A 72,089-nucleotide genomic window follows, 5' to 3' on the forward strand; every position below is an offset into this window, starting at 1 on the left:
ATGCAATTAAATCACAGAGATATGTCACACAAAATACTTAAGTAACATTTCCCACATGTCTACTTTACATCAGCACAATTTTGGAACCAAAATTTTTTTTTGTTAGGGAGTTATAAGAGTTAAAAGTTGACCAGCAATTTCTCATTTTTACAACACCAAATGAGATGTGGTCCCTAAAAAAAAATGAAGTCATTTTGAGGGGTCTATATGATAGAAAATACCCAAGTGTGACACTATTCTAAAAACTGCACCGCTCAAGGTGCTCAAAACCATATTCAAGAAGTTTATTAACCCTTCTGGTGCTTCACAGGAATTTTTGGAATGTTTAAATAAAAATGAACATTTAACTTTTTTTCACAAAAAATTTACTTCAGCTCCAATTTGTTTTATTTTACCAAGGGTAACAAAAGAAAATGGACCCCAAAAGTTGTTGTACAATTTGTCCTGAGTACGCCGATACCCCATATGTGGGGGTAAACCACTGTTTGGGCGCATGACAGGGCTCGGAAGCGAAGGAGCGCCATTTGACTTTTCAATGCAAAATTGACTGGAATTGAGATGGGACGCCATGTTGCGTTTGGAGAGCCCCTGATGTGCCTAAACATTGAAACCCCCCACAAGTGACACCATTTTGGAAAGTAGACCCCCTAAGGAACTTATCTAGAGGTGTGGTGAGCACTTTGACCCACCAAGTGCTTCACAGAATATAATGCAGAGCCGTAAAAATAAAACAAATTTTTTCCCACAAAAATTATTTTTTTAGCCCCCAGTTTTGTATTTTCCCGAGGGTAGCAGGAGAAATTGGACCCCAAAATTTGTTGTCCAAGTTGTCCTGAGTGCGATGATACACCATATGTGGGGAGAACCACTGTTTGGGCGCATGGGAGGGCTCGGAAAGGAAGGAGCGTCATTTGGAATGCAGACTTAGATGGAATGGTCTGCAGGTGTCACATTGCGTTTGCAGAGCCCCTAATGTACCTAAACAGTAGAAGCCCCGCACAAGTGACCCCCATTTTGGAAACTAGACCCCCCAAGGAACTTATCTAGATGTGTTGTGAGAACTTTGAACCCCCAAGTGTTTCACTACAGTTTATAACGCAGAGCCGTGAAAATAAAAAATCTTTTTTTTTTCCCACAAAAATTATTTTTTAGCCCCCAGTTTTGTATTTTCCCAGGGGTAACAGGAGAAATTGGACCCCAAAGGTTGTTGTCCTATTTGTCCTGAGTACGCTGATAGCCCATATGTGGGGGGAAACCACTGTTTGGGCACACGGGAGAGCTCGGAAGGGAAGGAGCACTGTTTTACTTTTTCAACGCAGAATTGGCTGGAATTGAGATCGGACGCCATGTCGCGTTTGGAGAGCCCCTGATGTGCCGAAACAGTGGAAAACCCCCAATTATAACTTAAACCCTAATCCAAACACACCCCTAACCCTAATCCCAACAGTAACCCTAACCACACCTCTAACCCTGACACACCCCTAACCCTAATCCCAACCCTATTCCCAACCGTAAATGTAATCTAAACCCTAACCATAACTTTAGCACCTAACCCTAACTTTAGCCCCAACCCTAACTGTAGACCTAGCCCTAACCCCAACCCTAGCCCTAACCCTAGCCCTAATGGGAAAATGGAAATAAATACATTTTTTTTATTTTTCCCTAACTAAGGGGGTGATGAAAGGGGGTTTGATTTACTTTTATAGCAAGTTTTTTAGCGGATTTTTATGATTGGCAGCCGTCACACACTGAAAGATGCTTTTTATTGCAAAAAATATTTTTTGCGTTACCACATTTTGAGAGCTATAAATTTTCCATATTTTGGTCCACAGAGTAATGTGAGGTCTTGTTTTTTGCGGGACGAGTTGACGTTTTTATTGGTAACATTTTTGGGCACGTCACATTTTTTGATTGCTTTTTATTCTGATTTTTGTGAGGCAGAATGACCAAAAACCAGCTATTCATGAATTTCTTTTGGGGGAGGCGTTTATACCGTTCCGCGTTTGGTAAAATTGATAAAGCAGTTTTATTCTTCGGGTCAGTACGATTACAGCGATACCTCATTTATATTTTTTTTTTATGTTTTGGCGCTTTTATACAATAACTATTTTATGGAAAAAATAATTATTTTTGCATCGCTTTATTCTCAGAACTATAACTTTTTTATTTTTTTTGCTGATCATGATGTATGGCGGCTCGTTTTTTGCAGGACAAGATGACGCTTTCAGCGGTACCATGGTTATTTATATCTGTCTTTTTGATCGCCTGTTATTCCACATTTTGTTCGGCGGTATGATAATAAAGCGTTGTTTTTTGCCTCGTTTTTTTTTTTTCTCTTACGGTGTTTACTGAAGGGGTTAACTAGTGGGCCAGTTTTATAGGTCGGGTCGTTACGGACGCGGCGATACTAAATATGTGTACTTTTATTGTTTTTTTATTATTATTTAGATAAAGAAATGTATTTATGGGAATAATAATTTTTTTTTTTTCATTATTTTGGAATATTTTTTTTTATTTTTTTTTACACATTTGGAAATTTTTTTTTTACTTTTTTACTTTGCCCCGGGGGGGGACAATACAGATCGGTGATCTGCCAGTTTGCATAGCACTCTGACAGATCACCGATCTGAAAGTGCAGGCTGCTTCACAGTGCCTGCTCTGAGCAGGCTTCTGTGAAGCCACCTCCCTCCCTGCAGGACCCGGATCCGCGGCCATCTTGGATCCGGGTCTGGAGCAGGCAGGGAGGGAGGTAAGACCCCCGCAGCAACGCGATCACATCGCGTTGCTGCGGGGAGCTTAGGGAAGCCCGCAGGGAGCCCCCTCCCTGCGCGATGCTTCCCTGCACCGCCGGCACATCGCGATCATGTTTGATCGCGGTGTGCCGGGGGTTAATGGGCCGGGAGCGGTCCGTGACCGCTCCTGGCACATAGTGCCGGATGTCAGCTGCGATAGGCAGCTGACACCCGGCCGCGATCGGCCGCGCTCCCCCCGTGAGCGCCGCCGATCGCGCTGGACGTACTATCCCGTCCGTGGTCATGGGGGCCCACCCCACCTCGACGGGATAGTACATCCGATGTCAGAAAGGGGTTAAATAAATGTGGTTGCTCCATTTTTTGACAACCAGCCAAGCTAAAGCAGAAAGCTGGGCACTAGAATTCTCAGGCTAAGGGCCCATGGATATGGGCTCCCGGCCTGAAAATGGAGGCCTACAGCCACCCAGAAATGACGCACCAATTCTTGTGGTTTGCCTGGCTCTTCCCACTTGCCCTGTAGCGGTGGCAAGTGAGGTTGGTGCCACCTTTGTGTTGTCCAGTGACCTCATTACTAATCCATGGGCTTGGAGAGGCATCAATGACAACTATTACTAATCCTATAGTTGTACTGTAAATACACAGCCAGAAATAAGTCCTTTTTTATTAGAAATAAAACACCGTTACTTAATGGAATGGGTGTTAATCACCTGTTCTCTTTGAGTACCTAATCTCCTGTAATAAATTTAACAATATCTCTCACCTGTCTGTCATTCTGTCCCATGCCGGAATCCATGTCTTGGTGAAAAAGTTTTCAACCTTAATGGTGTCAAACTGCAACAGTCCAGTCTGAGAATCGCTGAATGAGCTGCTGCAAGTGCAGCATCAGTAACCAGTGGTGAAGTCATGGAGTTAACTGCTGGTCATTGAGGCTGCATTTCCAGCTGGGCAAATGAACTGGTAACCTTGGTGAGTCTCTCGGTGCAGAGGTGAGTTCACCTCAGTGAAATTCTTCCATGATACTCACCTGTGGAGTGGGGACCCCTCTATTCTTGATCATCAATCTTGCTGGTATTGTCTGCCATCCAACCCACAACATCCTCATACTTGTCTGGGTTCGTTAGTGGTTTAGTGCACTGACCACATTTTGCCAGGAATCCAGAATGAGATCGTCGCCTTCGGATCTCACACAGCCTTGTCGGGCACCACCACATCTACATCCCTTAAGACCGCATTCTCATAAGTAAGATTATTTTTTTCATAAGCATAGAGCATTTTTTTTTTTTTTGACAAGTGCCCTGACGAGGTGGTTTGTACAAATTCAAAATATCTAGCAATGTGTGGCTGTTTTTTTTTCAATATATCATTTACACACTGCAACAGCAGACTTGTGAAAATTAGTCACATATGTGTATCTCTGCAGGCTTTGCGCCAGTCGTTCAACTGCTAGATTGATATGCTGCTTATCAAACTAATAGAAAGTGTGTAGGTTTGTGCAGATTGGTTAATGACATTTCTGTATTTCCCTTGATGAGGATGCTTCCAAGTAAATGAAGCTTGTACCTATTCCTGACATGGGTTTCAGGCCTGACAGACTGACCACAACTCCTGTATTTATATTATCCTTAGAGTGGTTTCATCTGCTGTAACAGTTGTTCCTTTGAGATCGGTGGCAAAAATGAACTGTGGAGCTTACAAAATGCAGGTTTTACAGACATGGCGGTGGATCTGGTGGTGGCGGGTGAAGCCTAAAATTCAAATGGGCATGTTTTAGCTGGCATGCTAAAGTGATGTGGAATATATATTCCACTATCTTGCTAACTATTCGGCATGAGGGAGGGACCCCCCAAATGTAGGAGTGAAAAATAAAGCCAAAATGCTCCATGTTAACATATGCTAAAGGGGAGGTGTAACTTTATTCATTTTGCATTATATACCTGTAATTATGAAGGAAATAATGTTTCTTTGCACTTTCACTTTAAAAAAAAAAAAAGTTTGGTAGGTCTTATTAAAAATCCATAAAACTGGCACAAGTCGGACATTATTCCCAGATACCTTATTTGAGATAGAAAGGCATGCAGGCATCTTCTCCACACTGTTCTAATTTAGTTTTAGCGCTTTCCCATCCAGTTCAACTTTTCTTTTCCTTCAGGCCTCCAGACCTGTTTGGATCCAGCAGAAAAATATTCAGCTTACCCATAGACTTGCATTGAATTTGTTATTCGGTACAAAGACACTGGTATTAAAAAATCGGCACGGATATTTCACTATTTGATTACCATTAACACAAGTTTGCTGAGACATAGCAAGAGGGGATATTGAAACCGGCAGACATACCTAAAGCATTGATGTGAAACAAAGATCAATGAATGATACAATTTACTGTTAATGTCCTTTATATAGATTAGTTATGCATATAGATTGTAAATATAGTAGATCTGTTTTCTAAAGAATCCTTCCTATACAAGAGATCCAGTTAATCCTTCCATATATACTAAAGATCATATCCACACCCACATACAATCCCCAATTCCACCCTTGCTCCAGTTTTATATGGTTGCAGTGGTCATCTTAGATACAAGGATGCCATCTTTAAGATAAAGTCCTTGTGTCTCGTATTATAAGAAGTATATGGTTGCAGTCGTCATCTTGTGGGGGATGATGTATTTACAAAGTCATTATGTCAAAAGGCCTGGGAGTATTTATTTGGACCAGAGACTAGATGTCCATCTCAAGAACAATTGTTTGTAATCCAACTTCACAGGCGATGTGTAAATGCATATCCTCAAAGAAGCCAGAGAGGTAGAAAGGCTTGTTTTTGTATTTAGTTTTTTAATTATACTCCAAACACCACTGGGGTTGTGAACCTTCAAAGATGCTGAAGCCACAATGTCTATCTACCTGTGGTATATGGGCCTTTGTTCTGTTAACAGAATAAAGAAAACTTTACAAGACCCACCACTTTTGTAATCTCCTTTGCAATTGATTTGATGTAGGCCTTGGATGTCCTGAGAACATGGATCAATTGAGAGTTCATTGCTCTTATAATACATGCAATGTCCATGTTGCCTTCCAACACGTTAATAAAATAAAGACCGGAGCATAGAACAGAATGGATAGTCGGAGACTAAATGGATATGGATCTAATGGATATGTTCAGTATGGAACATGAAGGACAGGGAGCCAGCAACAATAATATAGGCAGGCCCTACTGCTGGGATTGGGAGATCAAATCCTCAAATCAGGAATAGATGATGGGAACATCAGCAGATGTTAAGTTGTACAATTGTAAGGTCTTCCACACTTGTAAATAACAATTTGGTCAGCTTGGGTGTTACTTATTGTGGATCAGCAGATTGGACCAGTGGCAGAAACTAATTGTCCCTTTGAGATCCTGACATCAAGGACACAGTCCTCGTATGACTGAACTACCTTAAGGCAGTGTATCTTGGTTTACTGATGTGGAAGGAAAAACTGGTCCAGGTTGTTGAAACTGTACTAATAGGAAAGAGGGAAAAGTTGACTTGGCAATTCCAAATGCAATAATGTATATATTCTCGGTACAAATCAATATAAGTTTTTGTGACTTCTACTTAATGTAGTCAGAAATGTGACAGTTTCAGTCTAAATAGAAGCTATAGAGACCCCCAGTGAACCAATGAAAATTGGAAACATAATTCAGTTAAAGCATGTTTAAATTCCTGCCATTTAATTGTGAAGTTACAAGTGTTTGAATCCAATAAGCCTCTCGCTAACAGACGTCTTCACCTATTGTTCCCTGGGATGGTCGATTTTTAACCCAGTTAAATTAACAGACAGCCTTAAACTGTTTGGCCGCACATTGTATGCAATAACTCACATGGTGCGTATCGCGTTTTATAAAATTTTCGATCCCGTGATTCTCACCATGTGGAGTAGTGAGTGATTTCAATTTTAGCTGCCATTGGATAAATATTGCATCTGCCTTTTTTTACATTCAAAATAAACCCTTTGTCAGCTGTTGGATTTTATTCATAATATAGATGGGGAGAAAATGTTTTAGATTCACCTCTTACCGACAATGATAAATTCACTGTCGACTATTTTCTACCAAATATTATTCTAACGTAATATGGGAGGTATCACTTTTTTTTTCGTCACTAAATTGTATTGAATTGTATATTTTGTGCCAAAACTGAGAAGATTTAAATAGGACTGGAGAAAATTATAAACCTGGATATTTATTGTAGCTGGATCCCAACTGGTGTTTTATATATAAATTTTAATTTTCCAAAACTGTCTAAGCTCCTTCAGCTTCCTCTGGCTTCTCCATAAGGAATGAATATACTGTATAGGCATGAAGTGAAGGACCACTGGTGGCATCTAATGTGGTATTACCGGAGATGGCGCTGCAAAGCTGACATCTAGCCGAAGGCCGTGTTCACATATCCCTGTTTCTAGAAATCAAACTTTTGCATTTGGAATTTGGTTGAAATAAAAGTGAATGTAAATTCAGATCCTTGGTGATAAGATATTAAATGTTTGGATTGGCCAGTCATCGTAGCAGACTAAAAGAAAAATTTCATCCACAACAACCAAACCAACATTTTAGAGAAATTTCTAGAAATGGCAAATTACTTCCACCAGTTGACAATAAGAAATGCCAGCAAAGGTTGAGAAATGCACCCCCCCCCCATGGGATCCTTCCACTTTAAAAAAAATAAATAAATAAACCAAGAGGGGTAGATTGCTACAGCTTTGTCTTGATTTCTGTCTCTATTACAAGATTGTTTTTTGCGTTTTTGCATTTGGAGTGCATATTTTGGATTTTTGTTACTGTGCATTGATCGGTGGTTTAACAATGAAATCATTTATTTTAGCATATTGTAGAAAGATGTAATGCTGGCGCACCAAATTTGAGTCTCGCATAGTGTTTCTCCACCAAACTTGGCTGACAAGTTCATGCTGTAACTGCATTAATGGCAGCAACACATTTTTGATAAGTTGACTATGATTTCATTGCTAAAAGTTGTTACTTCCGTATCAGATGTGAGGCAATTAATCACAATCATTAAATGTCTTCTACTGTCCAGAAGTGTACAAATCTATTTAAATCCAAAACTGTGCAGAGGTCAAAGTCTTGTTCAGGGACAAGTCTGTTGGCCATTAGTTCAATCTTCTACAGAGAACAGATGGTGTAAATAGAACAGTATCTAATGAATCTTATTAAACTGTTCAGACTGCATCCTTCTTGGAGTTTGTCTGAACTGGAGATGGGGCAGGGGAGGTTAACAATATGCGGACATAATGTTAAATGGCTTTCTAGATAGTAACATAGGCTATGGGTTGAACTAGATGGACTTAAAGTCTTCCTTCAACCTTAAATACTAACATGTTGATCCAGAGGAAGGTAAAAAACCCATGTGGCAAATACTAAGCTGCACATTGGGGAAAAAAAATTGCTTCCCGACTCCACATACGGCAATCAGAATAGTTCTCAGGATCAACGCCCTATGAAGGAATCTAGTATATATGGCTACGTTGACATTTGCGTTTTTGGGCGCAGCATCGGCGACGCACGTGAACGCACGTAAAACGCTGCTTTTTTAAAAAAAAAAACCATTGCGTTTCTTACAAAAAACGCTGTTTTTTCCGATGCATGCGTTTTCATAGTGATGTCTTTCTTTACACAATTGCACAAAAAAAAGCCCCAATTAATATATATACCCTGGCAGAGATGAATTCCTCACATTTTGCTGGTGTGCATCATGATGGAGCGTCCCATGTCGAGTATCTACATGAATATGGAGCTGGATTTTGCCTTGGCTAATGCCTATGCTATTGCCTGTTACGAGCAAAGGAAAAGAGATAAACGGAGAAGGAGTCATCGGCGCTTTTGGCTACACCCTATAGTGGAAGTCCGGGAGAGCCTTGGAGCCTACCATTGTTTATTTGGCGAGCTGAATGACAACCTGGAAAAATATTTTGAATATACCAGGATATCTCAAGAAAGCTTCCGCTATCTTTTGCGTCTGGTGGAAGGATCCATTACCAGGCAGGACACACAGCTGCGGAGATCAATTTCTGCTGAGGAACGGCTGCTGGTGACTCTACAGTACGTAATGTAGCTACCGTATTTTCTGGTGTATAAGACTGGGCGTATAAGACGACCCCCAACTTTTCCATATAAAATATGGAATTTGGGATATGCCCGCCGTATAAGACAGGGGGTCATCTTATACGCCCAGTCATCTTATACGGCGTGTGGTTCCCAGGGTCTGGAGGAGAGGAGACTCTCCTTCAGGCCCTGGGATCCATATTCATGTAAAAAATAAAGAATAAAAATAAAAAATATGGATATACTCACCCCTCCGACGGCCCCTGGACCTCGCTCTGCAAGCGTCTGCCTCCGTTCCTAAGAATGCAGTGAGTGAAGGACCTTCGATGACGTCGCGGCTTGTGATTGGTCGCTTGACCGCTCACGCGACCAATCACAAGCCGCGACGTCATCGCAGGTCCTACACTCACTGCATTCTTGGGAATGGAGGCAGACGCTTGCAGTGGTGACAGCAGGGTTCGTCGGAGGGGTGAGTATATCCATATTGTTTGTTTTTATTTATTTTTTTACATGAATATGGATCCCAGGTCCTGAAGGAGAGTCTCCTCTCCTTCAGACCCTGGGAACATTCAGGATTGCTCCCTGCACACGCTGTACCCGGCGTATAAGACTACCCCCGACTTTTGGGACAATTTTTGAACGACTGATATATTCTGCCTTTTTTTTGTTTGTTTGTTTTTTGAATTTTTTTGGGGTGGGTATGGTAAATGTATTTTTTTGGATTACAATGTACTTTAATTACATTTATTTATTTTTCTTCTTGGCAGTTTCCTGGCTACCGGAGAGACCTTAAGATCCCTGCATTTCCAGTTTCGGATTGGAGTCTCCACACTTTCTGGAATTATTGCCGACACATGCCGCGCTTTGTGGGACAATCTCCGGGATGAATTTTTACCCCTCCCTACAACTGAAATATGGGAGGCCAACGCCAATAAATTGGAACAACTGTGTTCTTTCCCTAACTGTATTGGAGCAGTGGATGGGAAGCACATTAGGATTACAAAGCCTTCAAGAAGTGGATCTCTGTTTTACAATTATAAAAAATATTTTTCCACCATGCTCATGGCAATTGCAGGTGCGGACTGCAGGTTTCTCGCCGTGGACATTGGTGCTTTTGGACGTGCTAATGACTCAGACATTTAAGGAGTCTGATATGGGCCGAAGGTTGTATGGCAACAATTTTAATTTCCCCCAGCCACGACTTCTTCCCAACACCGAAGGCCCGGCAATGCCATTTGTTGTGGTAGGGGATGAGGCATTTCAAATGTGTGCCAACCTACTGAAACTCTACTCCAGTCGGGGCTTGGACCACATCAAAAGTATTTTCAATTACAGACTGTCCAGGGCCAGAAGAACTGTGGAGAGCGCCTTTGGCATCCTGGTCTCCAAATGGCGTATTTTAGGATCCGCCATTAATCTGAAAATTGAGACAGTGGATGAGGTGGTGAAGGCTTGTGTGGTTCTCCACAATTATATTATGGCCAAAGAGACTGAACATGGAACTAGATGAACCCTTACCAAACCCATTGCCCGATTACCAACATCATCCTCTGAGGACAACTGTTGAAATTGCGCAGATGAGGGATCAATTTGCTTCTTATTTTGTTTCTGATGTTGGCCGTGTGTCATGGCAAGATACAATGGTGTAGTGTTTGTTTTACTGTTATACTTTATTCTGCTTTTATCTGAAAAATAATACATTGATTGTGCTAAAAATATAACATAATATAATGACAATAAAAGATTTTTACACTACTATGTCCACTAAATGTCACCACTTAAGGTGCCTAAAGTAATGTTATTTCTAATTTGGCATCTAGCTAGGTTTTAACAATGTTTGTGTTTTGACTAAACTTACTGTAATGTGCCCTAAACTTGCTACCCTTTTTTTTCAAGTGTTAATAAAAAAATTTTTACACTTCTCCAAAGTCTATTTGCCTACCAACTGCTCTAAAACTGTGTACCGCCAAAAATGTACACAGGTGATCACCAGCTCCCAAATTGTCCCAGCAAAACCCACACACTCTTGTTCACATGGCCGTGTGTTCGATAGGTGAGTGAACTTGATCGGCTCCTTCCTTGGCAAACTGTCAAGCTTCCAGACTAGTAGCATATGGAACACTGCTTCATTGAGCGCGCTGGTTGATCATAAGTTTTCACCCACCGCAGCTGCATGTGCTGCGGCAGTGTGACAGTCACTACACATGCATGGCAAGGGCAACAAATAGGCTTCGGTTGTGCATGTGTTGTGCCAGTCACACAGCCATGGAACATGCAGTTGCGGTGCCGGAAAAAAGCAGATCATCAACCGCACACCATGAAACCGGGTCCATATGCAAGTAGTTGGAAAGTGTTTAGCTTGCCAAGGAGGGAGCCAATCTTGTTCGCTCCACTCTTGCGAGTCTAAACTATTGAAGTCAGGATGCTGAAATACATTCTGATAAAAATAGTGTCGACACTTGGCCACGTGACCATTGCAACCACCTCACCACTGCCATGACCTCATTGTATGTGTACAATCTATGTGATAATCCTGTTTGTGTTTGTAAACACCTCATAGAACAAAGAGACCGGAAAAAAAAGCAAATTAAAAATTGAGAAAAGTGTCTGACATTGCATATGAGGTGAAAACACAAAAATTGTGTCTATGGCGCACGGTGTGAGTTGCCGATAACACTATGGTGAGCAATAAAAACAAATAGTGATTGAAACAGAACTTTTTTATTAGGGGAAACAAAAAAAAAAGGAAGAAAGAGAACTATGGGGTATCGATTTCTGCTACCAGGGGTGATCAGTAGCTCCCTGCTTGGGATTGATTAGAGGAACAGGAGGATGTAGATCCGTTGTCCAAAAGACTGGATGGCAATTCTGACCACCCAGTGTGTGATGGTGAGGAAACAGCCACCTCTGCAGGGGAGGGAGGAGGCAAAACAAGTCTGCTTAAAGGTCTTGACTGGCTCTGGCTGCTCCTGCTCCGGCTTGACCCCCGCCGAGATCTTGGTGTCTGTGTTGCAGCAGCCAGAGCTGCAGCAGCTGTTCGGCTTGTCTTCCTCCTTTTTGGTTCTCCCTCTTCCCCAGCAGGACGGGTTCGGGAGGTTGAGGTCCAAGCAGGAGCAGGACTCGGTGGCTCTGTGTGATGGTGTCGGCGGCAGCATCCCTCTGCACCCGGACGTCGGTAGAGTTGCTCTGCAGCAGGAGTCGGAGTCATGCTAGCCAGTGATGGTACTACGGGCATTGTAGTTGCTGACTGCATGATCCGAGCCTGCTGCAGAGCACTCACGTAGGCATTGTTGCAGGCCTGCATCACCGAAATCTGGAGTTCCAGCATAAGATGTTCCACCATGCCCTTCGCAAAGGCACAAAAAAAATGTTTTGCTGGCCTCATGAGCTCAGATTCCATTGTTTCAAGGCGCCGGTCGATAGTGGCCAGAGCAGTGTCCATTCTATCTCCCAGCGCCTTGAAACAATTTTGGAAGACCATGCCCAAATGAAAATATTCGGGCGTTAGCGGCCTGTCCGAGGCCCGCTGACGGTGGCGGGAATATCCAAACGAAGGAGCGACAGAGGCCTCGGCCAGGGGAACATCTGATGGACTGGCTGCCGGTTCTCCAGAAAGTGGTGCAAGCCTGCTCTCCCTTTGGGATGGATGTGATGGGTCAGATGGCGATTCATGAAGGACCGCTCCAGATGGCCGAACAGGCTCGAGGGTGCTGCTGTGTTTTCTGTGAAAAGATAAGGAAAACATTAGTATTCCAAAAATAACATATGACATACGCCAAGTCCTGTAATATAATAAAGTTAACATGACATCACACAACACTATAAAATGATGTAAAATATAAATGTACGGTAACTTCCGTCTGTCAGTCTGTCACGGTTCATTCGCTGATTGTTCTTGCCAGCTGCCTGTCATGGCTGACGCGACCAATCAGCGACGGGCCCACTGCAGACGAAAATGAGCGCTCCTTCGTGCACTCAATGCCTGTCGCCCACTTACTCCCCTCTGTCGACCGGCGTTATCGCAAAAAGTTTTTTGACAATACTAAACAGTTGCTGACACCACTGTTTTTTGACGCTGCCTAGGTCACATCAATATTAAACAATTTAAAGTTACCAATTAGATTTTAACAAATAACCTGATATGCTTGCCCTCTGGCGTTTGAGACGACCACCAGCTTTTACGCTGATCGCAGGACCTGCCATGACTTCATGGTCATGTGACCAAGACGTCATCACAGTTCCTGCGATCAGACCTACCCTGGCTCGGAACGGAACCTGTCGTGGACTACAAGGACTGACGCGGACTGAAGCGTTTATTTTTTTTTATTTTTTTTTTAAACTGTCACAATCCTGGTTGGGCAATATACCATGCCACTAGGGAAAATGTAATGTGGCTGGCCAATATACTAGGTGTACTAAGTGAATGGCCAATATACTACGTGGATGGGAAATAGTTTATTGTCCAGCCACATAGCATAAGTGGCTTGGCAATATACTATGTGGATGGGCAATGTAAAATACGTGGCTGGGCAATGTGCTATGTGGACATGCATATTGTGCAGTACCCTATGCGTTGCAGTAGGTACACCATGAATACTTACTCTCGGCGGCAAAGGACCTGTCTCAGGAACTGCAACGCCCTTGTATATTTGTATGTTGATGATGACCTGGCCGCAGCAGCACCACTTCGAACCTGTTCTTCCTTCCGCAGGCCCCGATTGAAACGGTCCTTCATGGATCGCCATGTGGTCCTCAACTTTTTGACTGTGAATGCAAACAACAAAAAAGGTTAGATTTTGTTTATTTACAAATGATAACACAACCGTGTGCGATGCAACAAAGTTGAAGGAGTTTATCACATCACACACGGTTGTGTTATCCTGGACTGATGGGTCTGAGCGGAGTTTCAGAAATACTTACCAAAGTTTGTTTTTTCCGCAGCGGAAGTGCTGTCAAAGCCATCCCACAGCGAGTTTGCCAACTCAACCCACATGCGCCTTAACACGACCTGGTCCGCATGCCGGGGGTCACGGCTGTCCCACAACGGGCCACACTCCTGTATGCTCGCAATAAGGAGATCGACATTTAGACTCTCCTCGTGGTCCCGTTGTGAAACCTAGAATATAAAAACAGTAGTGTTATAAATTTTTGGAAAAATTGCCAACAACCACCAACCCCCCCCCCCCCGACCGAAAAAAACAAAGCGAAAAAAACCCCAAAAATCCTTTTGTTTTGAAAAATACTTACTCGCTGTCTTGCTGCCACAGCTTGGCCCCGAGGTCCCTGCTCCTGCTGGGTACCTTCCTCCCCACTACTTGCAGAGGCCTGTTAAAATTGTTGACAAAAAAAAAGTGCCAAGTCTACAAATGACAGCGAATAGTAAGCAACTGTACATAATACTCACTGAACTCCCCTGCGCCGTGTGGCTCGATGAGTCTGTCGCCATTGTAACACAATACAATTCTGCAAGGAAAAATTGAAAAAAATATTACATTAAAAGCACAAAACAAAGCCACATACAAGAAAATGGCAAAATAAACATAACATTACTATCACAACGGACTGTTCACTCATAGGACAATGCCAACTCAACAAGCCCTGATCAAACCACACCGCCATACATTACAGTGGCATAGCCATACTGACGTACAGACCAAACATTGCACAAATTGAATTCAAAATGAAGAAAATAAAACACAAGAAAAATGCAATGAGAAATTATATACTTACAGCATTGGAAAGCAGATCACTAGTGTTCTCTCTAGGCTTGTGTCCTGATGCCAATTGAAAGACAATGCAAATCTCTGTTTACATATATAGGGTCTTTTGTCAGTGTCTAGACACCATCTAGACACTTTTCTTGTTTTTTAATTAAAGGACGCATGCGTCGTGCAACGCGCCACGAAGCAAGTACTTGCGTCTTCTGCATTTCCAATAGACTTCAATGGGTGTTTTGGTGCACAGACGACTCAAGCGCGACGCAGTTTTTCGGCGTCAGTTTTCAAAAAATGCATGCAACATGTAGCATCTGCCGCGCCCTGCCAGGTGCGCCAAAACGACGCATGCGTCGCAAAACGCATGACAACGCATGTCCATGCGCCCCCAATGTTAAATATAGGGGCGCATGACGCATGCGTCGTTATGCGTCGCCGACGCTGCGCCCAAAGGCACAAATGTGAACGTAGCCTAACCTGTAACATTATACTTTTCAAGAAAGGCATCCAGTCCCCTCTTAAATTTAAGTAGTGAATCACTCATTACATCATATGGCAGAGAGTTCCACAGTCTCACTGCTCTTACAGTAAAGAATCCACGTCTGTGATTATAATTAAACCTTCTTTCCTCCAGACGTAGAGGATGCCCCCTTGTCTGTCTCGGGTCTACAAATAAAAAGATCATCAGAAAGGTCTTTGTACTGTCCCCTCATATATTTATACATTGGAAAAATGAAGACTAAGGGGTGATCTTATTACAAACTAAATAGCCATAAGTGTAATAACCTTTCTTGGTTTTGCAGACCCCCCCCCCCCCCAGTCCTCTAATAACCTTGGTCGCTCTTCTCTGCACCCGCTCCAGTTCAGCTACTTTTTTCTTAGAATACCATGTACAGTTCTGGTCTCCGGTGTATAAGTGCGGTCGAACTAGTGACTTGTATAGAGGTAAAATTAAATGTGAGTTTGTCGTCCACCCATACACCCAGGTCTCTTTTATTGACAGTTTTGCCCAGTGTTTTACAATTAAGCACAGAGTTATACATATTATTTATTCTGCTCAATTGCATGAATTAAATTAATCTCTATTAAAGCTCATTTGCCATTTATCAGCCCAAGCTTCTAGATTACATAAATTCTCCTGTGATATAAAATTGTCCTCCTCTGTATTGTTGACGCTGCAGAATTTAGTGTCCTCTGCAAATAATACAATTCTACTCTCTGCCCTTACAACATCATTAATAAATGTTAGAGAAGAGGGCTCAACATGACCCCTGGGGTACCCCAGTGCTAACCGTGACCCAGTCCGAGTGTGCTCCATTAATAACCACCCTTTGTTTCCTATCCCTGAGCCAGCTCTCAACCCACTTACACATATTTTCCCCTAAACCCATTATTCTCATTTTATGTATCAACCTTTTGTGTGGCACCGTATCAAAAACTGCGTTCCCTTGGTCCAATCCGGAAATGACCTCTTCATAGAAATTGATCAGATTAGTCTGACCGGAACGGTCCCTTGTAAACCTATGTTGATATTGAGTCATGAGGTTATTCCTCTTCAGGTACTCCAGCATAGAATCTTAGAAAACCCTCCAGGATTTTACCCACAGTAGAGGTTAAGCTTAATGGCCTATAATTTTCAAGTTCAGTTTTTGTCCCCTTTTTTTTTTTTTTTTTGAATATTGGCACCGCATTTGGTATATGCCAGTCCTGTGGCACAGACCCTGCTATTATGGAACCTTTAAGGGTCAACACTAACATTTTTGTACTGTGCCAGGTACTATTCAGGATGCTAATAAATGTCTCCCATTTTTTGTGTACTTTAATGTCTCAGGATATCGTACAGTTTAATGCACGAAGATCATCTCTCCATGGTTTGAAATTTGCCTTCGTGAAGTTGTTTCCTTGTAACCCCTCTACTACACATCTTATTACAGGATATATGAAAACTTTTTTTATTTTGTGATTACTATTACCCAAGTGACCACCCCATCCCTTATATATGCTATGCGGTCTGGCCTGTTGGTTAATATTAGGTCTAGCAGTGCCCATTTTGTTGGGTCCTGAACCAGTTGTGAAAGGTAACTCAGAGTTGTCAAAAACCTATTGCCCTTGCTAGAACTGCAGGTTTCTGTTCCCCAATGTATTTCACGGTAGTTGAAGTCCCTCAAAATAATGACTTCTTGAGTCGCTGCTTCATATATTTGCTTAACAAGGATTTTCTCCATTGCTTCCATTATTTCTGGAGACTTATAACAAACACCTATGAATAGTTTTTTTCCCCTCTGCTTATCTCCACCCACAGCGACTCTACATTTTCATTAGCTTCACATATATCACACAGGATGGGTTTTAAGGATAATTTTACATAAACGCACCCCCTCATTTATTTGTACAGTCATTTCTTAACAGAATATTGCCCTGTAAGATAACAGCCCAGTCATGGCTCTCATCCAGCCGTATCTCAGATATGCCCACCATGTCATAATTGTGTTCCAACAAAATTATTTCTAATTCCTCTATTTTGTTGGCGAGGCTCTTGGCATTAGAAATGTGCACTTTATGTATCCCTTTATATTTTAAAATAAGAATAGAGGTAAACTGTTTTAACCCCACCCCCTTGCCACCCCCAATTTTTTTGTGCTCAGGTCACTCTGTACTATCTTCCCCTACTATAAAATGAAAACCCTCTTCCAATCCCTAGTTTAAACATGCCTCCAACCTTCTAGTCATTTTCTCCCTAGTACAGCTGCTCCCGCCCCATTGAGGTGCAGCCCATCCCTGTAGCCAACTGAGAAATTGGCCCAGTTCTCAGGAACCAAAACCCCTCCATCCTACACCAATTCCTGAGCCACTTATTTATCTCCCTAATCCCCTATTGCCTCTCTGGCGTGGCACAGCCAGTCTTTCAGAAAATACTACCTTGGATGTCCTTGCTTTAAACCTGTGGCCTAATTTCCTGAAATCATCTTTAAGGACCTTCCACCTACCTCTAACTTTGTCATTTGTGCCAATGTGCACCATGACCGCTGGGTCCTCACCAGCCCCTCCCAGTAATCTGTCCACACGATCAGCGATGTGTCGGACTCGAGCGCCAGGTAGGCAGCACACTGTTGGATGATCCCTGTCTTTGTGACAGATTGTCCTATCTGTTCCCCTAATAATGGAGTCCCCCACTACAAGCATCTGTCTGGCCTTCCCTACTCTATTCCCCCCTCTTACTGGAGCAGACACGCCTCCGGCTGTGAGGACATGCCTTGCTGCAGCAGTGCTACCCCTGTACTTAAACCCCCTCAGCTGACAACTTGGCAAACTTAGTGGGGTGAGCCAGGTCAGGACTAGCCTCCCTGGCACTCTTCCCACTACTTTGCCTTCTGTCACCCAGCTAACTGCCTCATTGTCCTGCAGTTCCTTACTACCATCCTCAACCCACATCTATCCCATTGAGTGTCTGCTCAGTGAGCAGCAGACTCCTTTCTATATTGTCTATGGATCAGTGTTGCCAGCTGCTCATTTAGATCCAGTACTTGGGCTTCCAAATGCACAACGTGCTCACATCTCGAACGGCTGTTGAAGGATTGCATACATGTGGCAAGATGTCAACTGGATGGCACTGTCAATAATGGAGCTAATTTTCTAATGGGGATTGCACCAGACAAATTAATTAAAAAGAAATATAAAGTATTAATAAAAATACAAACAGCAATTCAGTAATACCTCCCTTGCTAACTCCCTGAATCTTAAGTCACTGAATCACACACTACCGTTCACACTTGTTCTCCAGTCACACTTGGCTCATTCACACTTGCTAAGGAAGAAGCGGTTTTCTCTGGAAATAAAAAAATTAAAATTGCATTGATAAATTAACAAGGCACATTTTCTTCCGAGAAGCAAGGTACATTTTTTTTTCATATTAATGCTTTTAACCTTACTACTTCAAGATACTCTCCCTGGAGATTCCTTTTGCGGAGCTTCTTTTGAAATGCTCCCAGCTGGCTGAGGTACATTCCTGCTGCTTCATATGTCTTCTGGTCTTTACTAAATGAATGCAGCATCACTACATCATAATCTATGAACCGCTTGAGGCTTCATATAATTAGACACGTCTGAGTGTTTCCAAGTTGTCAATAGTTTGTCAAAATAGTCAATGGTCTTGTTATATATAAGCTTCAGTGAAGGCTTCTTTGTCCATGAATTACAAAGTGAGAAATGTTCTCTACCTCCTATTTGTATCTCACGACTCGCAAGTTTTTTTTTTTTTATATATATATATCTTAGGGTACGTGTCCACGTTCAGGATGGCCGGCGGTTTGGATGGAGTGGCAAACCTGCTCCGCCCTAAGCTCCGCCCCCTTCTGTGATGCGATGATGCCGGATGTGTTCATTGCACGCATCCGGCATCATCGCACCTCACACATAGGGCCCTGTGTTTTACCTTGCGGCGGCGCAGTGTCACCGCAAGGTAAACGGATATGCTGCGATCTTTAAAGATGCGCCGCATGTCCGGAATCGCAGGGCCGCCGAGTGCGTGTTACCACGCATAGTGGAGACGGGATTTGATAAAATCCCCTCCGCTATGCTGTAACATCTGGACGCTGCGTGTTTGGCGCTGCTGCTCTGCGCAGCGCCAAGCACGCAGCGTTTCCTGAACGTGGAAACATACCCTTACAAAACCATCAATTGGTTCCAAATTCAGAGAATGCATCATGTAAATCCCAGCCTCGGCCATTTTAAGTCATAGTGGATTGCTCCAGACAACATTGGGCTCATTTGCTATGTTTCCATCAGTAATTTTTATCCTTGATCTTCCTCATGTGGCTCGGTCATGTCTTCTTTGGTTTCGATCCTTCCTTTGTCTGTTATATTAATCTCCCTTGGCGATTGCTTCCTCCTGTCCCTTGGTTGTCTCAGCTGTTAGGAGTCCTTCTGTTCTCCTGTTGGTATCCTTCTCAAAATGGCCATTCTTCTGGTGAATTCTAGTGTAAAATGGCTGATAAATGATTTTAAAACCACATCCATTAAGAAATGCAATGACTTTTCCCAGCCACCCAACATTACACACTAGCTCCTCAACCTCATGGTACTCAATGGCAAGGCCCTTTGCTGCCACAGCAACCAGATTTTTCTTTGCATGTGCAAGAAGGGCCTTGACCTTCTCCTCATTGCTGATTGTTACATTTTCTTAGGTGGGTGCCAAGGTTGACATATCTTGTAACAGATAAAGCAGGTCATGGAGGTTCCGTTGTGCACTTTGGATTCCATGCTTAAACCGAAGAAATGGAACAAAAGCTGAGACAAAAGGAAAAGGTTAAGATGGCTTTCAAAAAAAGCTGTTGGTTTAATGGTAAAAGCTGTATGTAAAATCAAAAAGCAGATTGGGCAAAGTAGTCTATTGAGATCCGTCCTGTAGGGAGAACATGGCTTCACTGGATTTCCAGGAGTTGTCAAAGCAATTAAACTCTGATCTTGCCTTTTTATATACAGAAAACTGAGAAAATGACCAATAGGATCAGTCTCTGCAATCCTAGCAAATGAGAACATTTGAAAAACATTCATTGTCTAGGTGTGAAAACAAGATATTAGCCATGACCCCTAAGAGCTAAAGAGAACCGTATGCAAAAACTACTCCTGAACATTGATGGCAATGTTAAAAATAAATTTGATAGTTGCAGGAATAGAGCAGCACAACCAATAAATCATGACTCATAATAGAGGACATAAGGACATAACCTTTTGTGCTCCTCAGTAAAGAAAAATCAAGTTTTTTTTATTTCGTCCTACAAGCTAATAAAGGTTGTGTGATGAGTGAATATTTCAATGTTTGTTACTATATTGCAAAAATTGGCGATCGCAATCTGAACCAAAGTAGCATAGTTATTAATGTTGAAGGAAGACTAAGTCCATCTAGTTCGACCCATAGCCTAACCTAACATATCCGAATGTAATTTGAGTCAATGGAAGGCAAAAATAAACGCATACACAACACCTCTAAAAGCTGCCAAAACACCTAAAAATAGCAGCAGATACGAGGAAAGTGGCTTCAATTGAACCGTACAAATTTAATTTCGTAGACTACGTTTTAAAAAAAAAAAAAAAATCTAAGGATAGTAACACTAGCTGACTCGATGTGGAGGCCTGCTGGTCTCAGAGGTCTGCTGCTATAGGGGACATGTATGAAGACCCAACCAGGAGTCAATACATTTCCAAAAATTAGTGGCACACCAACAAAGTTGCATCAATTGCAATAGAGTAGGACTTGTATAATGGGGACCAACAATTCTTCCACTACAGGCAACTCAGCAGATGAAGACCCAACAAGGAATATTCACCAATTAGTGTTAATATATCCAGCAACAGCAGACACACAAGCCTCACTAAAGATATTCCAAACTGTAGTTAGTGTGCTGTATTGACATCGCATAATTGCATCGTCTCGTCTTTACAGTCTGCGATTGGTGTGCAAAAGTCCTTGGAGAACTATGGCTTGTTCATCTTAATGAAAGCTAGGCAGTCTACACTTTCAGGAGACAGTCTGCTGCACTTGCTGCTGGGCATAAAACCTCCAAGGTGAGCTCAGGCTACTAATCATTTTTTTGATGATCAAAATCTTAAAGGGTCCAAACCCTCCCTGATGGTATTGATATTCCATTCTAGATACTTGTGCACTATCCTTTCCATTTGATCACCATTTGTCAGGCGTGGACTGTTGTGCTGGTGCATGAGGTGGTCTAAAAAGTGTCAAAGGACACCCAGAAATTGCTTCTGTCACTTAAACTTCTGCTACTGCTGCTAATGTTTTAGCATTAACAAATTGATGTGCTGGAGGTTGGAAGTCTAAAGCTGCGATGTATATGCTGTCTAGGGGAAAACCTCTCAAGGATGTGTGTTTAGATACTCCAGCATTTGCAGGTATATTTCCAGTGTGCAAAGTATCTGTTAGATCCACACTATAAGAGTAAATAGTGCCAGAGTGGCAACTGCAGTAGTCTGAATCCTGACTACATGGGGTTCATGTTGCAGACAATGCAGTAGGAAGGCACTCGTATATGATGGGCTCTACCATGAGGTCCAAGCCCATGCAGTATTGGTGGCTGGGTAACAATGAGGCTCGTTTCCTCCATGCCCTCCTGACAATCACAAACAGGAGATGATTACCCTTTTATCTCACAGTTGCTCACCCATCACCTCTTCCTCATTTGTTTCTCGACTCTTGCACCTTCACTAAAGGTACCGTCACATTAAGCGACGCTGCAGCGATAGCGACAGCGATGCCGATCGCTGCAGCGTCGCTGTTTGGTCGCTGGAGAGCTGTCACACAGACCGCTCTCCAGCGACCAACGATGCCGAGGTCCCCGGGTAACCAGGGTAAACATCGGGTTGCTAAGCGCAGGGCCGCGCTTAGTAACCCGATGTTTACCCTGGTTACCAGCGTAAAAGTTAAAAAAACAAACAGCACATACTCACCAGCGCGTCCCCCAGCCTCTGCTTCCTGACACTGACTGAGCTCCGGCCCTAACAGCACAGCGGTGACGTCACCGCTGTGCTTTCACTTTCAGTTTAGGGCCGGCGCTCAGTCAGTGTCAGGAAGCAGAGGCTGGGGGACGCGCTGGTGAGTATGTGCTGTTTGTTTTTTTAACTTTTACGCTGGTAACCAGGGTAAACATCGGGTTACTAAGCGCGGCCCTGCGCTTAGTAACCCGATGTTTACCCTGGTTACCAGTGTAAAATATCGCTGGTATGGTTGCTTTTGCTGTCAAACACGGCGATACACGGCGACCTAGCGACCAAATAATGTGCAGACCTTCTAGCAGCGACCAGCAATTTCACAGCGGGATTCTGATCGCTGCTGCGTGTCAAATACAGCGATATCGCTTCCCTAGGACGCTGCAACGTCACAGATCGCTGGCGACGTTGCTTAGTGTGACGGTACCTTAACAGTTTGTCTGGCTTCACTAACAGTTTGTCTGGTTATCACTTTCGATCACAGTAATTCACCTTCCATTGTCACCCACCTGTGGCGACAGTCTGGAACTTTGAAACAATGTTATCCCTTCCGCATCCTCCTCTGATTCCTCTTCCTGAGATCACCACCTCCTCCCGCAAGCTATTCAACAGTGCTAACCATCTTAGTAGCCATTTTGAAACAGGTGAGGTCCTTAATTTGTGCCCACTCTGTAAAGGTGATATGGCCATATCTGTACTGCGCTGGCCCAAGCTATACAACATGACATACTGCACCAGGGCCTGCTAGGCCAGGCTCATACTAGCTCTTATGTACACAGCATAGGGCTGCATACTTGAATTCAGATCTGCATCCATCCTGTGTACCGATCTTTAACATTGTGTATGCACGCACGGACATGCATTGTATACGGATGAACCCCCATGTGGCGTTTTGACGTGTCCACCAAAAAACTCAGAAAACTCCCACACTGGGGAACACCTAATTCATTGACCAAGAAATTCTGCACTGTCCGTGCTCAGCGCCTCCATGGTGCTGCTGGCGCCTCTGCATATCAGCTTCCCAGGTTGGGTCAGTGACTTCGTCATCCACCACTGCACCCTCCTGACTTCATGACGTGAGACAGTTGCAGCCAAGTCTTGTTGTCTTCCTCCTCCTTAGCTTAAATTTGCCATTTTCCTGCCATCATGTTCTTGTGGCTGTGGCTGCTCTAAGGTTTCCTCATCTGACCATGACTTTCACCCATGAGTCCTCTGGATCATCCAACTTGTAACACACATTTCTAAGGGGCCTAGACATGTGCTCAAGTGAACAGGGTGACCTTGCATGCCCTGCAGGACTTAAACATTAATCCATTAAGGTACCTTCACACAACGATATCGTTAAGGATATCGTTGCAACGTCACGCTTTTTTGATGTAGCAACGATCCCGCTAAAGATCTCGTTAGTGTGACAGCGACCAATGATCAGGCCCCTGCTGAGAGATCGTTGGTCGTAGGGAATGATCAGGACCTTTATTTGGTCACTGATCACTTGCTGTCATCGCTGGATCTGTGTGTGACGCCGATCCAGCGATGTGTTCACTTAGTAACCCGATGTTTACTCTGGTTACAAGTGCAGGGCTGCGCTTAATAACCCAATATTTACCCTGGTTACCATTGTAAAAGTAAAAAAAAAAAAAACACTACATACTCACCTTACGATGTCTGTCACATCCCCCGCCGGCGGCTTCCCTGCACTGAATGTGTCAGCGCCGGCCGGCCTAAAGCAGAGCACAGCGGTGACGTCACGTGTTTTTTTTTTTTTTTTTTTTCTTTTTTTTCATTTACAATGGTAACCAGGGTAAATATCGGGTCGCAGGGCCGCACTTAGTAACCCGATGTTTACCCTGGTTACCCAGGTGCTGCAGGGGGACTTCGGCATCGTTGAAGACCGTTTCAACGATGCCGAAGTCGTTCCCCTGATGGTTGGTCGATGGAGAGAGCTGTCTGTGACGGCTCCCCAGCAACCACACAACGACTTACCAACGATCACGGCCAGGTTGTATCGCTGGTCGTGATCGTTGGTAAGTCGTTAAGTGTAACGGTACCTTTAAGGGGCAGTACAATGGTAGACTGGTCCCAATTCTCTTGAGGTCATTGACCATGTTCTCTTGTGTAGTTCTGGGCTGATCCCTGAAATTTTTCAGAATCCTTCTTGCCCCACGAGGTGAGATCCTGCATGGAGCCCCAGACTGAGGAAGATTGACAGTCATCTTATGTTTCTTCTTTTTTTGATTTGTCAACAGTTGTTGCTTTCTCACCAAGCTGCTGTCTATTGTCTCATAGATCTGCCCAAGGCTAGAATTGGCTACAACTTTTTCCCGGTCATCCTTTAGAGAGCTCTTGGGTCTTGCCATGGTGAGGTTGGAGGGTTATTAAACTCATAACCTGTACAAAAGACACCTGTCCACACAAACAAGTGCAATTAATATAGGTAATGAATGCAGAGTAGGAGGGCTTCTTAGGTTTTTCTTTAATGGGTGTGAGCCAGAAATGTTGCTGGCTAAAAGGTGATCATGCAATTTGTAGGATTTTTACATAAAGTATTTAATGTGCTCTTCTGGTTAATTTTAGATTCTCACATTTGAAGTGTACCTAAGAAAATTTAGACCCCTACATTCTTTGTAGGTGGCAAAATCGGTTGTCAAATACTGATTTTCCCCACTGAATACTACTGGGGGATACATTAAGGTGAGTTACTGGGTAGTGATCACACCATGGATGTCTGTTGTGGATTCCAGCACAGTAGACCCGCCAGATTTACATCGCCCAAAACTTTAGAATAGAATAGGTGGGATCTGGACAATGACAAATCGAGTTTTGTAGAGAAGCTGGAAAATAGACTAATGGCTGTTTTATTGACCTGTTGCACATGCTATGGATTGTCCACATCTTAACACTTGCTATCCCATGGGTTTAAATGCTCGCAAAGAAATTATGTTTCATTACTGAGAGTTTTACATTGTTCAGTCATATTATGTTTTTTATGTGCACATTATATATATTTTTTGTCTGTTTTTTTTTTATTGGTTTTCCAGTTTTTTGTGACACTTTTGCGTTTTTTATTGTATATAATCACTGTTGCATCAGGTGGTGGATTGATTCACTGTGATTTCTCACAGCTGCTATTTAAACCTCATTCTGGTGCATGGTGAGCAGCTTTGAAAAAGAACTTATTGTTCGAAACATGTAGCATGCTGCCATTTCTTCTCCTGTGAACCATGTTTTTGGATCTTGGATTTTATTCTTAATAAATTTTGATATTTTTGGAAGCTGGATTTTTTCTTCTATTTGTTCTATTACCTTACGTGAAGACTGCACGTTATCCGGGCTTCCCCACAACAAATGCCTAGTAGGTGAGCTGGTTTAGTCACATTTTTTTTTTTTCTTTTGTTATTCTCCATTATTAAACTGGCTTAATGTCACCTTAGGGCCCCTTCACACTGTGCAATCAAAGTCTGAACGAGCGTTCGATTTGTGACGTTTATCCGTCCTCGTTCCGAGGTTGCAAAGTGTGACATGGCGTTACGATTTGCGACGCAGCCCAGCATCGTACGATGTGAAAGAAAGAGCAGAACTTTCTTTCGTCGTAAATGTCTCGCTGTGGCGGTCGAAATCGTAGTATGTGACGGCGGTCATACGAGCTCGTAATGCGACTACGTGGGTTGGGCTTCCGCATACCTGTCTCCTGATTGGGCGTGACGTTTTAGCACGCCCATGCTGGTAATACGTCACGCTCGGAGTCGTAGGACTATGGCGGTGTGAAGGGTAGCGTACGATTGCGACGCGTGACGTTCACATCGCAACTACGTCAGAAAAAGCGTTAACATCGTAGAGTGTGACCGCTGGCTACGAGCTCGTACTGCGATGTCGAATATGACGCAAATGCGTCGTAATCGTAGCAGAATCGACCAGTGTGAAGGGGCCCTTACAATAGCAAGGTGACATTAACCCTTCATTACCCCATATCCCACCGCTACACGGGAGTGGGAAGAGAGTGGCCAAGTGCCAGAATAGGCGCGTCTTCCAGATGTGCCTTTTCTGGGGTGGCTGGGGGCAGATGTTTTTAGCCAGGGGGGCCAATAACCATGGACCCTCTAGGCTATTAATATCTGCCGTCAGTCACTGGCTTTACCACTCTGGCGGAGAAAATTGCGCGGGAGCCCACGCCAATTTTTTCCGCCATTTAACCCTTTAATTTAATAGCTATAGCGCCCAAATTTTGCACATGCAAATTTTGAATATGCAAAAAAGGGATATGAGATGGTTTACTGTATGTAATCCATGTCTCATATCATGTCAGGTTTGGGAAGGAGAGAGCAAAAACCGGCAATTGAATTACCGGCTTTTATGCTATCTCGCGACCATTTCTTGCTTTGAGAGCCACATTCTGCTTTGATGGCCACAAAACATGCTGTGCAAATAGATCTTGGTAGCCCCCATGTGACCTTTTAATGGTTCTAATTGCACCAAGTGCCCCTCTATTACTTTACAAGTTTTTGTGTCCAAGTGCCTCTAAATATTACTTTACGTTTTATGGGTCATTAATACTAATGGTGCCACCAATGTGTCCTGTTGACGCCATGGCTTTTTTTTCCCCCCAGAATTCATCAATATATTTTCAATGGTGCCATTTTGGGGTAAACAAACTTTTTGATCATTGTTTGTAAATGCAGGATGCAGATTTTTGGAATGATTAGGTGACAAAAGAACATTGTTATGTACAGCATGAAGAGTTCTTTCATCTATAGAGTATTGGAGGATTTAGGCTATTTTCACACATTTACTTCAGTGTCAGTTGACATAAGAAAGCAACCTGTTAGATTATGTCAACAATTGGCAGATACTGGATAAACCAAGCATGGCCTCCACCCAGATATCTTTTGTACCTGGGCTGATCTTTCCACTCACAATAGACTTGTGTTTAAGGAGAGATCTTCATTTCCATATGACTAGACGGTCATTTACCCCATTGTCTATGGAAGGAGGAGGAACCTCAATCTCATGGCCATGGTGTCCATATAAGACTGATGGGTCATTGCAGTCATTTGTGATGTGGATCTTTACTACAAGGTCTTTGCACTCAACTCCTAGAGAAGCGACTTCACAAATTGTGAGATTGCAGCTCGTTCTACGTCGGATCAAAATCTACTTGAGGAGACTAATAGCACTGTGCGTGACAGTGCCGGGGCCATTACTACCGGGCAGGCATGGACTCTGGGCTAGAGGAGCTGATGCCGCAGCTGCTGCTGGTGGGAGACTGCGAACCCATGGATGACTTCAACCCCGCTGCTCCTCCTCAGACACTCAGACACCACAGGAGTATTTAAGGCGAGTCCAAGTTGAGGCTGCACTATGTCCTGATGTAGTCATTGCTCAGATTGACCCTAAAAAGCTAAGAAAGAAGCAAATGATCAGTATAGCGCTGTCCGGATGTCAGCCTGCTCCTGAAGGATATTCACCGAGCCTCCGATGGCAGCAACAACAGGTATCCCAGTTCTCGGCTGTACAACAGAGCCTCAACAAGCACAGGAGCCATTGGAAATTCCCAACCCCTTGACAGCAATGTATTGCACAGAGGATGAGGAAAGATGGAAACGATTCTGTTTGGGTGAGCGGTTGTATTCCGACCTGGTGGCTGCTCTAAACTGTAAAAATTTAATCAATCCCTAGGTTTTCATTAAGGTTGAGTTCCCTCCTTTGCTGAGCATTGTCAGTCGCATGAGCCAGGCTACGGTCACAGGTGTGTTGGAGTACCTGGTGAATTGGTTTGAAGAAAGATTTTACTCCAGAACTGGGTCATTGGCTTTCTTCCTCCTTTTTTTTTATTTATTTTTTCTAACAGTGTGAAAGAAATGGTTAAACTGAATTTGAAAATATATTCTCTTATAAGCAAAGGGTCAGTATTATCATCAAAGTCTTCCTATGTCCAGTTTCCCATACATTCCATCTAGCTAAAGGTCAGTTATTCCCGTAAAACTGCCATAAGGATGGGAGTTGATATCCTCTCGAGGATGCATCTGTTCTTGACCTCTTCACCAGAATAACCTACATGGTTCTGCCAAATTCATTGTTAAACCACAAATATCCCAAATATGTACAAAACACCCCCGCATTCTTGTTTTTAGAAATCTACTTGTATCCCAGGACATGAGTGACAACCCGTCAAGTGATGAATGTGTTTTGCCAAGTATTATGTAACCTATACTCCTATAAAAGAAGGGCTCAATAAAGGAGGGATAGGATACTTTGGAAAGACAACCTGTAGTCTGTCTCTGATTTATTTCTCCCAATAATAGGTGCCTATCAACAGCTATACCTGAGGTTGGTTTCCATTTGAGAGAAAATCTCATCTTTAACAACTTGGAGGCCCCAGCGAGATTTCCATTCCATTCCCCTTTGACTACCATTCCAGACTAGTGTTGAGCATTCCGATACTGCAAGTATCGGGTATCGGCCGATACTTGCTGTATCGGAATTTCCGATACCGAGATCCGATATTTTTGTGATATCGGGTATCGCAACAACATTAATGTAATAATGTGTAAAAAAGAGAATTAAAATAAAAAATATCGCTATACTCACCTGTCCGACGCAGCCGGGACCTCAGCGAGGGAACCGGCAGCGTTGTTTGTTTAAATTTCGCGCTTTTACTTGGTTACGTGAAGTCCCGGCTTGTGATTGGTCAGGGCGGCCATGTTGCCGGGACGCGGACCAATCACAGCAAGCCGTGACGAAATTACGTCACGGCTTGCTGTGATTGGTCCGCGTCCCGGCAACATGGCCGCCATTAACCAATCACAAGCCGTGACGTCACGGGAGGCTGGACATGCGCGTATTTTGAAAAGCGCGCGTGTCCAGCCTCCAGTGACGTCCCGGCAACATGGCCGCCATTAACCAATCACAAGCCGGGACGTCACGGGAGGCTGGACATGCGCGTATTTTGAAAAGCGCGCGTGTCCAGCCTCCAGTGACGTCCCGGCAACATGGCCGCCATTAACCAATCACAAGCCGGGACGTCACGGGAGGCTGGACATGCGCGTATTTTGAAAAGCGCGCGTGTCCAGCCTCCCGTGACGTCACGGCTTGTGATTGGTTAATGGCGGCCATGTTGCCGGGACGCGGACCAATCACAGCAAGCCGTGACGTAATTTCGTCACGGCTTGCTGTGATTGGTCCGCGTCCCGGCAACATGGCGCCGTGACCAATCATAAGCCGGGACGTCACTGGAGGCTGGACACGCGCGCTTTTCAAAATACGCGCATGTCCAGCCTCCCGTGACGTCACGGCTTGTGATTGGTCAGGGCGGCCATGTTGCCGGGACGCGGACCAATCACAGCAAGCCGTGACGTAATTTCGTCACGGCTTGCTGTGATTGGTCCGCGTCCCGGCAACATGGCCGCCCTGACCAATCACAAGCCGGGACCTCACGTAACCAAGTAAAAGCGCGAATTTTAAACAAACAACGCTGCCGGTTCCCTCGCTGAGGTCCCGGCTGCGTCGGACAGGTGAGTATAGCAATATTTTTTATTTTAATTCTTTCTTTTACACATTAATATGGTTCCCAGGGCCTGAAGGAGAGTTTCCTCTCCTTCAGACCCTGGGAACCATCAGGAATACCGTCCGATACCTGAGTCCCATTGACTTGTATTGGTATCGGGTATCGGTATCGGATTGGATCCGATACTTTGCCGGTATCGGCCGATACTTTCCGATACCGATACTTTCAAGTATCGGATGGTATCGCTCAACACTATTCCAGACTGAATAAGGTTACCTGCCACCTGGTCCAGGAGAGAGGGGAAAAATAGAACCCTGGTAAGTGAGCAATTGCTCGCGCTGTTTTTCTGTCTCTCCGGACAAGGAGGCCGGGAGGTCAGTCTGCAGGGCTTTTCTTACCGGAATCCCCTCAGGTAGAAACATCTGTGTTCTGTGTTATTTGTTGTCATATTTGTACCTGTTTTTGTCATGATCGTCATCATAATCCGTTATCAGTCACTGCTGATTTTGCTTGTGTGTTTAAATGGTGGTACGTTTATCAAATTCATCTGCAAGCCCATCTGTTCCGTAAAAAGGTGCTGCTAATTTGTTGTAATTTGTCAAAACCAGTGCGTCCCGTCTGTATTGTGTATTGTTGTCCAGGCTGTACATTCCACAAAATACCATGCATCCGGACTGGCTCCGGTTTTTGCTGCTGCATCTTGTTATCACTAGGTGTGTTGATCTCTATTGATGTTGCAAACATGCGGTTCTGCTAAAGAATAGTTTTAGATATTAGAAGTAAGTTATATTATGCCTTGTTATACATGCTCCATTTATCTCACCTTCTGTGCTATTTTTGCTCTGTATTTGTCGATTGATCATATTATCATGGTTTATTGCTGTAATGTTGGCTGTTAGGATAAACAGTGTATTGAGTCTGCTTACATTTGTAATAACACCCAGAGCTTAAAAGGATAAGTGACTAGTGTCTATCTGGTTGTGATATTCATGAGTTGCAGGGACCTAGATTGATTAAAAGAAAATTTATATTGGTACTGCTCCTTATATACATGCTGTATGCCTTGTGTACACTGTTTGTGTTCTGTCACTATAGTTAAAAAGCGAGTAGGAGGTGAGGAAGATTGGTTTTTGAAAACAGTTCATTTGACACCTGTTTTTCCGCATCAGTATAGCCGAAGAAATAAGCTATATAGTGTTCTCTTGTCACGTGGTCCCACACCCTCAGGCAGTAAGTAAAAGTTTGACATACAATATAAATACTAGATGGTACATGCCTCAGTGGCAGGACATGGTCACCCATGAATACTATTTTACTTCATAACTAGATTCTGGAATTGATTTGGCATACTCAAAACCCAGTGGGGTCTCAGATGTTGATGTATGAAGAATATATAGCACTGTTTTTTTGGAATTTTGTTATTCATAGTGGTATACATCTATTTGTTTGAAAGAATCTACGCCAGCATCAGGAAAGAGCAGAGAGCTGCGGTACAGCTAATTGCCATGGAAACAGGAATCACTGGCTATTCTGATAGACCAGTGGATTCTGGTGATTACATAACAGGACTGAAGACAGGGGTCATTCCCTTTGACAGCTGTTATGGGTGCTAGGTTTACCAGGTCAGGACAAGATATGGATCCAAGATTTAAAATGAAGGACCTGGTGTGTCTAGAGTATGGCAAAAAGGCTGTTAGGAATGCAGCAAGGATTTTAAAAAGGGCAGGAATGCCAAATAATGGATGTTTGGATGCTAAAAGATGGAAACGGTTCAGCAGAGAGCATGCTGCGTGGATTGAGAAGCATGGGTATGAGGAGCAATTGGCTGCATGGATCAGAACTTCTGAACGTCATGATCCGTATTATAATACTGAAAAGAGTGACGGGGATGAAAGTGATGAAGCCCACATAAGAGGTAGAATGTATGTAAATAGATCCTCAGTTCCCCTGCAGGCACGAGGGTCCCCTCCCTTGCACAGTTCGTCAGAACTAGGAAGGGTAGCCCCTCCCTCACACGGTCAGCTGGAGCAGACAGAGCCCTCAGCCCCTACAGCAGGAGGAGATCAGATTTCCCCCTGCTCTAGCAGTCCAGCAAAAAGTGTGACTGTGTGTAAGAAAGATGCTTTCTGGCTCTTCTGAATCCCCAGATTCTACTTCAGGAGCTAGTACAATACCTTATTTGCCCAAGAGTTTTATTTCCTCCCCATCATTTCCATCTCCCATGGGGATAGCAAGAACAGGACCTTGCAACATGCAGACACCAGTGATCTGCCAGCAGCCAACGGCCCCATGGATGTCAGTTCTGGGAGGAGGGTGGGTGCAAACTCCTGGGCAAGTGCAATTGAGCTATCCTGCCCAAGACTTATCCCCTCCTCAATACTCATCCACAGATCACTATCCCGGACTGCCAAGAGGGTCCCCTGACAGTTTCTCCACTCCAATAAATAGTCCAAGTCAGCAGGGAGTCTCTCCTGAACAAGGAGACAACCACTTTGGCCTACTAACTACCTCTATGCCCTCTCCAGGAGAGGTTGCATCTCCAGATGAGAATAAGGTCGTAGAAAAGATAGTCTTAACCAAGGGAGATAAAGGATGGATGTGTTTAAAAAAAATGGGCAGTCCTGCAAGGAAGGAGTGGGGCCCAAAGAAATTATACCCTCACACCCAATAAGCAGTCTACAGGGTGGTCTAGAAGAAAGGAGGGCAATGAGGTCCAGTACCTGGATCTGTGATAAGTGCCATAGACAAAATGACAAGGGAAAACCCCAGTGTGACTTCTGTACTAGGACAGAAAAGAACGAAACGGCAATAGCCCTCCCAGTCATTACACAGACAACCAGCAGACCACCAGAGGTGGGGGAAGGGGCAGATGCAAAGGTAGATACCACTACTTGGTATAAGCCATGGAGTAGATCTGAGCAGCTTGTCATGGCAAATAGTTTCCCCGACCCGTATAAAAATCCTCTCGGGTTTTATAAAGCCATGGAGGGTACAGCTGATAATTACGATGCTGCATGGAACGATTTAGAACCATTGTGTCATATTTCTGCCAGAGTGCCACTTGTTGAAAAGGTAAAGGCAGTCCAAATAGATGCTGCAATACAAGCTGTACCGGAGGATAAGAAAACTAGGGATTCAGGATTGCAGTTTCTGGCTAGATTACTAGTAGTCGCAAAAAAACAGGCAGGGGAATTAGCATCAGGATTACCGGAGGTATTCCAGGGTGCAGATGAGCCTATTGACAGATTCTATGCTAGATGTACTGCAGTATTTACAGACCATGATTATGATCTAAAGAATCCAAGAGAGGCTAGATTTCTTAAAAATATGTTTGACAGGACTAAGGGAAGAGATACGGACAGAGGTCATGCGAGTAAGACCAGAATGTATCTATGCCACCCTTGACCAATCCCTTCTTATGCTTAAGGCCCCGTCTCACATAGCGAGATCGCTAGCGAGATCGCTGCTGAGTCACACAAGTTTTGTGACGCAACAGCAATCTCAGTAACGATCTCGCTATGTGTGACACATAGCAGCGATCAGGCCCCTGCTGTGAGATCACCGGTCGTGTCGGAATGGCCTGGGCCATTTTTTGATCGTTGAGGTCCCACTGGGGAACACACCGCTTTGTTTGACACCTTACCAACGACCTCATTGACGACTCAGACACCGACATATAGGCGTGCATTTGCGTTGCCTTTTCCACGCCCATTCTGTTCCGATTGGTGGACGCTACTGCATTCTGATTGGTTTGCGGCCATGCCTATGAGGCGACACATAATAGCCCTTCCGTCCTTTGTTCCTGAGCGCGTGGTGGATTGCAGATCGTTGTAGAGTTCTCCGGCCTGCGACTCCTCTTCCATTTCGATAATCTGTTCTGCAAGGATTCTTCTGACAACTATACATTGTGGACGGTAGGTATTGTTTGGGGTCACAAGTGCGTTTTCATTATCCCCTAACTTTTTTTATAGGGCACCTAAAAATAATTTCTTGCTATCATTGCTGTGGTGGGATGGAGTGAGGGCTTGGCTGCTATCTGTGTCCATATACTTTTACATGGGCTGCTATTTTAGGGGGTCTTGTGCTTGCACACCTATACAGCATGTTTTCTGTCATGCATGGTAACAGAATGGATTTTTATTTTTTTTTGTAATTTTTTTTTTTTTCTTTATTTATTAACTTTCTCATCTTTTTCTTTTGTGTTTCAGTTTGCTGCATCATGAACAATGCGCAGTGTGCTGTTGTGTTTGCTGCATTGCTGGTTGAGGAAGCTCGGCGGCAAGATGAGGCCCGGATGCAAGAGAGGCGTTCCAAACGAAAGCGTCGCATGTGGACCAGAGAATGGCTGCAGAAGAGGTCTGATTTGTCCCACATGCAACTTGTAAGAGAGCTTCAGGATAACAATCCTCATGATTTCCACAACTATCTGCGGATGTCTGAGGAATCCTTCAAACATTTACTGGAAAGAATTACTCCTCTGATTCAACGGAAGGATACAGCGATGCGTGCTGCCATCCCGGCAGATGAAAGATTGGCAGTCACGCTGCGATTCCTGGCCACCGGGCGCTCGCTACAAGACTTGCATTTTTCTTCAGCCATTTCAAGGACCCTGCTCAGTGTTCTAATTCCAGAGACATGTGATGCGATTTTCCACAGTCTACGTAGCTACATGCAGTTTCCCAACACGGAGGAGGAATGGAAAAAGATTGCCTCCGATTTTGAGCAGCTTTGGCAGTTCCCAAACTGTGGTGGGGCTTTGGACGGGAAACATGTCCGGATCACTCAACCACCGAACAGCGGATCCTACTTCTTTAATTATAAGGGCTATTTCAGCATCATCCTGATGGCAGTTGTTAACGCGAATTACGAATTTATAAATGTAGATGTTGGCATGAACGGAAGGGTTTCCGATGGTGGCGTTTTAGAGCACACACTCTTTGGAGAGCGTTTGAACAACTGTGACCTTCACTTGCCTCCCAACTCTGAGACTAGAGGCAACCTTAATTTTGTTTTTGTCGGTGATGAGGCCTTCCCGCTTCATCCCAATCTTATCAAATCGTTCACCCAAAAAAGTCTAACAGAGGAAAGAAGAATTTTCAATTACCGCTTGTCAAGGGCACGTCGGGTTGTAGAAAATGCATTCGGTATCATGGCTAATCGCTTCAGAGTTTTCCACACGCCTATTAACATGAAGCTTGAATCGATAGACTCCGTTGTTTTGGCTTGTTGTGTGCTTCACAACTTCCTTCGCCGTCGAGATGCTTTGGCGTACAGTCCACCTGGCTTCATGGACTCTGTGGGCCTAGTAAATGGGGAAGTGCAGCTCGGTGAATGGCGCGCAAATGATCCCGCAATTGCAGGCCTTCAACCATTGTTACCTTGCAGAAACACCCACGATGCGAAGACCTGCCGAGACAACTACTGCCAATATTTTAACGGTCCTGGTGCTGTTACTTGGCAGCATCAGAACTTATAGTGGGCTACTACTGACATTTATACACTGTTTTACTTATTGTACTGATTTGTCTAATAAACTGTGTGTTTTACTTTGCAAAAGCTTTGTTTCTCATTCTTTCTGCAGTAAGGGCCCATATATACATACGTGTATTCCTATGTATACAGATACATCCATATACATCAACATTGAAATCTACACAGATACCTACATATACACATACATACTTACAGACATAAAAATAAAAATACCTTTCTAAACATTAATACATATCCATACATGAAACCACCAACACTCCAGTCTTCCAATGCAACCGGAGACGCTATATTGATTATGCGTAACATTTAGAACGCATTAGCGTCTTTGGTATGACCTAGAGATTACAATACTGGCCGCTTCCTTCGCGAACGCAGTAGCGTCCTCTAATAACCGCGGTGACGTTGATGCGTCGTGGGTGGGGTTTACGGCGCTGATGCGTTGTGGGCGTGTTAAAGGACAGTGCTGCGGCCTTGCTTTTAACTAGTGGCGGCAAAATGGCGGCCAGGCGACGTGCAACACCTTGGGGTGATGCAGAAGTGCGTTATCTAGTAGCTGAGGTAGATGCCCGTGATTATGGGTGTCATAATCACCAAGAACATCCCGTCCTCCATAAGCAGGCTGTGCTGCGGAGGATCAGTCGGGGCCTAGCCCAGAGATTTGGAGTGCAGCGCTCCAGTACCCAGATCCGGAAGAAGCTGGCGGATCTGCAGTACAGGTCCAGTGAGCGCCTAGCCAGCATCCGGTCACAGAGCCTTCCACATCGTGGTGATTGTGGTTAAGATAGGTTAGCATAGTATATGGCCACGACCGTTTTTTGTGTTTCTGCTGCCCTCGGCAATTTTCGTGCTGCCTCCCCAGGTGATGAGTATGCACAGACTGTCAGGACATTCATAGCAGATCCAACAGTTTTTGGGTCGCGTGCACCCAACGTCAGACACACCGTTGTAAAATGAGGGGCATGTATACACCCATATACATATAAACATCACAGTGCTCCATCTTGAATATTGGCAGCACATAATGCTCGGCTCCGCACGCCTCGTACACACCCGGCTCGGCTCCGCACGCCTCGGACACACCCGGCTACGCTCTGTGCTCCTCGTGCACACCCGGCACTGCACAGTCCTGCATACAATGAGGCCCCTGATCATATGACCCAAAATACGGCCCAGCATATGGCGGCACATTTGTTACAACAGTAATTACAGTGCAGCTCCTCAGGTATGTAATAATGTAGTAATTTATTTTTTCTCCAGCCCCAGCTGACCCGGAGCCCCAGCAGGAGTCAACGACAGGCTCGTCACCAACAGGGTCGCCAGCATCACTCCGTGACATGGGTGAAGCCTTGTCCCCCGGTAATTCTTGCACTTAAAAAAAAAGGTCCATACTAGGGTTGAGCGACTTTCATTTTTTTAAGATCCAGTCGGGTTTTGTGAAACCCAACTTTGCCCAGAGTCGAGTCGAGTGCAGTCGGCCGATTATCGCTAAAAGTCGGGGATCAACCTAAACACGAAACCCAATGCAAGTCAATGGGGAAGCATAGTCGGCAGTGAGTGGAGGCCAGGAAAACACCTACAGTGCCCATTTTAATGCCAAAAACATCCATTCTTGTTTATGAAGCTTGTCAATCTTAATTAACTTTATAATAATAGTTGGGCATTGGAACTTGGGGGTCATTTGGCAAAAGTTGTGGGGGGTAGGGCTGGTTCAAGGTTTTAGTGGGCCCAGGAAACGTGGACTACGTCACGGCGGTGGAGCAGGGAGAGGTAAGTATTTCAACGTTGCAAGTGCTGTGATCCTGAGCAAGCAGGGGGGGGCCACTCTTTCGCATTGGCACTGGCACAGAGCCCCTCAAAGTACAGCGGTGTGTTTGCATAGCGGGGGCGCCTCCCACCAGCAGCGACACTTTTGCGTACTCTGAGGGGCCCTGTGCCAGTGACGTCGCCAACGAGTATGCCCCCCCACCTGATGAAGGAACCTGCACTTTCATCTGCGCCTTCCTCTTTGTCCCTGTGTAAGGTGGTATAACATGCGGGAAGGGGAACCTTACTTTCAGCAGGGTCAGATTCTGGCTGTGTAGAGTGCAAGGGGAATGTAGTGGTCTAGGTCAATGTACCAGCAGACTCATCTTGCAGTGGCTGGGCAATGGGCAGGATGAGGAGGAAACAGATATAGGGCCAAAGAATAAAGTAGGCTAAATGCAGTTCAAAATTAATAACAGGACTAAACAGGCGGCATTGCTTTGTTGAGTGGAGTAGCAAACCCAGGAGCAGCAGACACTGTTTTAAGGGCCCAAACACCCTAATAGGCCAAATGCAGTTTAATATCTGCTACTGTAGGCCAAAAGCCAGAAGGTTGAAGCTCAGCTTTATTCAGTTGAGGACAAACACCATAGAGGGGCAGACACCGTTAGTAGGCCCTAAACACCTATTTTTTTTTTTTAAAAAAGCTTAATAAGAGCCAGAAGGTAGAAGCTCAGCTTTATTAAAGGATAGGACTGTCGTCTACTATGAAGTGTTGTATCTTTCCCTAGGCGGTGATGCCAGAGGATCCGGGTGGTCCCTTAGTTCTTCATCACCCGATTTACCCGGAAACCGTAAGTGTTAAATAACAAACACGTACATGATAGTTAGATGCATGTACAAACTAAAGGTACCTTCACACGAAACGACATTATAACGATATCGCTAGCAATCCGTGACGTTGCAGCGTCCTCGCTAGCGATATCGTTTCGTTTGACACGCAGCAGCGATCAGGATCCTGCTGTGATGTCGCTGGTCGCTGAATAAAGTCCAGAACTTTATTTGGTCGTCCGATCGCTGTGTATCGTTGTGTTTGAAAGCAAAAGCAACGATACCAGCGATATTTTACACTGGTAACCAGGGTAAACATCGGGTTACTAAGCGCAGGGCCGCGCTTAGTTACCCGATGTTTACCCTGGTTACTAGCGTAAAATGTAAAAAAAACAAACAGCACATACTCACATTGCGTCCCCTGCAGTCTGCTTCCTCCTCTGACTCAGCGCCGCAAAGTGAAAGTGAAAGCAGCACAGCGGTGACGTCACCGCTCTGCTCTCACTGTACGGCGCTCAGTCAGTCAGGAAGTGGACGCAGGGGGACGTGAATGTAAGTATGTGCTGTTTGTTTTTTTTAGATTTTACGCTGGTAACCAGGGTAAACATCGGGTTACTAAGCGCGGCCCTGCGCTTAGTTACCCGATGTTTACCCTGGTTACCAGGGGACCTCGGCATAGTTGATCGCTGGAGAGCGGTCTGTGTGACAGCTCTCCAGCGACCAAACAGCGACGCTGCAGCGATCGACATCGTTGTCGCTATCGCTGCAGCGTCGCTTCGTGTGAAGGTACCTTAAGTTTTACCATTCCCTCCATAGAAATCCCAACATTAGAGGACCTCCAGGCATCACACAGGAGGATGATGGCGACACAGGCTGAGCAAGTCAAACAGCACGGAGCTGGCTTGTTTTGTGGCTGCACAACAGCAGAGCGGCAGCCATTAAACTTACATAGTACAAAACCATCAACAAAAAAAAAAATTATTAGGTTATCTTTATATTGTTTATAAAACAAAATAACAGTTTATATCCCCTGATGTGTACGCTTTGTTAAAAACAACTAACATGTTTCATCACTCACACTCATAATATATATACATCTGTATACATGCACCCAGCCCATTACCCCGCCTACTATACCTGCAAATAACTATATGCTGAATTCAGTAAAGCAGGCTGCAAGTTTGAATAATCAAAACAATTTTATTTATAACAATTATTAACATAAATTAACATTTTAATTTAACTCTTTAATATAAAAAAACTTAACTATACAACAATTATACTTATAACCCGAAATATTAAATGGAACTAAAGTTCTTCATAATGGTTTTCACTATTCAAAAATCCTTGGCTGGGCGGAGATAATTGTCCAAGGAAAGAATGGGAAAACCTGGGATATTGTGGTGGATATTGTGGTGGAGGGGCAAGCGGCATGTTTGGATGACATCTAAATTGACGGTGTGCTGGTGTGCCATGCATTGCCTCAGGCGTTTCATTAATTGGCTGCCATGAACCAGGATCACGGTCCATCAAACTGTGCACACTTGACCTTTCATCCAGCTGATCCGCTGCAGCTTTGCTTAAAGTTTCAAAGATCACCCTCTCGGCGTGGATCCTTTGTGTGGCTTGCAGCTTCCCTAGCCGATCAGCGGCAAAGATGGCAAAGGTGTCCACGGTACTGTTGCTCTGCTGGCTTAACATTTGCTTTTCCAAAGTGACCAACTCTGTTGATGGCGACACGGTGTCCTTTCTTCTACGACCATTGTAAATCCGCCGTGGTACATAAGCTGAGTTGGGGGTTGAGGGTGCAGGGTCTTCACTAGACCCCTCAGTAGCCTCCGCCCGGCTCGGTTCATCTCCCAGCAGGTCGTCGGTGGTCGGGGTGGACAGATCATCATGCCGATCTTGCTGCAGGAACAGAAAATTAAGAATTAAGGGGAGGGAACTAGTAGTACAGGATAGGATTTTTCATTCAACGGTATGAGCACTGAGTGGGCAAAAAAGTAAAGGATTGTACTTATCTGAAGTGGAAGGGTTAACTTTGAGAAAATGCAGCATAATAAAAGAGGGAAAAACTTAGTTACTATTTTCTACTCTACTATGGCATGAGAGACCAAGTTTTAAAGCTTTTTACAGGGAAGCAAGCAAAGAAGGTACTTGCATCTCCAACAGGGGTGTCAGTCGGGATCACAGGGTCTTCATCCAGGGTCTGCCGCATTGAAGATGCCATTGTGCGCGGGAGCTCCTGGTCACAGGTGAAGCCAAGCAAGTCAAAGTACCATAATTATGGCACATAAACCTCGTCTGTGGCGGCACCAGACTTCTTTGACCTCACCACCTTGTTGAGCTCCTTTTTATAAACTGTGCGTAGACCCTGGATCTTTTTCCGGACAACACTCTCATCAACCTTCTCGCTGGGGTTATGCTGCTTAAATAGAGCAACTAGTTTGGCAAATGCCTCCCTCTTCTTATTTCTGTTGCTGTAGTCAGCGGATTTAATCTGCCAAAGGCAGGGCAGGGATCGATACATCTCAATTAATTCCCGTACAAATTCCTCGGTATTGAAAGACATCTGAAAGAAAGAATAGCATACAGTGAGCATATATGGAAAATTTTAAACAACATTTTGAAAAGATTAATGTATGAGCCACACTAATGTGAATGTAAAATAGAGAACAATGTACCTGGACTGCTAAGAATCTCTGCCAGTCTGCAGTCCCTCCTTCCAATAGTCCTCCACTGACCACACCAATGCTGCCTGTGTACCCCTGCCATGCAAATGGAACCGACATAGAGCCAAATTTATTATTTAAAAAATAAGGCCTTGTAACCCTGTCTGCGGTCACTCTGTGCCCACGAGACTACCTAAAATGGCTCCATGTGCAAAAGTATATGTACACAAATACCAACAAAGCACTCCCTCCCTCCTTCCAGAGCAAAGATAGCAGATTAATTGGTACCCAGTGTTCCATAGGGAATGGAAAGGGAATGGAAACACATTTGAGACCCCAAACGATACCTACCGTGCTCAAAGTATAGATATCCGAAGAACCGTTGAAGAATACAAACGAATAGAAGTCGCAGGCCAGAGAACTCTACAACGATCTGCAATCCACCACGCGCTCAGGAACAAAGGACGGAAGAGCTATTATGTGTCGCCTCATATGGCAAGGCCGCCGACCAATCAGAACGCAGTAGCGACCACCAATCGTAACTGGATGGGGGCGGAAAAGGCAACGCAAAGGCACGCCTGTGTGACTACAACGTCACACAAGACATCCCTCATCGAGGTCTGTATCGTTATAATAGCAGCCATGTGACAGGGTCACAGCGACCAACGACATCGTTGTACAGGTCGCTACAGGACGCCGCATCGCTGCTGCGTCGTTCGGAAGATCGCACTGTTTGCCATCTCCACCAGCGACCTCACAGCGACGCAGCAACGATCCCGGACAGGTCGTATCGTTGTCGGGATCGTTTAAGCGTCGCTATGTGTGACGGGGCCTTTAAGAGGGGTGGAAGATCAGATTAACAGTAAAAAGGCAAAGAAACAGAAACCAACTCCAGTCATGGTCAATATACCCCCTGATGCTTTTAACAATGCTGTCAAAACAGCAGTGCAGGCAGCAGGGTTACAAAACAGAGGAGCATGGCAGGGAAAAAGAAATGGGGTGCCTGACTCAGAGGAATGCAAAAAGAAAGGACTCTGTTTTGGTTGTGGCCAAAGGGGGCATATTAAGAGAAATTGTCCCAAACGCAAAACAACCAAACCAGACCCAACCCAGGTTTCAATGGTCATGACAGAGGAGGACGGAAATACTTCAGATTAGGAATTCGGCAGCCCCCGGCATAGTTCTGTAATAGTGGTTTCCCCATGGGATGGTCTAATGGCCATCACACAATTACAACTTCCTAATGGGAAACAATTAGACTGCCTGATAGTACGGCTCGCCCCCGTGTCTATTATACGAAAAAAGGATATGCCACGGCAATTCATGACAGGAAAAACGATTCCAGGGTTGGGAGCAGGGGGAACGACTCATCCTTTGTATGAAACTGAGCCTATGAAGGTGCGAATAGCACATACTACAGACTTGTGCGCCCAATTGCTCGTTTCAGACAAATGCCCACTAAATTTAATAGGTGCAGACATTCTAAATGCAGTACATGCAATTATTACATTTGGAAAGAAAGGTATTACTGTTGCAGGCCCATTGTCAGAAGAAGCACTCTCCACCATGATGTCAATGACTGTGCTAGATGCTGAGAGCCTACCAATTGAGCAAGACATGGAGATCCAACAGATGCTTGAACAAGTACCGCCAGCACTATGGGAAAAAGACAAAACTGATGTGGGATTGTTAAGAATATCACCAGTGTCAATAAAATTAAAGCCAGGAACAGTACCAGTACGTATTCGGCAGTATCCTCTAAGTAGAGAACAGACAGAGGCTATCTCAACTCAGGTATCTACTTATCTGAAAGCAGGTATATTGACAGAGAGAAAATCCGTATATAATACACCTCTTTTTCCGGTAAAAAAGAAGCAGATTGAGGGACAGCCAGTGGTTTACCGCATGGTACATGATCTAAGAGAAACTAACAAACTAATGATTGTTGACATACCCATAGTGCCAAACCCACACACTCTGTTAAATCAAATCCCAAGCAGTGCAAAGTGTTTTACTGTAATAGATCTAAGCAATGCTTTTTTCTCGGTGCCTATTGATGAGGAAAGCCAACTGCTGTTTGCATTCACTCATGCAGGTAAACAGTATTGTTGGACACACCTGCCTCAAGGGGGAGCGACATCTCCCTCCTTGTTCTCTGAGGCAATGGCCGGGATTCTGCTCTCTTGGCACTCTGAAAATGGTGAGGTACAGCAGCTTCAATATGTTGATGACCTGCTACTGTGCACCCCAAACAGAAAAGTCTGCCTAAACGAAACTGCATCCCTCATGATACAAAAAGATCAGTAGGGAAACTAAGTGTCCAAAGATAAATTGCAAATAGCAAAGGAAAAAGTCACGTTCTTGGGACACTGCATCTCATCTCAGCTGAAACACAACACCTGAAAGGAAACAGGCTATCAGCCAAGCAGTGGAGCCCGCATCAATCCCTGCACTAAGAACATTCTTGAGGCTGATAGGCTATTGCAGAGAATGGATTCCCGCTGCATCTCAATTGATGAAGCCCCTCTTTGATGTTCTGTCCGCATGCAACAAGGGGCAGTCATATCAACTGACCCCAGAAGCCAAAGAGGGGTTCAGGGACCTGAAGGGAGCCATTCTCTCAGCCCCAGCACTAGGAATTCCAAATTATGACCTCCCTTTTCGTTTGTACTGTCATGAATCGGGGGGACATGATAAAGGAGTTTTAACACAGGTACATGGGGGAAAACATCGCCCTTTGGGATACTATTCCACCCAGCTGGATATACTGGCCAAGGGAGCACCCACATGTATCAGAGCAGTTGCCGCATGCATGGTACTAAAAAAAGGTTGCAGATTTGGTGCTGGATAATCCTTTGGAGATTTTAGTACCACACACTGTACAGGAGCTATTGCTCCAAGCCAGAACAAAACATTTGTCAATGAACAGATTGACAAAGTATGAAGTGGCTTTGCTGACACCTCCAAATGTAACAATAAAAAGGTGTACTGTTCTAAACCCAGCCACTTTGTTACCTGACACAGATGATGACCAAGAAACTGAAGCTCAGCATGATTGCTTTGAGCTTATGGATGAAGAAACACAACCGCTCGCCAATGTGCAAGAGACACCAATTCCCAATGCAGATCTAGAGCTTTATGTAGATGGGTCACGATTTTATCAGGATGGAATACCCCACACGGGGTATGCTGTGGTTGACCAACATGGTGTAGTCAAAAGTGAAGCACTGCCACCTGGGATGTCTGCTCAGGAAGCTGAGTTGAAGGCACTCGCTGAGGCGTGTATAATGGCTGAGCATTTAATAGCAAATATTTTTACAGACAGTCGCTATGCTTTTGGCATCTGCCATGATTATGGTCCCATATGGAAAAGCAGGCAGTTTGTTGGTTCCTCTGGTAGACCCATTAAAATGCAGAGTTAGTAGCTCAACTCCTGAGCACTGGAGCTGCCAAAGAGTTGCAATAATCAAGGTGCAGGCTCATACTAAAGAGTGCACCAGAGAAGCTGAAGGCAATAATAGAGCTGACATTGCAGCAAAAGCTGCTGCACTTTTTCCTCTCCCCGCAGAGATATACACTGTACAAGTGTCCGGGGGGATGGACCTACAACTACTTCAGAGCCTGCAAGAGCAGGCCTCTACACCAGAAAAAGAAGACTGGCAAAGACACTTATGTGTGAAGGAAGAAGATGGTCTGTGGAGAGCTGACAGTAAGCACTGCCTTCCAAGGGCACTGTTCCCCATGATGTGCTCTCTCTCTCATGGCAAAACGCATCAGTCCAAAGATGCAATGGTAAGTCAGGTAAAAGCAAGTTGGGGCGCTCCAGGTTTCCACTATGCTGCTGCCAAATTCATACAGGGATGCGTTATCTGTGCCTGCCATAACATAGGGAAAACGGTGAAGGTGCCACCAAAGTGCACCACCAGACCACTGTAACCTTTTCAGCGAATACAAATTGATTTCATACAGCTTCCAAGGGTAGGCACCTATGAATATGTGCTAGTGTGCATAGATTTGTTTTCCAACTGGCCAGAAGCTTGGCCCTGTTCTTGTGCTAATGCACGCACTGTTGCAAAGAAATTGTTATCAGAGGTAGTTTGCAGATTTGGAGTACCCGAGATCATTGAAAGCGATGGAGGTAGTCACTTCACGTCACAGGTGTGTCAAGAAATCACCCGAGCTCTAGGAATTGAACAATAATTCCACACTCTGTACCATCTGCAAAGTAGCGGTAAGGTTGAATGGTACCCTAAAAATGAAAATCCAGAAAGCAATGGCAGAAACAGGTAAACCATGGACTGAGTGTCTTCCCATTGCATTATATACAGTAAGGGTTACGCCAAACAAAAGGACTAGTCTAAGTCCATATGAGATTCTTTTTGGAGGACCTCCAAAAACGGGGTTGTACTTCCCTCAGCAGATGCAAGTCTCTCACTCAAATATGACAGCTTATGTTGGGGCTAGTGTTGAGCATTCCGATACCGCAAGTATCGGGTATCGGCCGATACTTGCGGGTATCGGAATTCCGATACAGAGATCCGATACTTTTGTGGTATCGGTATCGAAACAACATTAATGTAATATAATGTGTAAAATTAAGAATTAAAATAAAAAATATTGCTATACTCACCTCTCCGACGCAGCCTGGACCTCACCGAGGGAAACGGGAGCGTTCTTTGCTTAAAATGCGCGCTTTTTACTTCCTTCCGTGATGTCACGGCTTGTGATTGGTCGCGTGCCGCCCATGTGGCCGCGACGCGACCAATCACAGCAAGCCGTGACGTAATTTTCAGGTCCTCAATGCCTAATTCTAGGCATTCAGGAATTTAAAATTACGTTCCGGCTTGTGATTGGTCGCGTCGCGGTCACATGGGCGTCGCGACCAATCACAAGCCGTGACGTCACGGGAGGCAGGAGATGCGCGCATTTTTAAAATTACGTCACGGCTTGTGATTGGTTGCGTGCCGCCCATGTGACCGCGACGCGACCAATCACAGCAAGTCCAGTATCATAACTATATTGCTCAGGCCCGAAACTTGTCAAATTGTTGGATCTGTTCCCATGCCCCCATAGCTGCTAAAACTATGCCTTATTTTGTAACTCCATTATCTGAACAGGACCTGTTCATAAGGGGGTGTTGGGACATGTGGCCTTTGGATCTCTCTGAGCAGCAGAGTAAAACTGCCGCTGCTCTACCCATCACAGGATGGACTAGGCAGCCATGGTTCCAATTTAATCTTACTGGAAACCAAGATCCTTCAAGTAAGTGTCCAAATAATTTATTTGAATTCAAGGATAATGATGGCACTTGGGGAAATAGAGAAGTAGACAGGAATTATATAGGAAAAGTTCCAGATCAGGAGTTAAGTTAGTTTTGCTGCCAAGGTCCCTTTCCCCAAGGAAGGTAAACTCCAATGTTACAGGCACGTCTATCTAGAACGGACGCTGCATAACTCCAACTGGTCCAGAGATTTTTTCTTCATGGGAGGAGACACTATCTTATGCAAGGAGAGAGATGCTGTCCATATAGATGAAGAAACTAGGGAGGGCCAGTATGGGGCAGCTGAAATGTCTATCAGTATTAATACTACTCCCCAATGCCAACCACTACAATATTATAGGTCAGTCACCACTGATTTAGAGGATTCCTGGTGTCTCTATTCTGATACCACTCTCATGATCTCAATAGCAGTGGCCCTCATAAGTGAATATCAGTTTGAGTTGCCCAAGGGAATATACATAGTATGCGGAAGTAATGCATATAGGTGGATTCCCCGAGGGGCAGAGGGTACCTGTACGTTGGCTAGACTAGAGCCAGCCACGTGGGTGTGGGAAGAAAGATTTCCCATATAGTAACATCCCAAACCACATGATAGTAAAACGGAGAGTGCCATCTGCCCAAAAGTGCCATCTAATGCAAACCCCATGGTATCTTAAGACAGGAATGATAATGACCGGTCCCCTTGGACTTATGTTTGGTACTGTAAGAAATGCTCAGATGATAGAAGAATTGGGGGATATCTTTGACAATGTGACTGAATATTTGTTTGACGCTCTTAATGTTGAATCTGCATATACTAAACAGCTTATAGTTATCACCAACCAGCATTCCATGGTCCTTGATTCTCACCGCCTCACATGGAGGATTCTGTCATGTGGTAGGACCTGCATGCTGCCACTATATAGATCCTTCCGGACTTATGAGAGTCAGCCATGACATAGAGCAAGCAAGGCTAATTAAGGAAGGAGTGCAAAAAGCTAATTCACTCGAAGATTTGCCCTTCCCTGAGTGGCTCTCATGGTTGAATCCTTTAAATTGGTTCAAGGGAATAGGCGGTTGGTTGCCTGGGGTGATGCACTTCCTTATTCAAATTGTGTTTGTGCAGCGCCCCCACCGTCGCAGGGCCGAGGGGTACCCGGTACCGGGCCTCTGAGTCTCTGCTCTGGGGTTGTCACGGTGGCTAGGCCCCGGTCCGTGACCCTGCCGAGGGACGCGCAGTATCAGATAATGATGATAGGTGGATGTGGTGGTGCGGTGCAGTAAATAATGAGGACACCAGGTTGCAGTCTCTTTACCTCTTTACTGAAGATCTCTGGGTCCTCAGTCCGGAGTCCGGATAACCAGGCTTCGCAAGTCCGGCCGGTCCAATGGCACCTCCAGAGTTCTCTTAACAGGTGGAAATCTGTGCCTTCCTTCTTGCGCTATGTGTTGCGGTCCTTCCCTGCTGTGCTTACGGAAAGTCCTCACAACTGTTGTCTGTTTCTTAAGTTCCCTCACAACTCGATTAGATGTTCTGCTAATCCTCCGTCCCTCCCTGATGTTACGGTTAGGACGGCACCCGTATGATGGGTAGGCTCGGAGCTCTTCCGGGACCCTAGAGTCGCCCCTCTCCACAAGTTGCCCCCCAAGACTGCGTAGGTGATTTAGATGAGACAGTCCGCCTTTGACTGACTGTCCTGCCGTTGGTTTAGAGTATTGCTTGAAGCTGAATATTGTAATACTCCCTTGGCGTTCCGGCCGCCGGTTATGCGCCTCAGTAGGATGTTGCCTCGGTCTTACAGCACGAGTCCTACTGGTATTCTCCTTCTTGCTTTGATCTCGTTTCTCACTCAGCACAATCTATCTCGCTTCCAATCCCTCCTTGGGCACCGCCGCTATGCTGAGCAGGCACGGGCCCGTTACGTTCGCTCAAGTTGCCAAGTCTCTGTCAGGATCCCACCCCTGACAGGGACCCTACTGAATCTTCCCCTGCAACACCCTCTGCCACAAGGTGTTGCCTGGTTCCCATCCAGTCGGCTTTCTCCCTAACTTCCTGCCTGACCCCCAGTTTTACCAGTATGTGAGGAGTGGCCTAGTGAATAGAACCCTTAGCTCCCCCTGGTGGCCCGACTGTGAAATGTATTGGTGTCTGTGATACCCGGTCAGATGAACTCCTTCAGTGCCATCAGACGTACCATAGCTCTCCTTAGCGGCGGAGCCACAGTACTGCAACGACCAGGACTCTGGGGTGCTGCATTTGTAATTTTGATTCTTGCAGTGGTTGTAAAGTTGTTCGTACTGTTGATCAAGAAAATTCTTAGTTCTAAATGCAAATGTTTTCCAGGTAAACGTGAATTAAAGATTGATACTGATTCAGAGATAAAGTCTACTCAAGTAATGATGACTACTTTCATAACTTCACTCCAACGTGAATGCATCTTCTGCAACAAACAAACTTCTGTGGACCTGTCGGACTGTATGCAATGTGGAAAACCATTGGTCTAAACGGAAGATGGATGCTTACGAGATTTCAACAAGATTTCTTATCAAATGAACTTTCTGCAAATATGAACTTTACATAAAAACAGTTTATACTTTGAAATTATATATATATATATATATATATATATATATATATATATATATATCCATATCTAAATCCTATAACCATATATATACATTAATACAATATCTATACACATATACAATCCCCTTATTTAGTACCTTCTATAGTGCTTAGGGTTGTCAAGGGAAAGTAGGTCTGATTCCCAGGAATAGTCTGAATGGATGCGCAGCAGGCCTGGCATCCCATAATATACATCGGACAAGCCGTGTATTTTGTGAAGTAGGGTTATCCTGCAGACCTAGCGGTAGGAAGGGATCAGATAGGGCAAGGTAAATTAGATGATAAAAAGAGGGGAATTGTGAAAGAAATGGTTAAACTGAATTTGAAAATATATTCTTATAAGCAAAGGGTCAGTATTATCATCTAAGTCTTCCTATGTCCAGTTTCCCGTACATTCCATCTAGCTAAAGGTCAGTTATTCCCGTAAAACTGCCATAAGGATGGGAGTTGATATCCTCTCGAGGATGCATCTGTTCTTGACCTCTTCACCAGAATAACCTACATGGTTCTGCCAAATTCATTGTTAAACCACAAATATCACAAATATCACAAATATGTACAAAACACCCCCACATTCTTGTTTTTAGAAATCTACTTGTATCCCAGGACATGAGTGACAACCCGTCAAGTGATGAATGTGTTTTGCCAAGTATTATGTAACCTATACTCCTATAAAAGAAGGGCTCAATAAAGGAGGGATAGGATACTTTGGAAAGACAACCTGTAGTCTGTCTCTCTGATTTATTTCTCCCAATAATAGGTGCCTATCAACAGCTATACCTGAGGTTGGTTTCCATTTGAGAGAAAATCTCGTCTTTAACAACTTAGGACCAGGTATTGCTAACATCCTACATTCAGTACTGCATCGACCATCTTTTCTTTTGCAAGTGCTGGGATAAAAGTAGCAGTCCTTGTTGCTTGGGCAGCCTCAAGAGCAAAGAAAGATCCTACAGTCAACAGTTGCACGATAACCTCTTCTGATAAATGGAGACTTGGTTTTCTGTCTTCTCAAAAACAATTCTCAATGCTGCTCTACAATTTTGCTTTACCTTTTACAATTTTTGGCCAAAATTAGTGTTTAAGTGCCTAAAAGGTTTTGGAAATCATATGTTCATACCTTTCCACTTCCCTGCATTGAACCCATTTTCTGCCAGCAGGACCTGCATGGATCCTTGTTGGGATTTGCGGTTGAAGCAAACTGTAAAATGAGACGTTTCAGTTTTCCATGCTATAGACACTTATTTGTTTTGCTCTATTTTTTATTTTATTTATTTTTTTTGCCATGTCTTGTATCTTCTGCCTCTGGTACTAATGGTCATAAAATGTAATCACATTTTGCGTACATAAACTACTATTACTAAATGTCATACTGTTATAGTCTTCCCCCCCCCCCCTTAATGTTGTGCTTCCGACACAAATGCTTTTATTTTCAATATTTTTATTTTCATAGCATTTGCTTAATTTTGATTAAAAAACCGAATTCAAAATACTTTGGTTGCAGAGGCAATTGCAAGATTCACATTTTATCACCTGTGTATGTTCAATTATCAGTTTCTGTAAATAAAAATGTTCTTTTTAATAAAATCTACTTGAGGAAAACCAACTGAATTTTCATTTCATCATAATCTACGATGGTCACCCACACCATAGAGGAGGACTACCAGTTTTTGAAGCCACTGGGCAGCGGAACCTATGGCAAAGTGGTCATGGCTATTGAGAAGAAGACAGGTTAAGCTTAACATTACAAGGGTGAATTAGTCATATGGGATTTTTAACTTCTGAAACTATTTAACATGAAAACCATAAGTCTTCCCTGAGCTATGTAGTCTAAAGGTTGGTTATTAGACAAAGCTATTTTTTTCTTCGTTCATGGTAATTTCAGGAGCCATATTATTTTTGGGCAATATCCATAAATAACCCAGCTTTCATACAGCTATGAGTTGTATCGGTCTTGGCTGCATTTCAGGGTTCATTTAACTACCAAAGTTTGTTTTGTGAAAAAGGAAATAAATTAAACATAGCAGGTGCACAAGCCTCCACAGCAAAGCGTCCAATAATTAAAAAAACGGTCTAAACTGACATTTTCTGCATTTGTGCATTTTCATGTATTGCACAAATAATTATTGCCGTACTGCTATGGGGTAGATTTAGTTTTACGTTGTGTATTTTTTGGTTAACTTGTTTCTATTGTACATTTGATCTTCAACTTTATTTTTGCGAGCAGCAAGACAAAAACTATATGTAGGACAATTCCGAGTGATTCTGAGTGGTTTCCAAAAGGATGGCTTGGCCACATCCAGAATCTTCAAATAGTGTGCTGGCAGCAAAGGTGGTGATAATGTGTCAAATCTAAGGCTACTTTCACACTAGCGTTAACTGCAATACGTCGCAAATGCGTCATTTTGCCGAAAATACGCATCCAGCAAAAGTTCTTGCTGGATACGTTTTTTCGTCATAGACGAACATTAGCTACGCATTTGCGACGCATTGCCAAACGTCGCGTCCGTTTTGCGACGCTTGGGCGTGTGTTAGCGGACCGTCGGGAGAAAAAAACCTTACATGTAACGTTTTTTGCTCACGACGGTCCGCTTTTTCCGACCGCGCATGCGCGGCCGGAACTCCGCCCCCACCTCCCCGCGCTTCCTCACACCTCACAATGGGGCAGCGGATGCGTTGGAAAAATACATCCACTGCCCCCGTTGTGCGGCGGAGACCACGCTAGCGTCGGGAACGTTGGCCCGACGCACAGCGACGGGTCTTTCCCGACGCTAGTGTGAAAGTAGCCTAAGATAGATAAAGCATATGATGGTTAAATAAGGCCATGTGAAAACCCTGGGGACAAGACTAACAAAATTTGCACAAATTCATGTAAGCACATAACTTGCCTGTGATGACACCTCCTGTGAGACACCTTTTGCCAGCATAGCCTGGATATCCTTGGTCACGCCTTCAAAGATTTTAAATGATTTATACAGCTGCGGGTTTTCATGTGTCAATTTGGCTCCTCATAGCTGATAACGCAGAAATCTTTCTTAACGTCTTTTAAATAATTGGACTCAAGCCAGACAGCATGCAATTTCCTGCAGGTTGACAAAGACTGTGCCTTTGCAATGTCCTTCACAAAATCCAAGCTCGCACAGTCTTTATTCATGTAGTATAGGAATCTTGAGGTCTGCAACCTTATGCTTGACCTTCCTTACTGACATGTTTTTATTTAAATAATCCAATTCTTAAAGGTTTTTCAGATTACCATCTTTAAAACGTTTATACAAACCAGCTTTTTTTTTCTTTTTTAGTTTGTCTTCTCTTTAGAACTCTAATATTGGATAAAAACAACATGTAAGACTTGTTGTTTTTTTTCTCATAATCTGTGAAATGAAAGACTGAATATTCCTGACCTGTTCAGTTCCTCATCAGAGCAGATATCCGTTTCCTGCTCATCAGAGAGGATGGTTTATTCCTCAACAGATGACAATTCATCCTGGTCATAGTCTCTATCCTCTAAATCACTCTAGTCTTCATTAAGATCCATCATCTTAGGAATAGTGAGAGCTGGACTACCCATAATCGCCTCTTCAAATCCCTCAACTTTAACAACTGGTGAGTCCTGTTGCTCAATCAGTATTGACGAGTATGGACCCTCTTCCTCAGTCCTAAAGTTAGTGTGACAAACACCAAACATGATTTTATACATATATAGGAGGAGATATACCAAATGCACAAAAAATAGGAAAATTATCTCATGACATGTAACTCAAGAGAATAGGGATTACTATGGCAGTTTGCTATAGATAGAAGGATATAGATTAGGGATATAGATTAGCTGCAGATCAAATAGATTATATGTAGCTATTCCACTCTAGCCATCTTGATTCTCCATCTGAGTGTATCTAATGAAAAGACAAAGCATAAACTCGCTCTACAGGTGCTCTGGTGGTCGTCTCTATAATTTACATATACATACATGCATTCCTCTCGCTTTCTTGGGCAACTTCAAACTCCTCTTCACATTCCTGTGCAGGTGCTTTCTCAGTCTGATCCTCCGCAGTCCTGTAAATTATAAAAATCTACCTGATTACAGGACATGTATATCAAATAGTGGTGAGTTAGATGGGGTCAAATGACACAATCTCCTTATAATCAATTGTTAACCCTTTGATGCAAGGGACAGAATTCACAACATCGCATCCAGAGTAGCTGTCCTCTCCTTTGCGTAATTCTGCTTCATGCACTGTTCCTGGAAATGTTTGTCCAGTGGGTCTGTTACTTTATAGCTGACTGGGCAGGTCAGGTGCATATCTATGCCCAAACTCCTCAGCAGACACTGAACCTCGACCTGACAATACATTCAGTGCCCTAAACACAGATCATAGTTTAGTCAGATACCATTGGTGTGCCATGAATTTGAATCAAAACAAAATGGTGAAACCACTCACACCCCCTGGGTTAGCCCCCCCTTATTGTGAATTTGAGTAAAAATGATTCCATTCATTAAATCTTTGTTGGATCCGGTTTGATCAACCAAAACTAATGTTAGATCTCCCCTACAAAATGAAATATTTACAATCTTTTTTACAGGGGGGGCTAACCCGTAGCTAGCCCCTCTACTTTGAAATTTGCCATTTTTTGGATGGATTTTGATATTCGTTAGATCTGTTTGAGCAGTGGTCCTGAGGTGTAGATGGAGAAGAGGAGTGGTCCAAGGACAGCGCATTGGGGGAGACCAACAGAGTGAAGTGAGGAGGTGGTGAGTGAGTAGGTCAATCTGAAAGTTTGGTCAGTGAGTCCTTCTCGTCCCTGTGATGCCTATAGGCCCGCCTCTTCACAATCATCGCAGCATACTGCCCCTCTTCCCCTCCGACACATCGCCAGTGAAGTCCTGATGCTGCCCACAACTGGCCCATGCCGAAGTCGCCGCTGCTCAAACGGATCTAACGAATATCTATCAGAATCCATAAAAAAGCAGATTTCAAAGTAGGGGGGGCTAACCTGTAGCTAACCCCCCACCTGACACCCCCAATATCTCAAGAATGGAAGGAGATCTAACGTTAATTTTTGCTGATCAAACTGGATCTAATGAATATCTATCAGAATCCATCAAAAAAGGCAAATTTCAAAGTAAGGAGGATTGTTTTTTGCGTAGCAAGTTGTATTTTTCCTTGGCACCACTTTGGGGTGCATATAATGTTTTGTATAACATTTATTTTTTAGGAGGGGGAAAATTAAAGAAAAAAAAAAATTACGCTAATGGTTTTTGAGTTTTATTTTTAGGTAATTTCCCGTGCGGTAAAATTAACAGAATTACTTTATACTCCGGGTCAGCTCGGACACATCGATACCAAATGTATGCAATTTTTTTTGTTTTTTACTACTTTTAAAATGTAAAACCGTGTTTTTGTTTTTTTTTAATAGAGGATTTTGCCTCGCCGCATGCGCAGCCCCGTAGCGCTTTTATTTGTCTGACTACGGAGCTGTGGAATGCCTCATTTTTTTGTGGGAAGAGTTGTAGTTTTTATTTGGACCATTTTGGGGTATATCCGATTTTTATCGCGTTTTATGACTTTTTTTTTTACTCAAACAGTGAAAAAAATAGAAATTATGGATTTTTTATTTTTTTATGGCGTTTACCGTGTGGAATAAAAAAATATTTAATTTTTGGGGGTTGTGATCCCATCTGACGGTAGGACAGCTGGGATCCTGTGATTGCCAATGGGGCTAGCTGGGGCTGCCATTCTCCCACCCAACGTGAAAGGTCTGTCAGAGGAATAAGGCCCGACTAGCCCCGTCATCAAAAGTCAATGGGCGGTCGTCAAGGGGTTAAAAATGCCTGTACATAGACTAAACAAAAACTCCTCATGTGGTCTCAGTTTTAATCAATTCAATTATCAAAAAAATAAATCTTATTAGTACAGTGAAAAGCACAAAATTAATACCTTACAGAAATATATTTAACAATGGAAACCTGAAAGTTTAGGACTGCAAATCCCTGTAATACAAATAGGAACTCTGTCTAGATGTTAAAATGTACGTGTTCTGAGTTATCGGTGTTTGACTTATACAAAAAACAAAGAAAATTACTAATGTGACTAGATATAAATTTATTCAAATATTCACGAAAGATGTAGGCTGTATCTAAAGAATGGAAAATTCCCATAAGTGCAAAGTAACTCAAACAAAAGAAAGAAGAACACTAAGACCGCAATGCCGGGTTGTGTTGCTGTTCTTCTTTCCTTTGTTTGAAAATTCCCATGAGTGCCAAATAACTCAGTCCTTCTATTCTTTAGATACAGCCTACATCTTTTGTGAATATTTATTGTAAATGTATTATTGGTATTCTATGATATTAAACATATTTGAATACATTTTTCTCCATTTCCCTTATAGGTTTTTCTCCACTCATACAAAAACCCTACTTAGGAATGGAGGAACAGTCTTTGGATAGAAAGAAGTGCGTGGCGGTCAGAGCGCTCCGAGGCTGGCTTAGCTCCTAGTAGATGCTGTAGCTGTGCTCAGCCTGTGAGGAGCTTATTCAAGTTATCGGAGAAGCAAAAGTCTTTTGTTTTGTTTGTATTCAGCCTCTTATTTTTGACAGAGGAGCTGAATGAAACCCCCCCCTGACCTGCAGCCTTTAGCTATTCTTTAAAACATTTCTTGTAAAGCAAACTTTCAAACCAGTTTAACTCAATTGGCTTCCCCACCCTTATTATAGCTTACCTTATTCTTGCCAGTTTTGTGTTCCTACTAGTGTTGAGCGATACCGTCCGATACTTGAAAGTATCGGCCGATACCGGCAAAGTATCGGATCTAATCCGATACCGATACCCGATACCAATAAAGGTCAATGGGACACCAAGTATCAGACGGTATCCTGTATGGTTTTCAGGGTCTGAAGGAGAGGAAACTCTCCTTCAGGCTCTGGGATCCATATCAATGTGTAAAAGAAAGAATTAAAATAAAAAATAGGGATATACTCACCCTCCGACGCAGCCTGGACTTTACCGCCGTAACCGGGAGCCGTTGTACCTAAGAATGCGCGCTTGAAGGGCCTTAGATGACGTCACGGCGCTCTGATTGGTCCGTAGCGGTCGCGTGACCGCTACGCGACCAATCACAAAGCAGTGACGTCACCTAAGGTCTTTCAAGCGCTTGAAAGACCTTAGGTGACATCACTGCTTTGTGATTGGTCGTGTAGCGGTCACGCGACCGCTACGGACCAATCAGAGCGCCGTGACGTCATCTAAGGCCCTTCAAGCGCGCATTTTTAGGTACAACGGCTCCCGGTTACGGCGGTAAAGTCCAGGCTGCGTTGGAGAGGTAAGTATATCCCTATTTTTTAATTTTAATTCTTTCTTTTACACATTGATATTAATCCCGATACCGATTCCCGATACCACAAAAGTATCGGATCTCGGTATCGGAATTCCGATACCCGCAAGTATCGGCCGATACCCGCGGTATCGGAATGCTCAACACTAGTTCCTACACTGTGGTATCAGCCATGGTTCTTGCCATTCACACCCGCTCTGTCTCCCTGACATCCACCCAATATTTTCTCTGGCAAGTGTCTACTTGTGTAGTCACCCAAGATGGCATCAGCCCCAATCGGAGGCTTCCTTTCCTCTGAAATCTGATAAGCAATAAGGAAGGCTCTGATCACTTCTGGTGCAATCTTGTTGGACTACATATGTAGTCACCAGCAAGAGGAAATATCTGGTGGACATTGGGGAGACAGAGTGCGATGCAGTGGGCCAGGAGCGCTATACTGCTGCAGGACTAAGTAAAGTCATAACAACAAGGCCCGAGGAGACAATAGAGGTAAACTTGCTTAAAAGTTTAGCTACTCTTTACAAATGAGTATAGACAATCGCTCTTTAAACAGGAAAAGCTACATTTTAACTTATATTACAACTTCTGCATTTCCACATACAGTAGTTTATTTGGGTCTACCGTTTTTAGAGTAGCTCATGTCGTGGTAAACTTCCCAACAACTGTTCTTTCTTCTAAAATATGAAATGTAATGGTTTCCTTGAACATGCTTTATAATGGCTCCTAATGTATAACGTATATCTGATATGATCACTTGAGTGCGGTATTCAGAGATCTGTCGCTTTACCAATACGTGGCTCTATAAGATGTGGTCCTGGTTTGTAGATAATCGTAGTACGTTGGCTGCAGTTAGGTGTACATGGTTTATTAATGACCGTAGATGAAATTTGCATAGCATGCTCAAAACCATGTTTTACATCATTAGTGTTGATTGGCCAAAAGAGATTGCATCGTTCTTTGTTGTCTTTACATGTGATATTTTGACATGTAGATATTTCTGTTGAACTGGGGATGTCTTTTTAAAAATACTTCTACTGTATGGCCAATGTAATCTTTTGCATCCAAACTCCTAATTCCACCTACAAGTGTGTGGCTTGTGTAATTTTCCAGTATCAACTGAGCTCTTTCTGTACATGTTTTGATTTGCCCCAAATTCCACAAAATACTTAACACCCAAAAATGGGTTTTCTGAGTTAGTTATGAAGTTTCTGTATGAGTCATTGTCAACCAGGTTTGTGGATTAACTATGCAGCAGAGTCAAATGGGCAAGTATTATTGACCTTATACATGTTGTTATGTATATTAATGGTGTTAAAAGATTCCCATTGCGCGGGATACCTAAAATTTTTGTGTACAAGGATCATCCATTATTTGACATATATTTGGATATGGCGTTAAATATGTTGGTCTCTTCTTGAAAGGTATGTTCAGTGGGGAAAGTAAATCCTTGGACTTCAACGATTTATCACCTTCATTTTGTGCTTTGGTAGTATGTACAATTTTCAATTGAGTTGGTTTTACCCTGCCAACATTCTTCTTCCCTAAGCTCTACCACACTGTTCTGTGTTCCAACTTTCTAAAACACTTGTTTCTTTCATAGATTGTTGGAGGCAGGAGAATTTGTCAGTTTCTTTGTGTTCACTAACCACTTCTTTTTCATTACTTTTTTTTCCTGCTGCCCTTGTTTGTCTATGGCAGATTCATCGATGACCTCTTCCTTTTGCAACGTTACTAAACTGTTACTTTCTGTGACATGTACAGCAACTGCTATTTTTGAGTGCCCCCACAGAGCACTTAAATGCAATGCAACAAATTTATCAGCTCACATTGGAGTTTGAATATGCTGAAGAATGGAGTTCTTCAAAAGGCCTCCAAACAAATGCACAGGATGCAGTGGACCCATGTGGCTGAAGATACACAGGTGCAGCATAACCGATGAGACAGCCACTCACAACCTGCCAAATTAATGGAGGGGGTGGCTGCTTGGCACATTGCTGCACATAAAAGACTTGTATGTGGCGCTGTTCACACAATGGAGATGCAAAGCATCCAGGCAAGCCTAGTAGTGACACCCTTCTATTAGATCAGGCGGGCCTGCCCAGCGCTATCAAAATGCACCCCATGTGAACAGACACCACAGTTTACAAGACAAAAATGGGCCCAACTGCACCCTGGAAAAAAAAGTGCAAAAAAAGTGTTTCGATTTCTCACTTTTATTGCTAAGTAGGAGGAACAAGCAAGTCCTCAAGTATGTGTTGAGGCTACAGTCATTTAGAGCTCGTGACAATGCACCAATTAATGCATGAGAAGTCAGACACATTCTTTAGGCAATTTCTGTACATCCTTTATCCATTTTTCCAGCCAAAAAGTTATAGTTGAAGTATCTTGAGTTTCACTTAACATTTAAGATACTCATTTGTGTATTCGCAAAGTTAATAACAATCTCCTAGAAAAAAATATGAGCAATTTTATTTTGGCGTTTTATTTTGAATACCAAACTACCTGTGGCATCTACTTGAATGCGAGGGAAGCAATGCTTTGAACAATACTTCTTAAAAATATTTTTGTTCCTTTGACCAATAATGAACAAAAAAAAATCATATGAGATAGTATGAATATCTCCTGCATACTTATGAGTACTCTTCATCTGAGACAGTGATAAAACTGGATCTTTCAACTTTGTGCACCAAACATCCTATCCATAGCTTCTTGCCTAGCATCTTGACAAATTCTTAGTGATGGTATGGTTGGTGGTTCCTTTTCTCCAAATGCTATTTTGGAATCAATTGTTTCTAGTCTGCAATTGGAGGGTAAAGTTTTTTACATTTCTTCTCCAAGTCTCCTTCTCTTCTCACCTCTCAAATTGTTATTTTTTTCTATTTTTTTGGAATGTATGGGTCTTAAAGGATAAGGCACATGAGTCCATGCTGTTTATAAAGAACCCCTGTTATAATAGAAGTCCATGCGTGTTTGAGCACCCTGCGCCTCTTTTTGCTGTCACCCTCATTATAGAACACTGTTTTGGGCTTCATCTCTAAATATCGGTCATAAGGGATTAATATATGCCATAGAAGTGTTGATTCTTGTCCCTGTGTGCGCACAAAGCCACCCTCTGAAGAGTGTTCCTCTGAAGAGTTTCCATCAGATGTGCTTGTCAGGCTACAACTCCTTAATTTCTGTATCTTTTGATTGAGGCAAGATGTTATGTTCCGTACGTAAGAACGTCTGCAAATCATACCTATTTTGAAATACATAGTCATGTATCTGTTTGGGTTTAAATATAGCCTGGGAAGTTTCTGATTCTTCCATCAAGGAGCTATATTTCTGCAAGGAGGGGTGAGAACCTACTTCCCTCCAGATAGGATCAGATGCTGACTTTAACTGTCCATTAGCATTTAAAATTCCAGGATAAGATTTGAATGTTTTTCTTAATGTCTGACTATCACTAGAGGGTTTTCGTGACATCTAAAAACAAAAATAGGAAAACGATTAAATGGATAAGCTAGTATGTTTTTTTTTTTTCTTGGCACTAATAAGATATTAAAAGGTATGTCTAGTTTCAAATAAACATTACTGCATGTAACATGGAAAGTGATCCTACTTAATCGCCAATACACCATGGACATCTCAGTGTTTGGTTGGAATTTCATTGTAAAGTTGAACTGTCATCAAAAAATAGATTAAGAGTACCGTAACCTTTTATCTTTTTTATTCTGTCATGCTGTGGCTGCTGGCCACAGCATGACAGTAAGGTATGTGCGGCAGTGCGTCTGTCCCCCAACGTCGCTGCACCGATCGGGGGTCCCCCTACCCCCGCCGAATCTGGTGAGTGGAAACCGTCAATGAGCTGGTGATGAACCAGGTCATTAGTCATTACGCCCACCCACGACCATTGAACAGGCCAAGAGCCTACGTCACGTGACGCGGTAGTCTGCTGCATCATGTGATGTTGCAGGGGGCGTGGCCTTCATTCCAGGAAGCGGCCGCATTGCAGCCACTCCTGGCCTGCCCCGGCACGAGGACCTTGACTCATTTAGCATTTTGCCAGATCAGTTAAGCGATTCCTGGCTCTGGCGGTGGGAGGAGGGGGGACGTGGCATTTGCAGCAGCACTGCGGGCTGAAGGAGGCCTGGAGTACAGCTGCAGCTGCACACAGTTGTCTGTCATGCTGTGGCCATCAGCCACAGCATAACAGCTTTAAAGAGTACCTGAACCTTTACTCTGTATTCTGTGTCCATGCTCACAATTTTTCCCCATCAATGACTGCCATCATAGCAGGAAAAAAAAGGCGAGGTGACGGTCCCATTCACTTTGAATAGGACTATTACCATTTTTTCTTCCCCACTACTTCACTGTCTCGTCATGTCATCGTAAGACTGGGTGTGAAAGTAGTGGGGAGAAAATGCTGCTAGCAGCATTATTCTTGCCGTCATTCCCTGATGGTCAGAGCCCTGCCTGTCGTCTGCCCCTCAGAGAATTAATAACTTTCAATAGAGTTTCAGGCCACCGACTATCATTTCTCTGGTACCTCCTTTGGTTCATGAGCTGGAGGTGGATGGATAGCTGACATCTGGCACAATCTTGTGTACTTGCAATCTGCGCATGAGCCTGCATGGAAGTGAACAGTGCCAGCAGGGGAGTTCCTCAAGTATACTGGATGATGTCCGCAATCTAAACACATAAGCTGGAGGAGGCAGATAAGATAATTGGCTGCCTCAGACTGCATGCCTCTGCACACCCATCAGTCTGGGAATGCCTCTTTAATGCGCATCATGCTTCTTTTTCTTTTGGATTTATATATTGGTGTGCTTAAAGGGAATCTTCCACCTAATGCTACCCTATGCAGCTGTCAGCAGAATAATGACACCAGTGGCGCTTCACTCCGAGGTGCCTTCTGGGTGTTGCACTGCCTGGAACTGGGCGCATGCCAGCTATCTACAGTAATAGCATGATTAGGCTGGTCATGTGGTCTGTGGTCACTAGACCCAGCTCTGCTGCCAGTTCTCAGCATTTCAGTGAAGCATTAAACACTCGTGTGACTGACTAATATCCTATATATAAATAAATTGGCCAACACAAATAACGTAATGGGGAAGCTTGAAGTAAAGGACTGGTTTGCAGCCACTTGGCACATTTTCCTATTGTGTACTTATGTGCTTAAAGTGGGATTTAATTTCCAAACACACAGCTCTCTACATCCATTCTCCTGCTGCCATCCATATCTGCATACATTGATCAGCAGATCCATACACACACTCATGCACAGATAAAGATAGGACAATTACACACAGTAGATCAGACCTTCCTGCATAGAAATATGCCATACATAGGAAATCAATACCTACTTTAACATTTAGTTAGTGAACACACTTGTACGAGGATGTGTTTCTCTGCCTGCTCTTATGACTGAAGTGAAAATGAACATCCAAAGAAAAGGTCACACACAGGGTCAGAGGGTGGGATCAAAATCATTCAAAAGTTGATGCATTGTGTTAATAAAACTACATGCAAATGTAAAAGAGCGAAGTGGGTTTTCAAGCCATTGCCCCACCTGGTTTTTCCACATGTGGTTTTCAATGGCATCATGCAGTGCTTAGGGAGCTGATGAGCATGTGATTGGCTCCATCATGCTGCCTTCCTCTGTTCCGCAGCTATCCCACCTGCTTTTCCTGCCCTGTATTAAACTTTGATATGCCTCTATGACTTATAAAAAGTTACCAGAAAGTTAATCTGCTGACTTAGGCTAAGTTCACACTGCTTAAATATGACATCTGTCTTGTCTGAGCCGGAATTAAACTCTGAATGTGAATGTTTGTGTCGCCGCAGCTGCATGATTTGTGGCTGCTAGACAGCCTGAATACATGTGGAGATTTCCTAACAAACAGGTAATCCCCGCATGTGTTCAGGTTAGCCGCAAATCATGCAGCTGCGGCGACACAAACCTAATCTACGAGCACGGCCAAGATACTTGGAGAATACCAGAGCATGCTCTGAAATCTCGAGTAACGAGTACACTCGCTCATCACTAATGACAACCAATATGCCCACCAAGATACCTTTTACAGGGTTGTCATTCATCCTTTCTCGAATGGGAACATCTTTCTTAATCATGGGTTTCTAAATTATTATGCTGCCTAATTATAAGTGCCCACAGAAACCAGGAATATGTTCATTACATGTTTTATTAATCATATTCCTTATATTTTCCCTATAGAGTTATACAGAGTTTGCTGCTTGGAAGTTGATGATTCTTTTTGCTAAACAACAATGTCCACCTTCCATGTCTTGGAGATTTCGAATATTTCTGAATACTACAACGTCATCAAGGAGCTGGGCCAGGGGTCATATGGAAAAGTTGATCTCACCTGTGCCAGCACAACAGGTATGTGAACAAGGCAAAAACAAAGCTGGTCATTTACCTAAATTGTTTAAATAAAAGTGGCAAATTCTGTGCAAAAATAAACCATCCTTTCCCAGACTTCCTTAATTATGGGTTTCTAAATATGATGGAGCCTAATTATGATAAATGACCACAGAACCCTGTAATATGATCACTACATGATGTTGTATTAATTATATTCATTATATTATCCTAGAGAGTCATACAAAGTTTGTTGTTTTGGCAAAAATCCTCAACTTCCAAGCAGCAGTGGCAGACTTGTATATCTTGGAGATTCCATAGATTTCTGAATGCTACAATGTCATCAAGGAACTGGACCAGGGGTCATATGGAAAAGATGTACTGGCACAGGATAAATTAAAAGGTATGTGAACAAGGCAAAAACAAATTGTGTGGGAGACGCCTAACTATTAATGTTAAACCTAATTTGGGGTTATCGAGGGATCATAGGAAAATGAAGAGGTCTTGAAAAATAGGTGTTAACCAAATAAGCATTGGGTCAATAGCTGTTGCTCTATATTTTAAAAACATTCAGCTGGCTCTGCCACTGATCTACAGACAAATATCCATTTGTGTGGCCAACTGGCCATCATTACTCTGTTAATCAATGGGGCAGCCAATGTATATTTTTAGATGGACATTTTATCTGACAGAAGATATCAGGTGGCAAAAGGATGAAGCACTTAAAGTTTAGTCTCCCAATACTTTTTTTTTCTCATTGGAGATAAGTAGCCGCCAAACATCTAACATCGGCTTTATTGTGGTATACAAGTCAGTCAGTCTTCTAAACATGAGATTGCTGGGGGATATCAATTTCTAATCCTCAAATATCCCATGCCACTGATGATGATATGTGTTTGAATAAAGTTTCTATCTGAGATCTGGGAAGTTATTGCAAAACATTTTTTGTTTTCTTTTGTAGGAAAAGTAGTGGCTGCAAAATTACTGAGGAGGGACAGAACTCTACTAAAAAACCTTTCTGACAGCTTTCTTTTTCAATGACCTTATCTGAGCACCCTCAAATTATTGCTACTTTTCCAGTCTTTATTGGCACAGTTGACCACTATGTATTGAGCCAAGAGTTGGCAACAGCAGGCACCTTGCATCATATCATCCGAAGTGAGGTAAGTAACGCCGGCTGCATATGATTTCCTACAATCTACCAATGCTTAATTTTATGAAACAGCATAGGCTAATGGTGGACATCAACAGTCGGTGGAGAATCTAGATACCCATGTAAATGGTAGCCAGTTAGCTAGCTAATGTGTATGAGGTGTTCTGGGACTACATCAAACCTTTCCATAGGTGGAAGAGGGTTCCGGAACACTGCACTATTTGATGCCACATGGCCATCACAGCAACAGTTTTATCCACTACTGAATCCACTGTTAAAACAACATCTTCAATGTTTAGTATTTTGCTTTGGATAAGGCACTGCACAAATAAATCTAAATTTTGTACTGATCTGTTTTCTGCAGGTTGGAATTCCTCTGGATACTATGAAGGTGTGCAAGACAGATCTGTTCAGCTCTAGGCTCTATGCATGGTAGAGGGTTAGCGCATAGGGACCTGAAGCTGGACAATGTGTTGGTCATGGATAAAGACTGTTTAATAATTCAAGCCGAGTGACTTTTGTTTGACCCAACTTGCAGGATACTAGGTCATCCATGTCACCTATTATCCCATACATGTCTCCAAAATTGTACGACTTAAGCTGAAGAGTAAATATTCTCCTTCTTTTTACTGTTGATACCTGGGCTTTGGGGGTTCTTCTCTTTGTTGCTTTAACTGCATATTTCCTCTAGTTTAAAGCAACTAAATATGACTCCATGTACCAAGTCTACATCAACTGGAGACAATGTCCAGACTGCATCTTCCCACCTGCTTGTTGGAAGATGTTGTCCAGAGAAGCCATATGTATGTTTAACAATCTCCTCTCTCAATGTCCTACCTGGCAGTCAGTTCTATCTATCTTAAATTACTTTAGTTTTCCCTGGAAAGTAAAGGTCTCAGAGTATGGTGCACACTTGGAAGTCGAGGAAGAGGTGGTTAGTTATCTCAGATTTTGAAGGAACTCATTTGGAAAAACCTCCCTGCTGTCTGTGTGCAATTACAAGTAATTAGAAGAACTGATGAAGGCAAAGAGTGGTCACCAAATATTCATGTCATTTTAGATTTTTTGTTTTGTTCAATCATTTTGTGTTTTATTGGTAACAAAAAGATTAAAACTTCTATTTTTGTCAGCTTCTTACTTTGCACCTGCCTAAAACTTTTCCACAATACTGCATATCTAACCCTTTTAATGGAACTTGGTCTATATGCCAAGCGTTGTTCCTTTTCCATATTTGAAATATTGATTAAACTTTTAGCATTATTTATCAGAAATGTTGTGGCTGAGGATTTGTATTTAAAATGTCTATACTCTAATGTTTAACCCTGCATTAAAAATATTATTAGATTAAATATATGGTCTCTGGTAACAAAAAGAGTTTAGTGTAAAAATGCTAATGTGGGGGGGGAAAAAACTTTCCATGTTGAGTAGAATTGTATATGATGAGAGGGGAGAGGAAGATCGCAATTGATAATTTATCTTGTATTTTCAGAAATGGCCCCTAGAAAATTCTTCAATATCTTGCATGGATTACTTATGGAATTAGAATTTAATCTTAATTCTCAGCTGTCTTCCCCTTCATTCTTACAGTGCCCAATGGATTTGTGTGTGATGGTGGTACTGGATAGGTTTGGTTAATTTATAGTTCTGCAACTGAAGCATCCGGCATGTTAAGATGGGTAATGTCTCAGTCAGAATTGCACAAGTTACCAAATAGTGGAGATTAGAAAATTTTTGCAACAAAGTGAAAAAATGTTTGACTGGAAGATGGATTGGATCTTGCATACAATAAGATAAATTTGATGAAAATAAATGGAGTTAGAAGAATTCTCTCTTCTATCAGGTTAAACACTCGGTGGCAGCCAGAGGGGAAAAAAATCACATCTACCAAGTTGTGATATCCTGACAATAGTTAGAACATGACTATGTTGAGAATAATGGCTGATCCTCAAGGATTAATTTAACCGATTTGTAGCAGAAGGCTAACAAGGAACCTTCTGGGGCCATCAAACAAATGGGAGAACATTGGTTCCCTGGGGGCTATAAATGGTTTCAAATAATGTTGGGAGCAACATACATATTTGCCTGCCACAGCACGGCTCCCATTATTACATAATATAACCCCAATTCCAAAACAATTTTAACATTGCATAAAATGCATGAAATTTACAAATCATTGCATCCTTGTTTTCTATCTTCTTTACAACATAATTTTTTCAAATGAGATGAAAACAAGTCCAACTTTCACTTTCTCATCTGTGTCCTATATTAACACATTTTTGAGATGTCACTGCCATCATTTTCTAAAAGTTGTGCCTGGGACATTTCCATCAATGTGTAACATTCTGTCTACCTTTTTCACAAGTCTGTAAACATCTGAGAACTGAGGTGACAAATGCTGCCGTTTTAGGAAAGGATTATCCTATTCTTGAGTGATGTAGGTTTCTTACTGCTCCAGTCTCCCAGGTCGTCTTTGCTGGATTTTTAATTTCATAACTGTGTGAATAAAACAAGTCTAAGGTTTCCAAAAAATTTCATTTTTGTACTTTACACATTGTCCCAACTCTTTGGAATTGGTTATTGCAGATCATTTACTTTTCTTACTCTGGCGACAACTTGTCTTTATTAGGGTAAAACTTGTCCTGTCTCATGTGCTGTCTGCCTCCTTCTCACCACACTAATTAGTCCACAATTTGATCCCAATAACTCATGCTACAGAGCTGTCTGTGGGTCCAATAGAAAATATGGTAAATATACTGCAATAGAATAGTAACTTCACTTCTGACCCACTCTTATATGCAAGAAAATTATGCCACAAATATATCAAACATTGTGTTTATCAGAGTTTATGCCATGGTCGGAAAGGGGTTCCCGCAAAATTACTTAAACTTACGTCATGGCAATCATCAAGGTGCAGGAGCTATGCCCGCACGATTGCAGCTGAGAGGAAGCTCGGATTAAATGAAAGCCAATCCCCGACTGCTGTCACATCTAGGACTATTGATCCCCTGGGTCATTTATCCTCCTAAATACTGCAATAAATAGTAATCGCAGGTATGCAAAGTTCATTTCGGGTCTCCCAATTCATGCGAGAAAAATAGAAACAATTTTATTGATGTTTTAGGTACATCCACTGATTGGACACTTGATGTTTCTGCCACACAATAAGGCCTTCATCAGAACTACAAATGGTAAAAAAGCACACTAAAAATGTATGCGTGTCTCCAGCGCTCGATCTGGTTTCATTAATACTCCACTGGTGAGTAGTGTTGAGCGATACCGTCCGATACTTGAAAGTATCGGTATCGGAAAGTATCGGCCGATACCGGCAAAGTATCGGATCTGATCCGATACCGATACCCGATACCAATACAAGTCAATGGGACTCAAGTATCGGAAGGTATCCCTGATGGTTCCCAGGGTCTGAAGGAGAGGAAACTCCCCTTCAGGCCCTGAGATCCATATTAATGTGTAAAATAAAGAATTAAAATAAAAAATATTGATATACTCACCTCTCCGACGCAGCCTGGACCTTACCGCTGTGAACAGGCAGCCTTCTTTACTTAAAATGAGCACGTTCAGCACCTTCCATGACGTCACGGCTTCTGATTGGTCGCGTGCCGCTCATGTGACTGCCACGCGACCAATCAGAAGCCGTGACGTCATCCCTCAGGTCCTAAATTCCTAGAAGGGAATTTAGGACCTGAGGGATGACGTCGCGGCTTGTGATTGGTCGCGTGGCGGTCACATGAGCGGCACGCGACCAATCAGAAGCCGTGACGTCATGGAAGGTTCTGAACGTGCTCATTTTAAACAAAGAAGGCTGCCGGTTACCAGCGGTGATGTCCAGGGGCCTCCGGACAGGTGAGTATATCAATATTTTTTATTTTAATTCTTTATTTTACACATTCATATGGATCCCAGGGCCTGAAGGAGAGTTTCCTCTCCTTCAGACCCTGGGAACCATACACTGGAAACTTCCGATTCCGATTCCCGATACCACAAAAGTATCGGATCTCGGTATCTGAATTCCGATACCGCAAGTATCGGCTGATACTTGCGGTATCGGAATGCTCAACACTACTGGTGAGTGTCACTTTGTGCTCTTTAGGAGTGCATTATACTGCATTGGATTGTTGATTGTAAATATTCCCTTGTTACTCCTGTATGCCAGGTAGTTATAATTATAATTTCCCCCATTGTATTACAGCTCAGGAGTACTTGATCTTTTTCAGTTGTCCTCAAGAGCTCAAGATAATGCATGTGACTCAAAAATAATTCACAAATAGAATTTTGGAGTTTTCTTTTTCATTTTGGTTTTTGCTTATTACTTTTTCTATGGTCTAAAGGAGCTCGGCTCTAGTATTTTGCACCGCGAAATTGCTGATTTGATGCATTTACTGTATATTTAAATGAATTTTTCTGCTGACATATTAATGCATGAAGTATTTACTATTTTTTTCTTTATATTGTTAATGACGCATCATGGACACTCCCTGTGTATTGGATACATACTGTACTTTGACAAAAAAATTTTTTTTTTTTTACAATTAGCAGTTCCGATGAAGGCCTAATTGTGTGGCCAAAACATCAAGTGTTCAATCACTGGATGTATCTAAAACATCAATAAAATGGTTTCTATTTTTCTCGCCTGAATTAGAAGTGCCGAATTTATTTTTGCATATCTTGGAGTAGTATCCTATTCATGCAACCCTAAATATTGGAGTGCTGAGCAGCCCTTTTTGCTGGTAATCGTGGTTAACCCGGGGCAACATGGAAAGAACCTTAGGTTGCCACAGCAATGTTAAGGCGGTCATGATGACCTCCACATCTGCCAGCGATGGTGGCCTGCTTTGCCAACACCAGTAGCATGGTGTAAAAGGCTTGTCAGTGCAGCACTAACAGGTATAATGCATTGCAATGCTGGTGCTGCATACCTGCGCTCAGTCATAAAAGTAAAAACTTATAAAGGGAAGTTAAAACAAAAAAATTAAATATATTTTTTATTTCTAAGCATGAACATACTACCCAAGCCCATTTTTCTCAACTGATAAACAGGCAACAATCCATAGCATATAGAACCATATAGATTATGCAGCAAATTAAGCTGTAAATAGATCAAGAGTGTAATACAAAAATTATATAAAATACCAAATGTTTTATTTCAAAATAAATTAAGACGCAACAAACTATTATTGAAAACAATGGTTCCTCAAAAAATTTTGCTATTCCCACTTCATGTATTTCACATTGACATGCTTTAACACAATTGAGTGCAACCATTTTTGTATTTTGATATAAAAGTTGCTTTTTGGTATGCACCCGTTCAGACTAGTTCTTGATGTGCTGGTCAGTTTTTTTTTTTTGTTACCAATAAAAACGTCAACTCGTCCTACACATGACTGTCAGCAGAAATACAATAAAGAAAAATTATAGATCTCAAAATAAGAAAGTGCAAAAATTTTTTTGCAAAAAAAAAAAAGCTTGCATATGAAGGCAGCCGAACATTAAAATAAAGTCATCTAAGGTACAGCGATACCAGATTTATATTTTTTTTAAGATCAGTTCATCACTTTTGCCACCGGAAGAAAGTCATAGAAAATTAAACCAATTCTTGACCTGCTGTTGCTTTGCTCATTCTGCCTCCCAAAAATCGCAGGAGAAATGTGAGTCAAGCCTCACTGCTGTCCACACTGAATGCTTATGCCTGGTATTCTCTGCAACAGTGACTGCTGCTTCATTATACTGAATGGATCCCTCAGGATTTTCATTTGAATCACATAATTCGGAGATTTACATAGAAACCTCATTGTAATTGCTTGGCATAGATCACAAGATAATCCAAATGTTATGTAAACTGTTCCCAATAAAAGCTTCAACTCAATCCACAAAAATGCAAGTTTCATTCAGGTCCATCAGCTGTCAATGGAAATATAGAGGATATCCACATTACTGGTAGTAAAACTCGCTAAAAAAGTGCTATTGCTCCTTGCCTTTGTAAAGCCCCACAGTGTGCCTCAACCACATTTAACATTCACATGTTTGTCACTTCTGTAGCAATGCGAGCCCTCTTAATTTACAGGTGCATATCTCCAAAAGCACAAGCTGGGCACTACAATGTACTGGTCACTACAATGACAAACTTCCAATTTTCACTTTGCAACATCCCTTTCTGCTCATATCTAGAAAACATCCATGGAAACAAAATAACCACGTTTGTAGTAAAATTCCCAAAAGGGTGTAACTTCCAAAATGTGTCACTTGAAGAGTGTCGGGGTGGGATTTTGCAGAATCCAAATACATAGTCTCCAGGTGCCAGAAGAGCAATCTATTTCAGAATAATTTGTTCTTCAAGATTCAAATAGCGCTCCTTCCCTCCTTAGACTTTCCATATGGCTAAGCAGTACTGTTCAGTCACATATGAGGTATTTCCACATTCATGAGAAATTGTGTAACAAATTCTGGTGTCATTTTTCCCTTTTCCCCATGTGAAAATTTAAAATGTAGGGCTAATACAATTTTGGTGTTAAAAATGTAATTTTTTTTTTATTCACTGCCCAATGGTATGAAATTCTGTAACCCACCTGTGGTGTCAATATGATCACTGCACATTTAAAAAACTACATTTCTGAAAAAAATAATCTAAGATTGGGTCACTTATTGGGGAGTTCTGCTGTTTTGGCAGCTCACCAGCTCTCCCACTAGGTCATGGCATCCACAAACCATAACCGCAAACTCTAAGCTATAATATGGTGCTTCTTCCTGTCTGAGCTTTCCACTGTGCTAAAAAGTATTTTGCCATTTCATGTAGGGTATTCCACACTCAGGAAAAAATGGACCTCAGTTTGTTGTGCAATTCCTTCTATTAGCCCCAAATATATATTTTTTTTTAAAGGCTAAGAATGCATTTTAGTAGTAGAAATGAAATTATTCCTTCTTCACCACCCAATCATATAAAATTATGAGGTATGTGATGTCAAAATTCTCATTGCATCCTTAGATAATTTAATTTGGGAGCGCACTTTGTAAACTAGGGTAATTTATAGGGGAGTTCCGCTTAACTGGCCCCTTGATGTACTGAGGAGAAAATGTAACTATTTCTTCACTGCCCAATGGTATGAAATTCTGTGACACAACCATGGCATGGACATGATCACTGCACCCCTTGATTAATTCATTTGGGGGTGTAGTTTGCAAATTGGGGGCATTTATGGTGAGTTCCAGTGTAATGACACCTTAGCATTTCTCCCAATGTGACATGACACATTGAGTTTTGCCCTTCTGCTTCAAAAGTAGATTTCAAAGGCAGAAGCATCATATTCAAACCATTCCAGCAACTTCTGAGTATGTCACTACCCCATATGTGATTGAAATTTCAGGAGTAGTGTTGAGCATTCCGATACCGCAAGTATCGGAATTCCGATACCGGGATTCCGATACTTGCCGCGTATCGGATACCGGAATCGGAAGTTCACAGATTCAAACTGCACAAATTCATCCAATGAGAATGATTCCAAGTGTGGGCACATCCTGTTCAGCATGGAGGGCATGAAACTACTGGCATGGCTGTGATTGGCTGCTGAAATGATGTCATGATGCAGTTTAAAAGTCGCTGGCGCCATTTTGCGCTCACTCTGCTGTGAATTCAGTTAGTGACAGGACGCTGTTTGCTGACTGAGGGCCAGTTTAGAGATAGCGAATTGCTTCTTTGTGCTTTCCAAAGGCTAATTTAGCAACCGCTGTGTTCACCTACTATTCACCTTGCTTTTGCCTTGTAGCGCTGTTTTCACAGCGATCTGCAAGGTCTGTGTGTGTGTGTGAGTGCAGCCCACTCTCTAGTCTGAGTGCAGCCACATAGGCCATCCATAGCTGGTTGTATTCAGTTCAGGGAGGGTGGTTCATTGCCTCATACTGTTCTTTTTTTTTTTTTTTTTCAAGTAGTGTAGTCTGCTGCTAATTTTTTTAAAAAAATCCTATTAGTGTCTTTCCACCCGTCTCCAGCTAATTTGTGGAAAAACACTACATAGGATAATGTAGAGGAGGGTTTTTGGGCCTTGCAGCGCCGTTTACGGCTGTCTGCACGGTCTCCGTGTGACTGCAGCTCGCCCTGTAGTCTGTGAGCAGCCATAGCCTGGTTGTCTCCAGCTCAGGGTTGTTCACTGCGTCATACCGCAAAATCAATTTTCATTTTGTTTTAAGTAGTGCAGGCTGCTGCACATTTTTTCAAAAAATTCCTATTAGTGTCTTTCCACCCGTCTCCAGCTAATTTGTGGAAAAACACTACATAGGATAACATAGAGGAGGGTTTTGGGGCCTTGTAGCGCCGTTTACGTCTGTCTGCACGGTCTCTGTGTGACTGCAGCTCTATCTGTTGTCAGTTCAGCCCCCCAAAAATAAATAAATAATAAAGTTCACCAAACACACCAGTGACAACACTTTACATTTGTGTAGGCCACATTAGCTCATATTAAAGTCTAGTCCACACTTTAGAAAATTAGTGTTTCTTATACCTGTTAGGAGGAGTTGTTCAGGAATAAGCACACAAATCCGTTAGTACTTTTCTGCTTATCTTTATCAGTCAACCTAGATGAAGAAGGCAGTGAGTAAGGCACGTGGGCGTGGGCGCGGAGCAGGGAGGGGACGTGGGGATTCTGTGCCTGCTGCGGGCACCGGTGACTCATCAGCACCCACTTTCACAAGGGAACAGTCATTCATGCGCAGCTTTGTCGCAGAGCGCCATACACCGCTGCTGCGTGAAGAACAAATTGAAGCCGTTGTCGGATGGATGGCAGCTAATGCATCAACTTCAATTAGTGCCACATCCTCTCAGACACAGAGCACTGGAGAGCAGCCATCTGTCTCTTCACCACCTGCCAAATTGCCCAGGCAGACAGAGCCCAGGACAGGAGCCGTCTCTACTTCTGTTCTCTGAATCTCTTGGCTTGGAAACAGGGGGCCAGCCAAGCAGCATTGGAGAAATGGAAGAAGAGGCAGGGTGCAGTGATGCCCAACAGCTTTTTCTCTCTTCCTCTGAAGAGGCGGGTGGGCCAGTGGCTCCGTTCACC

The 72,089-nt window shown here is 43.1% G+C and overlaps 1 long non-coding RNA gene and 1 pseudogene across 1 annotated transcript; both read left to right on the plus strand.

Annotated features, from left to right (window-relative positions):
• The first annotated feature begins 27,271 nt into the window (after positions 1–27,271).
• LOC143804047 (gem-associated protein 2 pseudogene) lies at positions 27,272–27,903 on the plus strand (annotated as a pseudogene).
• An 8,442-nt stretch (positions 27,904–36,345) lies between these two features.
• Positions 36,346–38,502, plus strand: LOC143810196 (uncharacterized). The gene is made up of 3 exons (XR_013222699.1): positions 36,346–36,411; positions 37,590–37,652; positions 38,446–38,502. It is a non-coding gene; the product is annotated as an uncharacterized LOC143810196 (long non-coding RNA).
• Positions 38,503–72,089: the final 33,587 nt, after the last annotated feature.

The sequence above is a fragment of the Ranitomeya variabilis genome, chromosome 2, assembly GCF_051348905.1.
Source record: "Ranitomeya variabilis isolate aRanVar5 chromosome 2, aRanVar5.hap1, whole genome shotgun sequence".
NCBI classification, from domain to species: Eukaryota; Metazoa; Chordata; class Amphibia; order Anura; family Dendrobatidae; genus Ranitomeya; species Ranitomeya variabilis.